Raw genomic sequence first — 72,089 nt, forward strand, 5'->3', positions numbered from 1 at the left:
TTTTCATCAGAATAACAAACATATGGACAAACAAGCAGTCTTTATCTGAATCTGACACCTCTCACTCCAAGAATAAGTGACCCAAGAGATCTATGTAAACTACTGAGTTGTAGGCATACCTCGGACACATTTCTCTTCCTTGAATGACTCTCCATAAAAGTTCCTGAAGATACTTACCTTTTGGTAGATGGAGCAGGGATTGCTTTCCACGTGCAGCAGTGAAAATTTTCCTTTTCCTTCTCCTCTTCCTCAGCTACACGTCTTTCACTCACTACCATCAACAGACTCCTCCTCCCTTCTCCCAGAAAGATATTTTTCCATATACAAAAAGAGAAACTAACCTTCTCAACTTCCTAAAGGAAATGTGTGCTTCCATGACCTTCCTAAAGGAAAGGCATCACCTCTGTACTGCAGAAACATAGGGTCTCCCAATCTCCACCTCTCAAAAAGTGTCCCAGTCACCAACCCTGTATTAACCCTGCTCAAGAAAAGGAATTCCTAGAGGCTCAATCACCACAATCAAACAAATGGCAATCATAATCAATATCAACTGGAGCTGTTAAAATTACTGTTTCTTCACCTGATTCCCTTCTAATAGGAGTAGCATCAACCCCCTAGCACATGTCTATATACTAGATCAGCACTTTGAAATCCCAAAGGACAGAAAATAAGCAAATTGAAAGGTAGGTACAGTAAGCCCTCGGTCTGCACAAAAGATCTCCTCTTCTAATTCATTTCTGAATCTCATGTCCTGGAAGCTAAAAAAATGTCAAGTAACATCCATCAATATTCAGTCTCAGTTACCCAGTACCAATCATATAGTATTCCTAAAGCTAGTACTAAGGAGGCTAACAATCCAATACCAACCCTACCATTAATGGAAAATTTGGACCAAGTAGGGCAAATTTAAAATATCAAAAAGGTCAAGAAGCACAAGAACAGACAGAAGCATGAACAAAATTATAACAAAACACAAGATGGGAGAAGCTATTGTGAAAGAGTAGAAAATCCCTTATAAAAAGAAAAAGGTAGAGACCCTCTGATATAAAACAAATATATCTAGTTAAGATTGACTGAATCAAAATGGGTGCAAATAAAATCATTGAGTTGTGCTGACTGTGGTAAATACAAGGACAGTACCTGAGATAAAATAATGTGGTCATGAGTTAAGGACATTGTGACCATTTCTGTGAAGCAACGGATCCCTTCAGAAGCTCCAGAAGGAACCGGTTTCAGATATGGGTAGTCTGGCTCCCCAAGCCTAGCTTGCCCTGCTAACACAACAGGTGCAGTCTGAAATAGATAAGCTGGAGCTGGCTGCTTGCATTCCTTGGGAAAAAAAAGGAAAAAAGCCCCTATCACAAGCCTGCCAGGATTTTTTCATGGTTTTCACTTTAAAAACGAGCTTGCTGAAGTCACTCCCCACTACTACTGCCCCACTTGGAAAGTGGTCCTGACATGTCAGTCTGTTTCTTTTTCTTTTTTTTCTCTTTTCCCAAAATAACCTTTTTTTTTTTTTTTTTTTTTTTTTTTTTACTTTACTTTCTGGTGGTCTCACTATGCATCAATAACTGGATAACTGGACCCCACAACACTATGAACTGCAGGTGCTATAATCCACGTAAGCATTGTTCTCCTTTGGAAGGCTCAAGTATCCCTACAGTGTTAGATGGAAAGGTTTATTATGATGAAATTTTATTTAGTTTCTACACTAGTCAGTTTAAAAATTGCTAAACTGTGTTTGAGCATGACATTATATAACATTCATTGTAATAATTGCTAGGTCAAATTCACGTAAAATGAAGAGGATTTACATCTCAAAGGTGTCCACAGCACATTAGTCCAATTCCTTCATTGATAGCTGACAAGTACATTTATACATTTAGAGTGGAAGATTTTAAGCTAAAATAATTTATTTTTATCTAGAAAGAACTTAAATATTATTGGCATTTTTATGGTTCTCTTAAATGACTATGTTTATTCTCAGAGGGTTTATCCTCTTTATTTCTTTTACTTTCTTTCATTAGAATGTTAATGGGTATTTGATATGATACTTCTGACTTCTTTCATGATTTGTAAGCTTATCCAGAAATTAGACAAGTATTCAACTATTACAAAAAGCATAAATGTATGTTTTTTTTTCCTATTCTTTTTTTAAAATTTCTTTTATTTGATCTAACTGGCTGCAATTTTCTAGTCTTATCAATACTTTTCTAGATTTCTTCTGATTTAGTACTTTTCTTTTAGTAAATCTGACCATTTGCGTCCCTGAGACATGAACATAAAAATACATATTATTTACCAGGCACTTTATACACATTAATTCACTTAATTCTCATGCTAATCCTCAAAAACAGATGTTATTATAAGTTTTTAATGCCACACTGTTTCCTTTTATTTATGATCTCCGCTGAGACTAATTTGGATTTGACAGAAAATGAAAGCATGGTATTTGCTAGGACTTTGTGGGGTTACATTGATGTGTAACAAGTTGATTAGAAATATTAAAAATTCATAATATTCTTATTCCATTCTTTCATTTATAAATTTAATTAACAAAATTAATTTTTCAGGAATATCAGGAAGGATATTTCAGTTATACATTTTAAAGAGTGACCATATTTGTTAGGGTCTATTCTGTGCACTCTACTTTGTTCGAATGTCTATTTGTTTATTCTTCCACAATTAGCATCCTGTCTCTATTGCTGTATTAAAAATATTCATATTGAATCTGGAAATTGAGTAGTGGAAGTCCTCCAAATTTTTTTCTTTTCATTTCCGAAAGAGTTTTACTCTTCTAATATTTTTTCCATATAAATGTTAGAAAAAACTATCATTATGTATAAAAATGTTATTGTTATTGTGTTTTGATTAGCTTTGCTTTAAATCTACAGATCAACTTAGGGAAAGTTGAATTTTCCGGTCCGTGTATATACTGTATCTTCCTATTTATTTAGGAAAGACATAAAGTCTTTCCTATAAAACTTTTCCAGGAAATAGAAGAGAAAGAAATGCTTCCCAACTGATTTTGATACCAACATTATCCTAATACCAAAACCAGGTCAAGATATTTCAGGTAATTTAACTATAGTCCAATATTCCTCATGATATTACTTCAGGGTTTTTTTTTTTTCTTTAACAAAAGATTTTAAACCAGGAATTCAATGTACTTCATAGATAAAGGATTACTGATATTATCAGTTTCTTCTTGAATGAATTGCATTGTTTTAACATGTATTTTTAATTTCAACAACTAATTACATTCCTTCTAAAGGCTATTATAATTCACTGTTTCAAAAGCAATCTATGCCACTTTTATTTTTTTCTGCAGCTCTAAAGTTGTAGTACTAGTAATCACAATTTTTAATTTTTAACAGGTTGATATTGTGCAGCATTATATAATTGTTACTTTGAATTAAACAACAGGAGCAGTTTTGATCAAGTATTTATTACTACTAAAGAATAATTTTGACTTTTGATCTTATTATTTAAGAAATGAATTTTGTAAAACTACAGCTGCCCTAAATATTGATTCCTCAGTACAAGTAAACTGAAAACCTTCTGGAAATGACTCCAAAGACTAGATAGCATCAAAAAAATATTAATGAATTGCCAGTGCAATAGCACTTGCCTGTAATTACAGAGACTCTAAAGGCTGAGGCAGAAGGGTTGCAAGTTCAAAGCCAGTCTCAGCAACTTATCAAGGCCCTAAACAACTTAGCAAGATTCTGTCTCTATATATAAAAGAACTGGGGATATGGTTCAGTGGTTAAGTGCCCCTGAATTCTATCCACAGTACAAAAAAAAGATTCGTGAGTCAAGAAAGGAATCCAAAATGTCAAAATTAATAGAAGTTTGGAAGAAGTTGATTTCAACCCTCATGAATAACTTTCAGGACTTCAAGATTTCAGTGGAGGAGGCCACCACACACATGATAAAAAGCAAGAGAAATAGAAATAGAGTCTGCAAATGTGAATCAATTGATGAAATCTCATAAATGTTGAAGAGAAGAGAAGTGCTTCTTATGGGTGAGCACAGAAAGTTGTTTCTTGAGATGGCATACCCCCTGGTGAAGATGACATGAACATTGCTGAGGTGACAACAAAGGATTTAGAATACTTCATAGGGTCAGCTGATAATGCACCAACAGAATCAAATAACATCACATGCTGCAGATAAATATCTCATGAAATTAGCAGTAAATTGAAGAACCAAACATTATTATTGTTCTACTTTAAGAATTTTCTATAACTACCCTAAACTTCCAAGAACCACACACAGCAGTCATCATTACTAAGGCAAGAATTTCCACTGCAAAATGATTAGAACTTGATGAACACTTAAATAATTGCTAGCATTTTTAGAAATGGGAGAATTTTTTTTTTCATTTAAGGATTGCACATTTTTTTTTTTTTTTTTTTTTGCCTAATGTTCTTTGCACTTAATAGATTACAGTGTGGTGTTAACGTACACTTTACACGTACTAGAAAATCAAAAAGATATATTTGGCTCCCTTTTATTGCACTTTTTCTTTTGTTATAATGGTCTAGAATTAAACTCACAGTATCTCTTTATTAGCTTTATAGCAATCATTAAATTAATTTTATAATCAATATCTAAAATCAACAATAATCTATGGAAGAAAGTAAAGCTTTTTTCCATTACAGAGCATGAGTGTTTAAAATTATTTTATAAAGCAATATAATAAATTCAATGATGTAATAAAGCAATAATATGTATTATAATATTCACAATATAGATGTAACAATAAAGATCAGTATAGCTAAAAAAAGTTAAGAAATAATATGGTTCATTTTTTTTCTTATCATGCCTTTAATATTCTACCATAAATGGTTTGGTTTTCAATAGGAAACATGAAAAACAAAGTTTTGTTGCCCTCTTTATGTAAGATAATTTAATGTATATGTATTAGTTTGCTAGGGTTGCTATAACAAATACCAAAGATTAGAAATTTCAAATAACAAATTTATTGTTTCATAGACCTAGAGCCCAAAATTTCAAAATCAAGGTGTCGACATGGTTGGTTTTGTTCTAATTTCTGTCTTGTAGGTGGCTGTCTTCTCATTTCATCTTCATATAACCTTTTCTCTGTGCACATCCGCAGAGAAGATTTCCTCTTCTTCTAAGGACAGCAGGTATGTTTGATTAAGAACTACCCAATACCCTGATTAATCTTTAATTATTGCCTTAAAATATCTACCTACAACTACAGTTACATTCTGTGGAAATGGGCTTTAGAAATTCAACCTATAAAATTAAGGTAGACACTATTCTCACATATTTTCCTTATATTGCCCTATTTATTTATTGACATATTGGGACTACTTAAACTGTGTATTCATGATAGAATGAGAAATTTGTGTTAATGACTTATACACAAAATCTGGAGCTGTAAGTGTAACTAAGAGTTTGAGTGATTGGTTAGCACCCATGAGGCCCTGGGTTTGTTCCCCAACAGCTCAAAAAAGAAAAAAAAAAAAAAAAAAAAAAAAAAAAAGGAATAAGTTTTATTGGCGAACATTACATAACTTTTCCGTTTGTTTTGCTTTTTAGATCTCTCTCCTTTGTGTGTGTGTGTGTGTGTGTGTGTGTGAGAGAGAGAGAGAGAGAGAGAGAGAGAGAGAGAGAGAGAGAGAAAGAGAAAGAGAGAGAGAGAGAGAGAGATTTTAGGGGATCAAATCCAAGGCTTCACTCATGCTAGAAAAGTATTCAACCACTTACATGTGTAATTAAAATCTGAATTCTAAGGCCTATTTATTATAAAGACATATATTGGAAAGAAAATAATTAAACTTTCTGGTCTTGAAAACAATGCTTTGAATGAACATTAAATTTGGACTCACCAATTCTAATAGAACCAGTTTCATCAGCATATTTGAGTATTTGTGTCTTTTCTCATTCCAAATGTTGTCATCCTTTCCCCATTGCTTTAAATATACCATGATCACAGTTTGACCTTAAAATCAAACAGAAAAGCAAACACAGAACAACTCATATAAAAACAAAGATTATATTATTTATTCTAATGACAAAATAATCATCTATTTCAATTCTTAAAATCATGTAGAAATCAAGTTCAGATCTAATATAATGATAATGTTTATGTTTTGACATTTCTATACATACTTCTCAGTTGCCCAGTCATTATCCAATTAGTCATTGCCTTCTGATGTTGACATTCTTTATACTCATAGAGAATTCTTTCTATATAGGTAATGTGGATTATCAAATGATAATAATAAACATCAAAAAATGTTCAAGACAGTAACCAGATTCTATTTTAAAGCCATAAACATATTCCAGAAGGTTTTCAAATTACACACTTTATAATTATAATTATCCAAAATAATTAGATTCACCATATGGAATCACCAACATCTCTGCTAAATGGCCTGTCTAGATCATGCACACCTAAAAAGTTAGTGTAATTTCATTTTGAGGTTTGTTGCTGAGTTCCCTCTAAGTATCTCTAATTATCACAGATAACGATTTTCATTTTATGAATTGTAAAATAAAGGGGGTAAGCTGGGCCCGGTGGTACACACCTGTAATCTTAGTGGCTTGGGAGGCTGAGACAGAAGGATCAAAAGTTCAAAGCCAGCCTCGGCAACAGTGAGGGCATAAGCAACTCAGTGAGACCCTGTTTCCAAGTAAAATACAAACTAGGGCTAGGAATGTGACTCAGTGGTCGAATGCCTCTGAATTCAATCCCTGGATTCCCTCCTAAAAAATAAAAGAAAATAAAAGGGGGTAAATGAATTTTTCAAATGCATTTAGCAGAACAGGCTAATAAACAGATCATCTGTCATCCATTACATTTTTATTGCCTACCACCAGAAAAAAAATGTCTAATTAGTAAGGATAGATGTCTTAAAATATCTGAAAATGATGCTAGTATTATTTCAAAAATAGGAAATTCCATGAGTAAAGAAAAAAAAATATATGTATACACAATAGAATACTATTCAACAAGAAAAACAACAATAAAATGGAATAGAATCCTGTCTATTGCAACAATGTAGATGGAGATTATTATTTGTCAGTGAAATAAATCAGTCACAGAAATATAAGAACTATATGATCTCACTCATATGTGGAATCTAAACAATTTGATCTCACATAAATGAGAGTACCACAGTGGTTATAGAGACTGTAGATGAAAGAATGGAGGTACAGGGAAAAGTTGATCAACGGATACTAAGTCACAATTAGATAGAGAAGAAGTTCTGGTGTGCCAGTGTACAGTAGGAGACTACAAATAACAATAATGTACAATTTATTTTATAAAGCTGACAGTGTTGCCTGGGGATATAGTCCAGGGAGGACATCTGCCTGGAATGCACAAATCTTGGGCTCAATGCACAGCTCTGGGAAAAGGAAAAAAGTTCCAAAAAGCTAGAAGGAAGGATTTTGAAAGTTTTACAAAAACTATGTGAGATTGAGGAGATAAATATATTTACTTGATTGAAACATTTATATCATATGTACTTATTGAACAGGACATGCTCCACATGAATATATATTTTTTTATTTTTAAATATTAATTATCAACACAGGTAAAAAGCAAATAATTCCATTATTTACAAAGCAAGTACCCAAGTTTGTTTAAAGCAAAGCTCATTTACATAGAATTTCTTAGATTTAGTCAAATTTTACATTAATTTTGGTGAAAATTATTTCACCTATTATTTTAATTTTATTTAAATAAATGACCTAAAACTATTTGTGAAATAAATGTTTTTGTAATTGCGTAGCATGTAACATAATGCTGAAGCATATTTACCTTTTCTGACTAATGCTATCATAAGCCTCTTTCATAGATAATGAACAAAAATAAAGTATTCATGAACTCTTTTTAATAATCCTACCAATATACCACCCTCATTGCTTGTGGCTACTTTATGAATTTTATTTCAAAAACAGCTTAAATCCCTGCAGCTATCTGTAGCATTCAAAAGATTTGTTTTCATCTGAAAAGGCATGTCTGAGTACAGACAATATCTTTTCAACTTTTGTAGTTGGTGTGAGCATTTTCTCCTACTGAGAATCAACTGCCTTGAGCAGCATAGAAATCACAACTATGGTAAGAAAAAATTTCAAAATGGCAGAAGGAATTTTTATTATTCCTGAGATAACTTTGTGAAGACCTCAGCTACTTTGGTATCTGATATAAAACATATGGAAATGTCAGGAATAGGAATACAATTAATTAATGACCAACACCCCAACATAATTCAAAGTGGAAAGCACAGAATACTTCACTTCTGGGGTGAAGAAAATCATGATGATTATATTTTCAAATGAAAATAACAAATTAAATAATAAACTATGAAATGGTTCTTACAATACCATATTTAATCACGCTAATCAGCAAAATCTTCATATAATAAGATTTTTGTTATTTGACTTGTAAATAAGAGCTTAGTACTTTAAAATCATTATTTCAAAACAACAGTGTTATGCAAGTATAAAAAGTAATTTCTTGTACACATACTATATAATAATCTATTTTACATTTATATCTCAATACATAAATAGACAAAGTTTGAATAATTATTACTAAAATGTAAATGATAATAATATGAGTAGATTAAAATTTCACATTTGTAATTTTTGCAAATATTTGAGCATATTGATGATTCTACCAGCAAATTAGACAAACATCTATTTTATAATGATTGTTAAGTATAGATTTCCAATCTTGAAGTATTTTCAGACACATAAACTCCTATTTATATTGGAAATCTATGTTTAGAAGTGCAAGTAGCATTTAATATTAACATTAAAACAGAGCTCTTGACTTCTGCCATGAAACCTGTTTGTTCCACAATATTCATACGTCTTAGTAAGTGACAATTCTGATTCTGACCCTCTAATCTCTGAGACCAAGCATCTTGTGGCCATCTAACTCACCTTCATAGCAAATATCCCAAATTCAAACTGTGACACAATCTTTTCGATTGTAATATTGTAACCAATCCAGAATTACCACTATTCCCCACCTATACTGCTGTCATCTTAGTCCAAACTGCTGTCATCTCTTGTCTGTAAGACCTTAAATGGTTCCTCTGTGTTTACACTTGTTCTTCTATTGTCTACACCAAACAATTCAGGCAGAATAAGTCTTTAAAATGTAGATCAGTATTGCACACCCTGTGTTTGAAATAATCAGAAATGGCTTGTAATGTTTAGCTGCATAAAATTCCACATCCTTATCATAGTATCACACAGGTTAAAAGTTCGTGCCTGGTTGCACTATAATTACTTCTAGAATATATTTACCACTACATTCTTTACTGAGATACATAAGATAAAGGACAAAAATAGATAACCAGAAATTATAACATTCAACTTTCAGGAATGTTCTACAAGGACAACGGGTTCAAGTGGTACTCCTATTTTTTTCTTGGTCATTTATTCTTCTACCATTCTGTAATGCAAGTGTATCATTCATTCTTGGCATCTCTTTTATTAGTATGTGGCTAGGAACCCCACCCTATGGATGATATAAATGATAGTGTGACCCTAAGACTTCAATAAAATATTGAAGTCATTAAAACATTCCTGGTTCTCTTTTTACATAAAAAAGTTTTTAAATATATATTCTTAAAAGACTAATTGAATTGCTATTGAAGTTTTCTATTCCATGACCCTGAACTCAGTTCCTAATAAATATATGTGGTCTTTAGATACTTAGATTTATCTGCACCTGTTGCAGTTACCTGTGTGTATTAGTTTATTAGGGATGATGTACAAAATGTGATAAAACTGGTTGAATTAAAACAATGAATAAATGTTCTTTCACAACTCAGGAAGCTAGAAATCTAATATCAAGGTTTTGTTAGTGATGTGCCTCCTGTAAGACATTGGATTAAAATCTTTCATTCTTACTTCTGAGTTTCTGGTGCTAGTGGCAATTCGTGGAATTTTTTTATTGTAGATATATCAGTGAAAATTCTGTTTCCATCATCACCCGACCAGTCATATTTGATTAGGACTCAATCTCACTTCGTCTTCTTCATAGATCATATTTTCAAAGAAGATCACTTCATAGGTACTGGGTACAAGGACTACAGATATTCTTTGTGGGTTCACAACTTCTGCCAGAACACTGTCTCTGCTAATTTTTATACTTTGTATTCATTCTAATATAAAATTATGGTATTCCTCTGAATATCCAAAGTGTCACCTTTCCTTGCAGTATGTGATGTGTATAACGATGGCCCCTAAAACTTCTATCTAGCCCTAATTCTTGGAATCTGTGAATGTGGAAAAAGTCTGTAGATATAAAGAGTTAATAATTTCATACTGAGCTCAACCTAGATTATGTGGGTGGCTCCCAAATCCAGTGTCTTTATAAGTCACATAGAACATGAAACAGAGGAGAAGGCTCTGTGAAGACAGAGGCAAGAAATTGGAGCTTGTAAATTCCACTGGGATTTGGGAGAAGTAATTAAGAATTCATTACTAGGGATTCCAGAAGAGTGTGACTCTGTTGAAAATCTGATCTCAAACATTGGTCCATAAAACTATGAGAATAAGTTTCTGTGTTTTAAGCATATAGAATTTTTAGAATTTGCTATGGTAGCCTTAGGAAACAAGTGCAGAGGCTTTGCATTAGCTGTTTCCTTTTATTACATATGTTCTATGTACTTTGCTAATTAATGTCAGCTCTGAGGTACATTTGGTTTTCACTGCAGTTTTCCTACCTGATATAAAACATGTCTTTGTTGTATATTGTCAACCTCTATCACAAGAATAAAGAACAATGAAAACTAAAACTTTCCTATCATCAGCTTTCAGAGAACAACTTAAGGGTTAGGTACACGTTAAATAATTGATTGATCTAATGTAATTGATTAGTAATTAATATGAACTGAGCTACTGAACGAAACTGAAAAGGGTAAACTGGGTTTACATTTTCTGATTTGAATTAGTCTCCTTTTACTCACTGAAAAAGATAAGTCATGAGTTTCAAAATTACATTCTAGTTATTCTTTTTAATGCTAAGGAATGGTGTTACCAATAATATGAAATAAAGTGGAAAATCAGAATATTACAATTTATTTAAACATTTTTACTTTGTATGTAGTAATATCTTAAATCCAATATTCCAAGAAAAAAATCTGAATTTAGGAAATTACATTTAAAAATATAGCACATATGCATTTTTGAATAAAAGAAACTAATGTTTGTGAAATTGATTAGCTATTTATTTTTCTACATAAACAGCTACACAAAAATAGCTTTATTCACATCAATGATGTGCTGGTCATGACATGTATGTTTTCCTTCCTCTGCAGTCTCACTGATTTGTTCCTTCACTCCTGATTTTTGGAACGGCCTTGAGACATGACTTGGCAAAGCATGGATAAAAGAGGAAAATTCCAGAGAAAAGAGAGTTGTTTGTCAAGGAGCTTATTATATTCTGAAAATAGGGCAATGATACAAAAGTCTTTTGAAAGGATAATGTAAATAAACATTACTGCGAAGTCACATACATTTTTGGCAAATGCATAAAATGAAATCGAGAACAAAAAATGCCTGTGCTAAGGTGATAGATATTTGAAAAGAAAATAAATATACTGGCGGATCTCCAACACCAACTGAAACCCCACATGGATATCCAGCACCAGCCACACCCTGTGCCTCCCCACCTGCAGACACTGCTGCACTGTGGCTCCCGATCTACCAATGCATTGAGACACCGGTCGCCATCTTGAATTACCTCTAACACCACCATCACCATCTTTAGTTGGGGCAGCTTTCATCCTGTGACACCTGCCAGAGACTAGAAGCTCATCAAGGCACCTACAGGTTAGCCATTGCTGCTGCCACCAAGTTGCATTGTAGCCAATTACATCCAGGGATATCAGTCACGTTATGAAAGATCATCACCATGGGCCCTGCAGGCTTGGTTGCACCTGAGGTATCTGTTTGCTGTGCTAATAGCCACTGTTTTTCTGCAGAGAGAGGAGAGAAACTTGCAAGGGGTCAATAGGTGGGAAAATGGTGTGAGGGCATCCTGATTCCAGCTCTTCCAGTCAACAAGCCTCACACTCACCAGGATCCCAGAGATAATTTGGGAGCACTTGTTGGGACCTGATATCAGTCTGGTCCATGACTCCACCAAGCACCTGATTCCAATGGTTTGGCAATTAACAGGACACTCTGGTTTCTCAAACCCCAGTCTCCCAACTATTCCCTGGCCACCAACTGGACCAGTGCCTGCAGCTAAATGGCTGGCACACAGCTTTCAATGCCTGGTCCTGATTTCCCCAATACTGAACAACTTTTCTAGATAGACATGCAGGTCTTGATAGTCAACCCTTAGGACCTCCAGGGAGAGAGGTTCCTGATTGGAAAGTGGAAAGGGCAGGGACATGAGACACACAATTTAGACATTAAATTATAGATCAGTAAGGGTCCACCACAAGTGAGGAAAGGGGCTAAGAACAGATTCCTGTGTCACATGAGTGGAATCCAAAAGAAAGTCCTGGGGTGCAGTCTTCCAGAGGGACTGGCAATTGCTATACCCTGTTTCCAGGAGTCCCACCTCCAAGTCTAATCCTCTCACTTTAATAATTGTCATCATCCTGCAGTGGAGTTGCCAGCAAACTTCAGACAACACCATATATCAGAAGAGAAGGGAGGCAGTGTAGATATTGAACTCCAACAGAAACAATTGTTCAAGTTTCCTTCAATACTCTTTTTTTTTTAATTTTCCCATTTTTTTGTTATTTTTTTTTTCTTCATTTTCCACTCTCACATCCCCATAATCTTTGCAATCAAGCAACTTTCATGCATCAGGCTACTGGAGCCTGGGAGGTTTGAATAGTATAGTACAGTTTTGTTGTAGATTTTGAGTCTCTTTCTCCCTCTTCTCATGATAACAACCAACTTATTTTGAGTCCACTGCACTCTTTCTATGATGTATTACTCTGTATTCTCACTTCATACCTCATTAATATTACATCCAATACCCCTCCCCCATCATCTTTGTCCACCTTTGAAATTGTAGACCTTATTGCAAACCAATTATTTATGCTGCAGAAAATAATCAAACTCATGTTATCTGTTTATTACAATACTTTTAACATAAAGTATTTACAATACTTTTTAATAGGGATTGCTTAATGTTTGTATTGGGTGCTGTTAATATTGATCTCCCCTTAAAGGCAAAGTATTAGAAACCTGAAGGGACACTATAAACCTGTAGAGGGGAAAATGTAATACCTCAGATCTGCACTTCTACAGGACAAGATATATGAACAACATGAAAAAACAAGGAAAGAAAGTGCCCCAAACAAAATAAGAAGCTATATTAATAGAATTCATTGACAGCACAGTAAAAGAAATGTGGGAAAAGAAGTTCAGAATGTGCATAATTAAAATCATCCATGAAGTAAAGGATGATATAAGAGAGCAAATGCAAGCAACAAATGAACACTTCAATAAACAGTTTAAAGAGCAAACACAGGAAGCAAAAGATTATTTCAATAAAAAGAGATTCTGGAAAAAAAAAAACCAGAAATCCTTGAAATGAAGGAAATAATGAACTGAATTAAAAACTCAATAGAAAGCATCACCAACAGAGTAGATCACTTGGAAGACAGAACTTCAGGCAATTTAAGAATTATTGGAATTGAGGAAGGCAAAGAGATGTAAATCAAAGGAATGGACAATCTATTCAATGAAATAATATCAGAAAATTTCCCAACCCTGAAGAATGAAATAGAAAATCAAATACAAGAGGCTTAAGGACACTAAATGTACAAAATTATAATAAATTCACACCAAGGCACATTACAGTGAAAATGCCCAACATACAAAATAAACATAGAATTTTAATGGCCATGAGAGAAAAGTAACAGATTACATGTAGGTGGAAACCAATACAGATATCAGCAGACTTCTCAACCCAGACTCTAAAAGCTAGAAGAGCCTTAAACAACATATTTCAAGCTCTTAAAGAACATGAATAACAACCAAGAGTCTTATACCCAGAAAAACTAACCTTCAGATTTGATGGTGAGATAAAATCTTTCCATGATAAACAAGTTAAAATATTTTACAAATAGAAAGCCAGCATTATAGAACATTCTCAGCAAAGTATTCCATGAGTAGGAAATGAAAAATAATAATGAATGTCAGTAAAGGGAGAAACTACACTATAGGAAAATCCAATCAAAGAAGAAACATGTCAAGTTAAAAACCAAAAATAAGTCAAAATGACTGGTAATACAAATCATATTTCAATAATAATCCTGAATGTTAATGACCTAAACTCATGAATCAAAAGTCATAGACTGGCAGACTGGATTTTTTAAAAAGTTCCAACAATATGCTGACTTCAAGAGACTCAACTCATAGGAAAAGACACCCACAGACTCAAGGTGAAAGGATGGGAAAAACATATCATGCACACAGATTCAGTAAAAAAACAGGGGTTTCCATCCTCATAGCTGATAAAGTAGACTTCAAGCCAAAGTTAGTCAGAAGGGATAAGGAAGGACATTTCATACTGCTTAAGGGAACCATAAATCAACAGGATATAACAATCATAAATATGTATTCTTTAGAATGGAGCTCAATGTACATCAAACAAACACATCTCAATTTCAAGAATCAAATAGACCACAACACAATAATACTAGGGTGACATTAACACAACTGTCTCACCACTCGATAGATCTTCCCAACAAAAACTGAATAAAGAATCCATAGAACTTGATAACACAATCAATAATTTAATCTTAACAGACATATATAGAATATTCCATCTATCAACAAGTGAATATACTTTTTTCTCAGCAGCACTTGGATCCTTCTCTAAAAATAGACCACATGTTATGTTACCAAGCAACTCTTAGCAACTACAAAAAAATAGAGATACTACCTTGCATTCTATCAGATCATAATGGAATGAAATTCAAAATCAATGAGAAAATAAAAAATAGAAATTACTCCAACACCTGGAGACTTAAATAATATACTATTGAATGATGCATGGATAACAGAAGACATAAGGGTGGAGGTAAAAAAATTTTTAGAGGTAAATGAGAATAATGATGCAACATATCAAAATCTCTGGGTTACCATGAAAGCAGTACTAAGAGAAAAATTCATTGCTTGCAGCACATTCAATAAAAGATGAAAAAGTCAACAAACAACCTAGCATTATAGCTCAGAGCCGTAGAAAAAGAAGAACAGATCAATACCAAAAGTAGTAGAAGACCAGAAATAATTAAAATCAAAGCTGAAATCAATGAAATTAAACAAAAGAAACAATTCAAAAAATTGACAGAAAGTTGGTATTTTGAAAAAGTAAGCAAAGTAGAAAAACCCTTAGCCACACTAACGAAGAGAAGGAGAGAGAAAATTCAGATTACTAAAATTTGTGATGAAAAAGGAACTACCATGACAGACATTACTGAAATACAAAACATAATTAGAACCTATTTTGAAAATCTATACTCCAACAAAACAGAAAATCTTGAAGACATCGACAGATCTCTAGAGACATATGATCCATCCAAACTGAATCTGGAGGACATATACAATTTCAAGCAATGAAATAGAATAAGTCATCAAAAGTCTATGAACAAAGAAAAGTCTTGAGACCAGATGGGTTCTCAGTCGAGTTCTACAAGACCCTTAAAGAAGAACTCATTCCAATATTCCTCCAAGTATTCCATGAAATAGAAAGGGAGGGAACCCTTCCAAACTCATTCTATGAAGCTAGTATCACCCTGATACCAAAATCTGACAAAGACACATTAGGGAAAGAAAACTTCAGAACAATATTCCTGATGAACATAGATGCGAAAATTCTTAACAAAATTCTAGTAAGTCACATACAAAAACATATTAAAAAGATAATGCACCATGATCAAGTGGGGTTCATCCCAAGGATGAAATTTGGTTCAACATCAGGAAATCAATAAATGTAATTCATCACCACTGACTTAGAATTGACAGACCAATTCAGTAGATAAAAGAAAATAGCCAGGAATAAAACTAACTAAGGATGTGAAAGACCTTTATAATTAAAATTAAAAAAACAGTGAAGAAAGAAATTGAAGATAACACTAGAAAGCTGAAAGACCTCCAATATTTGTGGATTAGGAGAATTAAAGTTTGATAGAATGGCCATACTACACAAAGAAATCTCCAGATTCAATTTAATATTCATCAAAATGCCAATGGTATTCTTCAGAACTAGGAAAAAATAATTCTGAATTTCAAATGGAAGCACAAAAGAGTAAATAGCCAGGATTACTCCTGACTTTAAAACATACTGCAGAGCCACAGTAACGAAAACAGCATAGCAGGGTTACAACACACATATATGTAGACCAACAGAACAGAGCAGAGGACCGAGAACCAAATCCACATGTCAGCGTGTCTTCAGCCAAATGATCTCTGACCATGGTGACACAAAGACTCCTTGGAGAAAGAATGGCCTCTTCAACAAACAGTGCTTGAAAATCGGATATCTACAAGTAGAAGATGGAAACCAGACCACTGTCTCTTGCTGTACAAAATGAACTGAAAATGGATCAAAGGCCTTAACATAGGACATGAAAACAAAACAACTAGAAGAAAACACAGGGGGAAACACTTCAAGATACTGGCACAAGGAATGATTCCCTAGATAGGACTCTGATAGTTCAGAAAGTAAGAGCAAGAATTAACATATGAGAACATCAAATTAAAAACCTTCTGTGTAACACAAGAAATAATAAAGTGAAGATATAATGTACAGAATGGGAGAAAATCTTTGCCAGATATTCATTTGACAGAGGATTAATATCTCAGATATATGAAGAACTCTAAAAAGTTGAAAATAAAGAAATGATCCAATCCATAAATAAGCTACACACCTGAACGCATATCTCAAAGAAAGGAATGCCAATGGCCAATAAATATACGAATAATAGAACCAACATAGGTGCCCATCAACAGATAAATAGATATAGAAAATGTGGTTTATATACACAATGGAATGTTACGCAGTCATAAAGAAGAATGACTTTACTGATATGGTTTTGGAAGTCAGGAGTGGGTCCTCGTATCCCTGGTACTGAAGGTTAAACAACTGAGAAACACCAAGGCAGACAGAGAAAGCAAATTTTATTTGAGAGAGAGAAAGAGACAGAGATAGTAAACTCCTCTGGAGAGAAGCCAGGGACCCAGAGTTGGTTCTCTTGGAGGCTGTGTGTCATGTCTCTTTATAGATTTCAGGTTTGTTTTCCTCTGACTCCCCTCCCTTTCCTTTCTTGCCTATGTGGCCAAAAGGCAGGAAAAGAACCACCCAGAAACTTCTTGCAAAAGAGTAATTGCCCAGAGGTGTCAGTAACATTGGCAGTTGGGGGCAGGGGGAGCATGTTCAGAAGATATTAGCATTTAATTTCCTTTTCTTTGAATTAGCTCCCATCTGTCCGACCCAGTCATTTATTATCTGTGCTGATTATCTGCTCTTTGTATCATCTCACTATGACATTAACTAGTAAGTGGATGGATCTGGAGAATATCATGCCAAATGAAATAAGGCAATCCCAAAAAAACAAAAGTTAAAAAAAATATTTGACATGTGAATGCTAACATACAAAGGGAATGAGGATAGAATTCAATGGATTAGACAAAGGGAAATAAAGGGAAGGAAAGCGTGGAATGAACCTGACATAAATTTTCTGTATACAGATATGAATACTTAGTGAATCTTGACTTTATGTACATCCACAAGAGTAAGATATACTCCATGTTTATATAAATAGACATTACTGTCATGAATATCTAAAAAGAACAAATAGAAATATTTTTAATAAAGTGTTCAATACCTTACAGTAAAGAACAAGAGCTCTTCATATTTGAGTTTACTAATATTCTAACTCTTTATTTGAAGACAGGAAGAGAGTGACAGCCAACTATTCTGCCTTTTTCACTTTCTTCTTTGCATAATACAAATTAGATCATTGTAGAGTAAATTAGTACACACCATCAGAGACACCAGTAAAAGGACAGGTGTTTCTATGTCTGCTGTATGGGAGCCAGAGCTATTCAGATTTTCTTCAAGCTTTTCCTGAAAAGAAAACTACCAAGAGACCGCATTCCCATACCAATAGGGGTACCTCTTATGGTACATAGTAATTTATATTGGCAGGAAGTTTTGGAAGATGGTTGTTTGATAGCTTTCCAAGTGTAAGTTCTATAGCTAAGGATGATATAGCACTAGGTAGGTATAGAAAAAAAAATACTATTAATTTAAAGTTAGTACATAAAGAATTGAGGACTAATAAGATTTGAGAACTAATAAGAACTAAGAAGAAAAAATATAACAAATTAAAATTGGGATTGCTTCTGAAGAAAATAGCTTGTTGAATAGTCTTCAGTCTATCTGTACCAAGATGTGCAAGTTATCTGTGTCTGTGTCAAGATTATACACATACATACATATATTTATATACATATATATAATGCTTTAAGATAAATTTACTACTAATCAAATTTTCCTGGGATTAATCTGTTGACTAGTCAGGGGTTTCATGTGACAATATAAGTAAATGTACGTAAATGTACTATTCACAGAGCCTAGTCCATAACAGGAAACCATGTTTGTTTGTTGTTTCTAACCCCAGATTGATTTGGCCAATATTGCGTGTTTTTATAAAGGGTATGTTTTTATTTCCATGTTTTACAATTTGTTTTCTTACTCTATCCATGAATCATCTTCTGCACTGTAAGATTACATATTTTCACTGTCATTGCTAGGAATGTGTATGAAATAAAATTTCAATTTAATGATTCACAGTAAAATAGTTCAAAATGTGAATTTGAGTTGAAAAGGAAAGAGAAAAAAGAGATCTATAAACTCAATTGCACATACAATGCTAAAAGTTTAGACAGGTTTTAAATGCATTTTGTTCATTCTCAATATCACAAATTTGAATGATAATTAATTTCAACTATTCCTATCCTTCCATAATCCTATTTATGCCAGTTTCCATAAGAAATATTAACTCATATTTTTTAACTTATTGTCTTAGTCAGCTTTTTCACTGCTGTGACTAAATGATCTGAACAACACAATTATAGAGGAGAAAAGGTTTATTTGGGGGCTCACAGTTTCAGAGGTCTTAGTCAATAGAAGTGTGACTCCATTCCTGGAGCCTCCAGGTGGCAGAAGAGCATGGCAGATGGAAGCGGGTTACGTCATCAGGAAGGGGGGAGGGGGGAGAGAGGGAGAAGGAAACGGAGAGTCTCCACTCTCCAAATACAAAATATAGACCTCAAAGCCACGCCCCATTCCAATCTCTACAGCCACACCCTACCACTTCAATTAATCCCAACAGGGATTAATTCGTTTATTGGGTTAAGACTCTTATAACCCAATTATTTCTTCTCTGAACCTTTTGTATCATCTCACATGTGAGCTTTTGGAGGACACCTCACATCCAAACCATACCACTTTTCTTTAAATTAACACATTGATTACATACTCTAAAAGATTTTTCAGTGATCTCTATTAGAGTATGGATCACTTCTGGATCTTTTGGCTAAGATCAAGTGTAGTATCTGTTCTATTAGAGTATGGAGGCAAACATATCAGTATGTTGGATTCTGGTTCTTTTAATTCACTGACAAAGTAGTTGCATTTCAATGTATGTTTTATTATGACTTAAATATCATTTTATTGTCAGTTAATATGATTGATAATATATAAATATTGCTTACTTTTAAACATACACACAAGAAAGAAAAAGAACTTTCAAAGCAGTCATCTAGGAAAGGTTTTAATCTAGTATCTTTGTCACTTTTCAATTGTTCATTCTCTATTATTATAAAGTTTCTAACTGTTGAAATTTTATTTCATTTGAAGTCCAATTTGATTTTGAAGATAAAAGTACAATAGTAGATTAAGTATATATTGCCAATAAATAATACAAAGTAAACAAGCATATAATTCTGGAAATGTTTTACATTATACTCTGAATTATATATTTTGATATTCTAGATTCTAATTCTATGAGTAGAGTTTAGTCCTGTTAGCATATATGAAAATATTACAAATGATTTAAATGAACTTTGGAAAAAGGTTATTCTGCAAAATTGATGTGTAAATGAATTATTTATTGCATGTAAAATAAGTTTTATTTATCTAAATATCATTGCATTGTAAAAAATTCTACATCACATAAAGAAAAAAATATAAATGTTGCTTGGAAGTTTTTCTTTAAGAGGAAGCAATTTGATAATAATATAATATATATGTATATGTGTTTGTATGTATATATATTTACATATATATAGCACTGTGTATATGTAACATATATATTATATATACACATATATAAAACACAGTAATTACAAACAACATAACATTTATTTTTTCCAAGTGGAGATGGAATATTCCCTAAGAAAATTTCAGATTTTTCTGAACCAAAAATCAAGATAAATTATACTATGTACCATAAAATAAGACTCAATAAATGTAAAACTAAAGAAATCATCTTATCCCCATTACCCAAAACTAAAATTAAAAAGATATATATTTTAGAAAGTTATTTGGAAAAATATCACCTTTTGGAAATTTAATAAGTCAACTTCAGAGTAATCATACATTCAAGAAGAACTAAAGGCATTAATGAAACTGAATAAAATACATTTCAAACAGTAAAAACATTTTTCAATTAGTAGAATTTGTAGGATGTAGACAGAATTATTTAGAGTCAAATTTAAAACATTAATAACTTATTAGAGAGGTATAAAAGTCTACTTAATGGTGGAAACTTTCTTACACATTTAGATTCAAATTAACCTCAAATTAAGCAGAAAAAATAACAAAGAAATGAAATAGAAAACAAAAACTTGAAAATAAGCAATCTAAAAGCTTCTTGCTATTTGAAATGTCAAAAATGTTTGCTGAAGTGCAGACAGGCTAATCAGGAAAAAAATATCAATCTTAATGAAAAGGGAACCACATGACAGGTACTACAGGTATTTCAAAGACATTAAGGAAATCTTATGAAAAACTTCATGTTATAAAATTCATTTTATGAAACATAAAACTATTATTTGAAAGATAAGCACTGTCAATCCATTTATGTATTCCTATACATGTAACATACTCTCTATACAAGAAATATTCTCAGCAGTTCCATACCAATTTGAAAATTAAATCCATAAAAATACCTTACCCAAGAATACGGGAAAATGTGTTAAAATTTTTAACTAAATCTTTCTATAAAACAAAGACATTAACACTTTCCAACTCATTTTATTAGAATAATGACATTGTCAATAACAAAAAAATAAAAGGAAAATGTTTAAAAAGACCATTATGAATCATGAATACAGTCCCACGAATTCTTAAAATTTCATCGGTGAAATCACTGACCTTTTGAAAGTCTGATGCATCATACAAAGTTGAGTTTTTCCCAGAAATACACATTTAGTTTAAAAATGAAAATTGAAATAATATAAATTACATCCTTACCACATTCAAAAAGAAATATCATTGTAATATTTATATAATGCAGGAAAACATCTGAAGTAATTCAATATACACTTATTATAAAATCTTTAACAAATTTAAAATTGAACAAATATTCAACTTCAAACATTTATGAAAACCTACAGCTAATATAATACTCATGATCCAAAGTCTGAAGAATTCATGCAAATATCAAGAACAAAAGGAGAATGTACCTTCCCACTACTTTTAACTGACATTGTGGCTGCGTGTCCTAGCCAGTGCAATAGGAACATAAAATATAAATACATAATATAATGATATGAAAGAAAGAAAGAAAAATTTTTTAAACTTTGAAAAGGAATGATGTCAATGTTATGAATTACTCAACTAATTGATCAATAGAAAGTCATCCTAAGTAGTCAATTAAGCTATTTTTTGAGGCAGAGGATTAAAAATTTACAATCTAATTCTTAAATTTGATATGAACATTACAAAATCTCTGTAGCAAGAATTTTGTCAAGGAATAACATGTTTTAAGGACCTGATATTGACCCCCCCATAAAGCTATAATAATTATGAAAATGAGTTATTGATATAAGAAAAAAATATATATACATATATTTGCAAAACAACATAAAGCCCAGAAACAGATCTAACTCTATAAACTCAATTTAGTTTTAGCAAAGAAATTTTTAAAACAGAAATTTGGAAAATATGGTTCTTCTTAAAAATGTTAAAACAATTGAAGTAGCAGTTTAAAAAAAAATCACAAATTTTATCTAATTCCATACACAAAAGTGTGGAATCAATCGCAGATATAAATGTTAAGAGCTTGCAGAAGAAAATATATGTGGTATTTACAAAACTAGGAATACAGACCCAAGGAACAGAATAGAGAATGCAAAAATAACTATAGTAATATATAATTTAGAAGTCAATTTTCTAGCAGAAAATAATACGGAATGTTTAAAAATCACAACATGAATAAAGACAACAGAAGATTACTTGCTTTGACACACTAAAATTGAGAACTCAAATAACTTATATCATCACGACTCTTTTTTTCTTCAAGAAAATCCTACCGAGGAAATTACAATTATAAATCACTAAGTAACATCATCAATAGTATAAGGAAATTCTTGGAAACCAGCTTATATTGACAAACTCTACTTTTCTGGGCAAATGGCTTCTCATCAGGAACATCAGTTTATTCATTACCTAACCAAGAATCTGACCACTGAAAATTGCTGTAAGTCTTTGCCTCCCTGGGATACAGGTTTTGCCTAATCCCACTCAAGTGCCTGCATTTAAAGACTTGGTTTGAACTACTGTTCTCTTTACACACACACACACACACACACACACACACACACACACACGCACGAGCGCACACATGCGTTTTCTTCTTTTTCCTTTCAACACATCACAGAGAATGTCAAGATGGCATCCTCCATTGCTGCCACAAAATTACTAAGGTCTGCTTTTCTTATCAGGTCTCATGTATTGTCTATTATGAAAAAATAGAATTTGGAATAAACACATATCAAAATTGTATCCCATACAAAGATTTTAAACAGGACAGGAAAAAAAATAAGCTGTATTCATTAAAGAAAAATGTACTTGGTGATATGATGAGATATTAAACAATATCTTGTATTTCTGTAACAAATCATTTGGAAAAATTAGATTGAAGGTTTATATCACATTTGAAGAAAAGAAAAGCTGTCAAGTGAATGAAACCAAAATGATAAAAATAAAAAGAACTGTAATAATAAAATTTAAAAGATGGGGGTTTTGTTTGTTTGTTTTACTTTGCTTTAGGTACCAGGGGCATTAAACCACTGAAGGTGGTTAGAGGCAGCTCAGAGGCATGGCCCTACAAGCTGTCTCATCAAATGAAAATGAAGTTCTTTGAGCTTTGCAATGATTGGTTGTTATAATGGGTTTTTTCACATGGCAGGGGATTGTTTTAAAGTGAGAATCTTATACATTTTTGGAAGGCTACTTAAGTTTTGTTCTTGATTATCAAGGATGTTTAGAGGAAATAGTCTACTAAGTTTTGATTTCATGGTTTAACTCTTTTTGACTATCCAGGAGATTCTCAACTCTGGGCTCAATTTTATTTTATTTTAATATTTCCCTTCTTTTGCTTACTCTTTCTGATTAACTGATAAAGGTCATCTAAAGATCATCAAACAGACTTTCACTAGGTTTTTTTTCTGATTCAGTTTATTACGTTTTGTTGCTCAATCCCCATGGAGATCATTTGAGAAGTCAATGATTGCTGCCAAGCATTTAAGACTTGAGAAAACATAATGCACAGAGGATATTGTCAAAGTGACTAATAGAAGACAATATAAAAATTTTGAAATATACCCAGAAGCAACGACTCCTAAGAGCTAAAATTTGACCAAATATTTCAAGGAAAGAACCAGCCACCTAATGAGATATTTATTATCTAATCTTTAAAAAAAATTAAGCATTGATTAATGAGTCTTAATTTTATACCTAAATAGCATTTGCTTTTTCTGATAAATGCATAAGCCTCTCCTTACTGAGGAATTAGTATGTCATTCATTCTCCTAAACTGTAGTAATATAGAAACTAAATTTCTCATTCTATATTATACTGTTCGAAGAGAATTTATCATTGTATTAAAAAAATACAATAGCAAGAGCAGAATATTAACTTAGTTTTTGAGTCAAGAAGGAAGCTAGGGCTGGGGAGATAGCACAAGGCCCTGAGTTCGAACCCCTGTATAGCAAAAAAAAAAAAAAAAAAAAAAAGGAAGCTAGTCAATATTTGCGGATTTTAACTTGGAGCATTTTTAGATGGTGAAATAGGATAGCAGGTGAACTCATATGGAATCTTTGGTTCCCATTTTGAATATTTCTGGTTACTACCATCGAATGTTCTCTCAAAATCTTTGATTGGCACACAAATAGGCATAAAATTTACACATGTAAAATTGGTTGTGGTAATGTCTCTGAAATTTATATTTAATCATCCAGTGTTAGTTTGTAAGTCTTTGAAAAACTATCGTTTTAGATTTATGTGAAAAAGGAGAATTAAGGATCCAAACTTGAAGTTAATCAATGTACAAAAGTCAGATAACAAGTATACTGCAGTTTTCTACAGAAATATAATCTTTCTCTTTATAGGAATCCCCATTTAAAAAAATACTTATAGTAAGAGTAATTTGTTAAGTAAACCTAGTCTCTAATTATAAAAAGAATCATGATTCAATTTTTTTAAAAATATGAAATTTCACTAGAAGCTTTGAAAAACATTCGTGGGGCAAGAGTTTCTTCAACTCCATAAAGTCAACCTTAGTTCCCTAAAACTGTCAAGTACAAAGAGTATCAGATTAGATTATTAAAAGCCTCTTCAGAGTAAGAAGCCAATCTATAGACTTGAACCATTACATACTTTTTACAAGAAAAATAACTTCTTTTGGCCCTAATGCAAATATGTATACTGCCATGAAATTAAAAAAAAAAATTAGTAAGAGTTTCTAAATATTAGAGAGATATATAGGAAGACAAAGAAAAATATTTTTGTTTATAAAAGTATACTTAACCAAATTGCAATAGGTTATAGCTATCATAATAAAAAAGAAAGAGAAAAAGGTCATAAAATCAAGAAAACAAAATATTAAAAAATCATCAATGTTTTAAAAGAAATGTTATAAAAAGTTTAATTATCATTATTGGTTAAATTGAGTCATGCAATTAATTTTTGTTTCGTTTGATCTTGGGTAAGAAGGTTTTAGAAATTGATTTATCCATTAAAATTCCAGAAATTCCTACCAGTTTGATGGAATGAACATAAATTAGTCATTAGAAATCTGTCAGAGCATTTTCCATAAATTTCTGGCAATTATTTTATCATAATATTCATAGAAAATTGAGAAAATCAGATTAAGACAATAGGTGCATTTCACACGACAGAAGAGTTAAAGTATTCAGTTAACAATATTAAGAAAATTCATCACAACGTAATGGACATAGATTTTTTTTTCTTTTTTAAAAATTTTATTTGTTTTTATTTTTACAGACTGGATTTTGATTCATTGTACACAAATGGGGTACAAGTTTTCATTTCTATTGTTGTGTACAATATACATTAACACCATTCATGTAATCATACCTGTACAAAAGGGAAAGATGTCTGTCTCATTCCACTATCTTTCCTTTCCCCACCTCCTCCCTCTACACAATCCAAAGTTCTTCCATTCTTCTCTTGCCTGCCCCCTGCATCATGTATCATCATTCATTTATCAGAGAAAACATTCTGTCTTTGGTATTGGGGGTTTGGCTTATTTTACTCAGCATGATATTCTTCAGCACTATCCATTTACTTGCAAATGCTATGATATTATTCTTCTTTATAACTGAATAAAATTCCATTGTTTATATATACCACAGTTTCTTTATCCATGGAAGGGTTTCTAGGTTGGTTCCGCAATCTAGCTATTGTGAATTGAGCTGCTATAAATATTGATGTGGCTGTGTTACTGTAGTGTGCTGATTTTAAGTCCTTTTGATGCTATATATTTTAATATAATAACTCAAGTTATAAATGATTAGACAGGAAGAACTTTTAGAATAAGAATTTTTTAGAAATTTTACATAATTTTGGTTATATTAATAATGCATTTTTCAACAAAGGTAACCTATGGTAGAATTAGCATTATATTTCCCTTGACATTTTTTTCCAATAACTGAACATCAAGTCTAATTAGTTTCACTTATATGTTTTTATAAGGGAAGAAAGCAAGGTTCCTTTGAGAACTTCTGTAGCCTTTCATAAAAACCCCTAAGTTAAAGTCCAAAACTCTTCAGTTATAATATGATTTGGAGAAGTTTTCTAAATAATCAAAGTTCTAAAACACTTGATTAAATATACTCACAAGAGTCTACAAAAGTACTTAGTCATCAATTCAGAGTGACAAAACATTTAATAACTAAAGAAGAAAGACTCAAACTTGTAAAAAAGTATTAACTCTTTATAAGAGAGGACTGCTTTCTTGAAAAAGCAAAGCCCTGATGAAGATAGTTTAGAGCTGAAGAAACTATTTGACAGAGACACAGAAATCTTGTTTTCTAGAGTAATTATCTAATAGGCATAATAAAACATTTTCAAACTTAATAAGAACAAATTTATATGCAAGAAAACTCAGAATTTTTATCATGGAAACTATCAAACTGTAGCTTTCCATCAGTACAGTTTCTCAAGTCCAAATCTCACAAATCAATCAATCTAATCTTAACAATTTATTCATACATGAAATTCATTTTCCAAGAATTCTTTTCCATAAGTATTCTACATTTTTTCATATACATTCAGGTTTCAATCCTGTTCTTTTACACTTTTCCATTCTGGAAAAATGAAATATTCTATGGTAGGACAAAAATTACTCTTCTTTACTTAATAAAAATATACAACTCACATCTCATATCTCATATGCATTTATACATATATATATATAATATATGCATGTATATACATATATATTATTTACTTAAATACTTATTTATATATCCTCATTTATATAAACCTGTATTCACAATTGCATGCATATTTTTCATGTGAAAGTTATTTCTCCTTGCCCTTATTACTTCTAGCAGTTTTAATAGAATATATTAACTAGAATTCTTAAGCCTTGGTAATGTTAATCTGCAGCAAAAAATAGGAAGTTCACCATTTCATACTCTTTAAAAGTATATGCATCCCAATGACTGAATATTTTTTAATGTGACTCTGAATTTGTTTACCAGCAAATCCAAATATCTTCAGTTCTTCTGTAATAAACAGTCAAAAACAGATAAGCTTAAACTTGTATTCAGTAATTAATGGTTCAGTAGTTTATCTTATTTGGAGATGATTCAGAAATTTAATGAATATTTATAATTTAATTTAAACTTAATATAACCTTAAAGTTTAAAGCTATCAAAAGGATTTTGAAAACTTCTTCAAGAAACATTAAACAAAGATTATTTTTGTTGCAATAAATTTTAATTACAGATAATTTGAACTTATTTGATTGTAAACTTAGTTCAAATAAATTTGTGTCATATTTGAGCCAGATAACTTTGAAAAATAAATGTCTGATTTTTGTATGTTTTTTTATAAATTTTATTTTTTAAAAAATTTTTAACAGATATCATCACCCTATGTACATGTAGGATTACACAATAGTATGAATCTACATTATGAACAACCATGGAAACAAAAAGATGTACCCCATTTGTGTATATTATTTTTTTGTGTGGGTTTTTGTTTGTTTACAAAACCTATAGTATTTTTATCTGGCAAAGATTTCCTAAATCATATGTTTTTGAAAACCATGTGTGATTATTTTTTATTTTCTGTGAGAGAATATTTAATTTATATTAACTGCTAATTCGTAAAAGATTACGAATGAAATTAGACAATATCATCCAGATATAGAAAAATACCAGGTACATATTGTTTAAGTCAGCTTTTGTGCTATTATAACTAAAAGGATCCAATCAGAACAACTGTTAATGAAAAGTTTATTTGGGAGTTTATGGTTTCAGAGTTCTCAATACATAGACAGCTGACTCCATTCCTTGGGACTCAAGGTGAGGCTGAATATAATGGCAGAGTGTGGCAGAGGGAAGCAGTTCACATGACTTCAGAAAACAGAGAGAGAGAGAGATCTCCCCTTGCTAAATACAAATATATACCCCAATGCCAAGCCCCCAATTCTCCACCTCCTCCAGTCACATCCCACCTGCCTCCAGTTCCCACACAATTAATCCCATCATGGGATAATTTACTGATTGGGTTAAGCTCTGATAACCCGATCATTTCCTCCTTTCTTGCATTGTCTCACACTGAACTTTTGAAGGATACCTCACATCCAAACCATAGCACCTATATATCTTTACTTCTTTCACACATGCAAATAACCATCTTCGAGTTTCCATTTAAAAATTTTAAGCCAAATGCCAGGTACTGTAATACAATAATGAAACTCACTAGTTTATAAAAGAAGAGTTCAAATTGTGTTTCTGTCAGATGACATATGTTAAGATTACTTGTTTATGAGATATTAACTAAAGATATTAGTTAATATAGATATAAAGATATTAACTAAAGATGGTTCCTTTTGGGGCATTAAGGGTTGTTTTGTGTGCTTTCTTTAAAAGATATTTTTGAGTCATTTTGTCTTTTTAAAGCTTCATATCAACCAAAGAATGCATTCTGTTGTTTTGAGAAATTTGTGATGGCTTCTTTTAAATGAGTTCCTAAAATGGACTATTTTAACTGAGTTAAAGGTTAAGTAGCCACTGCAGTTTTAAGCTATCCCTTCAAAATTCTGAATTGGCCCTCCAAATTTTACCCATTATTCTAGAAAAAATAAGATTCCCAGGCTATTGGACCAGATTCCACCCATGTTTACCTCAGTTTTCTCAATACCATATGAACTATGGGAGTTTAGTCAAGTGAGATGCTGTTTTAGGACCCCATGAAACATGCCCTCCCTTACTTGTATTGAACAGAAAAGGGTAACTTACTCAAACTCAGGCAAAGAAAAAAAGATATACATAGCAGAATCAGAAAAATCAAAATGCAGGCAGTGAAATTCAGATTCAAAAGACCTATCCATGAATTCTCCTCATTTATAATAAGTATCAAATGAGAAATCAGAGTCACGTCATGTTTAATAGTCATACCAGGAATGGTATGAGTCACACATGTAGCTCTTGGGTTCTTTGGACAGTAGAAAGAACCATGAATGATAATCCTAATTCTATGCCATAATATTAAAATAAGAATTCTGAAACTATAAAATGTATGTGGTCTGTCTTTGTACTTAAAGCAAATTCTAAGGAAAAGGTGATATTAGGAGTTTTGAACTCTTCCAGGTTAATTATTGTCACCTCCTCTCACATTCTGTCATGAAAAGGACTATAAAATACACAGTAATAGCTTTCCTTCTTACTGAGGGGGACTTTAATAACTACTATATATGTCTATTTCCAAATTCTTACACAGATACCTGACTAAAATTTCTAAATTTTGCAATCTTTCCCTTAAAGATTTTTGTCTGAAATTCCATATTGGTAAATTTTAAGTAGTGGATTTAGATCTACTTTTTTAGATATAGATTTATTATTTGAAAATAATTGGCATGATTATAAGCATCTATACATATGACTGTGACCAAGAAATGCTGAGAAGTATGCCTACAATGTTAGATGTATATATTTGATTTAGTTCACTACCATTTTGTATCTATTTGACTTTACTCACAAATACATTATAGTTCAGGTTTAATTTAATTCCATGTTTCATGTATTTGAGCACTGTATTGATATTCCTGAACTCAATTATAATCATTGTTAGATAAAGAATATAAAGCATGATAACATTCTGACTTCAAACTTCCTGGCTTATTGAATTATTACATGTTTAAAAACAACAGCATTTTGCTCATTTGAATGCTTACACCCAACACATTTGAAAAACTAAGGCATTTGTACTCTAGTCTTTGGAAGAACTTTGAACTCAACCTACTTTAAAAATAGCCAACTTTCTGAGGTCTGTGTGGACTATCTAATTGGTATGAGTGAAGCACAGTGGAATACAGCAGCTAAATTTGTATGCAAGAGTCAGCATAAGAAGTATGACACTCACGGTGAAAGCAAGAAACAGTAAGCCAACAGTTCAGAACTAGTCATTCAAATGGACTCAAGGTCACTTGCTTTTGTCTACCTTTCTTACAAAGAGTTACATAGAGTTGGGAGATGGAAAAAATGAATTTTTCATGAAATATTATGCCGGAGGAAAAGGGAAAAAAATATTCCTCTGTGTAGACCTAGAGCAAAATATAAGGCTGGTAGAGAAAAAAATGTCATAGGCAAAGCTTGTCTCTTTCTTCGATGATACTGTTGGGTGAAATGAAGATTGGCAATGACTTAATAATGTATCCATTTCCCTTGAGCAGAAATCTGGATGATAAAGGAATTAGAAAAAATATCTTCTATCTTTGCTTAGGGAATGATTCAGAATTCCCTGTATCAAGAGCTAAATACAGAATTTTTAATACACAGGGAAATATACCACATGGGTCTGTTAAAGATTTGCAAAATTCATGCTATTCTAATTTCTTCTCTAATACATAAAATTAAATGTGAATTCATAATTATAAAGGACGTTTTGAGCACATCAGTAAATGCCTTCTTTTCAACATCTAATGGTACTACAATTTCTGTGGAACCCATTGTGAATCCTGTGCCCCTTTTATGTGGGGAGAGAATAAAAGAAAAATGGATAAAATAAAAAAAAGACAGAGAGCAAAGAGAGATATTAAGATGTGAAGAAAAAAGGAAGAAAGGAAGTTAAGGAAGAAGGGAAGAAGAGAGGAAGGACAGAAGAGGGAAAAGATTGTACAATATAAGATGTATACAAGTATATATAACTATACATGTAATCAATATGAATATCAGTTAGAAAAATAAATATGTATGAGTGTTTTAATGGCTTATTTATATTTTAACCACCAACAGTCATGTTTATTTAAATTCATTTAAAATTGCCAATCTGATGTGAACATTTCCTAGTAATATAAAAAAAATTTACATTTTTAAAAATTGTTCAAATCAACATTTTTGATAGATAATCTACATGGGTCCCTCTCCTATCTACCAAGTTTACATTTTTTACTATTTTTTCTATATTCAAATTCAAGTATACCTACTTCTGTAAAAATTGCTGCATATTTTCCAATGCCATTTTTTTTCTTCCTTTTCACTTTCTCTCTTCCCTTAAAAACCTTCCTACTTTCCTTACCTATCTTCTTAGTTTTTTATTTTTTTTCTTTTCTGTTACCTGCTTGTCTTCCTGCCTTCCTTATTTTATCTAACTTCTTCTAATCACATATAAAAGTATACCTGGAGATCACCAGGTGATGTTTCAGAGTTTCTGATCAGAAGTGTTGAAGTTATTATTAAAACTCTTATCATTACCATCTATATTAGAAAGTAAAAAGAGGCAAAATGATTAAAACGCCTAAATAATGGCAGATAATTAAACAGATAAATGAAATTAACTGGAAAACTGTTAGAAATAAGGGGCAGGTAAATTAAACAGCACCTGCTTTTCACTGATTGCTATTGGTTTTACTGACTAAAGAGATGATGAGCTAGTAAATTCTGTTACCTTAGGGAATGCAGGAGCAATGACCATGGGACATAGTTCTTTTACCTGAATTTAAATGTTATCTGAAGGAATGACCTTAAGGAGATGATGCTAGGTTCTATTTTGAATTTGACAATCTTACTATGAAAATGACAACAAAAGTCCTCTTGTCAGGAGTAGTGCAAAATGTTATGATTTGGCAAAAAATCACGGAGGACAAAATTATCACAATTAAAACAAGAACTGGCTATTAGAGCATAGTAAAGTTTGATTTGCTGTCAATTTGTATGAGCCAGGAATGCCAAAGTACAAAGCTTTGGCATCTACTCTAGCAACTGAGCTGTCAATTCTCATGAGTGTCTCCTATAAATATATGCAGGATGTTTAATTGTAAAGGATGGAATCAGGGTGAAATTACTTTAGGCTTAGAGCATAATTTATGTTGAACAGATAGACAAGTTAAAGTTCCTCAATTCATGACATTGAAAGTGAGAAACTAATTTTGACCACTGTTTCTACATTTTATTCAAGTCCCTACTTTCCATTTTATATAATGTATATGTCTCATACTTTCCGACTTCTGGCTGACTTATCCATAGGGAATATATTTATGAGAAATAAAAATTACATGCAGTGTGTCTATCAAGTTATAATTCTACTTCTACACACACATACACACCAATAAAATGATTATGACACTTTTCCCACAGGCTACTAAACAACCAGTGTTAAAGACCTGAAGGTTAAATCAACTATTTGAAAGTTTCTTTTAACTTTCATATGTCTCTAAATTACTCTTTAATAATATATTCTTGGCAGTTATAAAGTAGATGTTAGGTTTTTTTCTGAAGAGGAATGTCTATTAAGGGTTTTGTTTGCTTTCTTATAATTTTTGAAAAAAAAATTTACACTTAAACATACTACTTTATCAAGTTTAAATTGCCGAATTTTTAATGAAAAGAAATGACATCAGCAGTTTCATTGGTTAGAGACAACAATATTGCTTCTGTTAGTCTATTACCTACGTGAGCACAGGATTCTCCTTCACTCTCCTCTTTTTCACATTGGATGAGAGCACTTGGCACATAGTAGGGGCATCCATTTATAGAAGGCAAGAAGACAATGGTACCATGCCTGTTCATTTGTTTTCCTTTATCCTTTTTACACTGAATAGGAACAGAATTATTTAGAGGCTTTAATTGTGTGAGTTCATGAGATGGGACCTTGCATCCTCTTGTGTGTCTGTGTTGCTGGGAGACCTAGGTTACTGCCTACAATTTGCTTTTGTTCTGAATAAAGCTGCAGAAACCAAATCCAACAGCTTTTGGCAAGGAAGCTCCCTTTATCACGTACCTCCCTCCCTTGGGACTTGGAGAGTCTTCTTTTCCTGGAAGACCTAGCATTTGTGATTCTTTATACCTACTGTGGCCCCTTGAGATATATTATCTCCAAATTTCAACAGAAAAGTTGGACTGACATTTTCTCACATTATTTTTCACACTTCTAACTCTCATGAAAATAAGAACCACTTCGTGACAACAACACCGGTGATATTGCTGCTTCTGTCATTAACTCTTTACAATAGTTACCACAACTTAATCTAGGTTTTCTAACTTTATTTTTAGCTTTCTATTTTTTTTGGATTTCATTTTGATTCATTGGAGTCTTTGACAATAATCTTCATTATGGTACTTAGTATAATAATTATAAATGTAAGTATCAAAAACTATCTGTAGGAACTTTCTCCTTAACCTTTCAAAATTTTACAGTTTTATTATGAATGTAATAATCAGTTTCTCACTATTATCAGTAATGGTAATTTTAATTAAGGAAATATTTTATACATTTGCTTCTAGAGTCAAGCACCCCTAATTTACTTAGAGACTTTCTTTTCTTTCTCTCAAGCTACAGAACAGTGAAAGAAGAAAGATACTATTATGAAGAGTTTCCCCAGGTGATATTTAAAATGTTTTTTAAAGTCTTTTCAAAATCACAGCATTATGTAAGTTTCTCCACTAATGTACATCTCTCTCACATCCTACACTAGGAAATGGCAAACATTTTTCTTAAAGGGACAGATGGTATGTATTGTAGGCTTCCAGGCCAGATGATTTTCATCACAGTTGCTACTCAGTTTTTAGATTATGAAAGGAAACATAACAGTAACCGAGGAGTGTGGTGGCTTATATCACTCAATTTCTGAACACTTTTATTAGTTTTTATAGATGCAATAACAAAAAAAAAAAAAAAAAAAAAAAAAAAAAAAAACCACACACAAATAGTAAGAAGTTGAAACAATAGGAACTTATTTTCTCACAGTTCTGCAGGCTAGAAGTTGTTGAAGTTGTTGGGAAGGTCAGTTTATTCAAAGCCTCTTTCCTTGAATTCAGATGATGGCCTTTTATGTCCTCAAATTTTGCATGGATCTGTTGGTGTCTCTTCATATGTCCAAACTTCCTCTTCTTGTAAGAACGTAAATCAGATTGAATTAGAGTTTTTGTTTGTTTGTTTGTTTGTTTGTTTGTTTTTGATGAAGAAGTGTGTTTATTTGGGATATGTTAGGAGTACAGAGAGAGAACTGAACTTCTTCCCTCATGGACGGAAAGCCAGGACCAGCAAGAACTAATAGCACAGTGGTGCACACATGTAATTCCAGCCATTTGGAAGACTGAGGCAGAAAGATCACAAATTCCAGTCTAGTCTGGTCAACTTAGTAAGAAACTCATCTCAAAAAATAATCATAATAAAATAAAACAAAACTGGTCTCAGATCCTAAAAGAGATTTAGGGAAAGGTCCCTGAACTAAAAGCTAACTGAATTTCCATGAGAAGAAGCCTGACTCCAGGGTGGATAATCTGTTAGAAGGAAGAAGGAAGCGTTCTCTAAGGCTTCTTTTTGACTTAATTACCTTTAAAGGCCTCATCTCCAAATGCAGGGATATTCTGAGGTACTAGAGCTTATAGCTTCAACATATTTTGAATTATGCATAAACAATTTGGCCAAGAAAAATAATAAAATTTGAAATTCATTAGTTTTCAAGGGTCCTGACAAGTCATTTTTCTTTTCAATTTCTTTAAACGTTTGAAACTGTGAAACCCATTGTTAGTTCTCAGGTCACACATAAACAAGCAGCAGGGCAGATTTCACTCAAGCTCTTGGTTTGCCAACATCAAACTTGGAAGCCCATTTTTCCCCCTTAAGCTGTACGTGCATCAGAATACTTACGTATCAAATTACAATTAAAGTATAATGGCATTTTAGTAATTACAAGATAATGTCTACATTAAATTAGACATTAAAATTTAATTTTATATCTAAACCACAAAGTAACTCAACAAATGCAAAAAGAGAAAAAACTTTGTTAGGCCGGACACATCGGACCATTCTTAAAGGATATAGCTTCGTTTATTTTCATGTTTTAACTTAGTTTTGAAAGGATATACATGAAAATATAATGCCTTATGTTTGAATATTAGTCACAATTTAAATTTTTGTATGATTTTTTTGTCATTTGTTCTCACATTTTCACTTGTAAGTGCACTGATAGTTTATTTTCAATTATCTTGTCAGTGTTAAATAATCAAGAATAATGTCTGGTCTATTACGGATGAGCACATACAAATAAATAAATGAACTAAAGTAGGCAGACATCATAGTCCTCAGATTATACATAGATAAACTGAGGCTCAGAAAGTTTAAATAATTATCATATGATTAAATTCAAATATTTAACAGGTAACAGATTTTCTATATCCTGTATTACTTAATTTGGATGCATATTATCTTCTATTTAATAATGTATTTATAGGATAGTCCAGAGTTAAAAATCTGTGTCTTTTGTGAATATTTGCCACTGTTCTATGTATATTTAATGAAATGATTTTAAGACAACAGCTGTTAACATTAGAAAATTCTTTTGATTTATATTTTTAAAACATGCTAAAATATAAGCATCCTAAAATAATTAGAACATGACATTTTTTCTAAGTATGGGAAACAGCCATGAAAAAATGCAGTTATTGTATTATAAGTATAAATATGAATCTATAATTTATTAAATTGTACTTCAAAAATGTATATAATTTGCATAAAATCTTTTGAATGTTTGCAAAGAAAGTAAAGAGTTGAGAAAAATTTTGAAATAAAAAGCATCCTGGAAAACTGTGTATGTACATTTATGTCTTTTTCTACCTTCATTACATTCATTTTTTATGAGACATAAGAAGTAAAAGTATAAACAAAGCAGTAAAGAAAATTCAACAAGAATGTCATGATAGCATTAATTAAAATATCTGGAAGATACAATGCAAATGATTGAAAAGTCAGATTGCATGCTGCAAAAGACCTTTATACTGTAAGTTCACTGTAGCTTATTGAAAATTTAAAAATGCACCTTAAAATAAGTTAAAAAATGTATTATTTGCTTCTTTTGGTGGTGAATTTTTTGAGCTGTTTATATATTCTGGATATTAATACTCTGTTGGAAAAGTAGCTGGCAAAGATTTTCTCTTCACATTGTTTCTTCTACTGTGAAGAAGCTTTTTAATTTGATACCATTCCATATATTGATTCTATTATTTCCTGAGATGTAGAAGTTTTATTCAGGAATTCATTGCCTGGGACTATGTGTTGAAGCATTTGCTCTGTGATTTCTTCTAGCAGTTGCAAAGTTCTCATCCTTCAATTGATGAAATGTAGTAAATATACATAATGGAGTTCTACTCTGTCATAAAAAGAATGAAATTATGTGATTTAAAATGGATGGAATTAGAGAACATGATGGTAAGCAAAACAACTGATACTCAGAAAGATAAATGCTTTCTTTTATATGTGTTAGACATAGGAGAAAAATGATCACATGAAAATGGAAGCAAGATCATTGGAATAGAGGGAGGGTACAGGGTTGGCGGGAGAGTAAGGGAATGCACTGGGGTTAAACTAATCAAATTATGTTATTTGCACATGTAGATGTGCCATAATGAAACCCTCCATTCCATATAATAAATATACATAAATTAAAAAATAAACAAAATCACCCATCAATATTTGTAATACAAAAATAGATAAATAAAAGAAGACATATCAATGGAAATGGATCCCTTATTTATGATCCCATCAGCATTGCTCAGATGGAAATGCTCTATAAATTAATCTTTTGATCAATATAATACCTATCAAAAAATCCCAGCTGTTTCTTTGTTGTTGTTGTTTTATTTTGTTTGTCTCTTTGCAGAAAATGATGAACAAAAGCTCTGGAAAAATGATCGATTTCATGTCTGAGTGGATCAAAAATAAAGTTGATCTTTGATAAGTTTTATAACAAAAATCAAGGAAGCATTTAAAGACTAATGAGCAAAATCACGTCAAATAGACGAATGATCCAGTATAAGGATACAATCATGGAGAATTTGCAATGATTTAAATATCAAGAGATCTGAATACAATTGGCTGTAGAAAATTAATATCTTTTAAATCATGCTCATAAATGAAAAATACATCTACTTATAAAGGTTTTTATAATGAATCTACTCATTTAATTTTGATTTCATATTTTAAAATTATAGCAATATGTTCATAAAGGTAATCAAAACAGTTAAATAAAGCATCCATTTTCCCACCAATGGTAACAAACATGATACTCATTTTTTCTCTATAAAAATGAGAATTAAATGAAGAAAAATAGTGCAACTCAGATTGCAAAAGAAAGGCAATGATAAAATTACTAAGCCATCATGAGTTCAACCTCATAAAATAATCAATTTATTTAAGGATCATTAAAATGTAATAAAATCACTGTATGTGTGTGTCTGTATGTAGATATAGGCGTAATTTTCTTTTTCCATTAATTTATCAATATACACTTAAAGTGATTACTTAACTGGGCTATTGTGAATAATGCTACAACTCAGGAGTGAAGATGTCCTTCATAAACCAATTGTCATTTCTTTGGATATATATTCAGAAGTGAGACTGATGAATCATAGAGTAGCTATTTTTGAAGACACTCCAAATTTTTTCTATAACAGCCACAAAACGTATGCAAGCATTCTCTTTTCTCTATGCCTCACCCAATATTGGTGTTGATAATTCCTTTATTATTTGTCAGGATTCAGCAGTGAAGGTATCAAATCCTGGGCTTTTCTTCTAGGTTCATTTTTATTACTGACTCAATCTCCTTACTCTATGTCTTTCAGATTGTCTCATTAGGGTATGTTTCTATGACTTTATTCATTTATTCCAGATTATCCAATTTGTTGGCTACACATACACACACACACACACACACAACTCTAAAAAGTATACCCTATCTTTGGCAACATGGATCAACCCATAGTACATCTTGGTAAGTGAGGTATGTCAGGCACAGAAAAACGGATATTACATGATTTTATATATATATATATATATATATATATATATATATATATATTGAGAGAGAGAGAGAGAGAAAGAGAACACTAACACACACATATGTTGAACTTGAAAATGTTGCATTCGTGAAAACTGAGAGTATAAGGGTAGTTACCAGGCGTGGGTTTAGAATAAGGAGATGTTAGTCTATGGGATACTAAGTTTCAAACCTGAATAAGCTTTTGAGATCTAGTCTACATCACTGCGACTAAAAGGTAACTTGACAATTGCTAAGTGAGTAAATCTAAAATATTTTTTGTTACAGAAATGACAGATAAATGTAGTGATGAATATGGTAAGTAGCTTCACTTAATAATTTAACAATGTGTATATATATATATATATATATATGAAAACTTCATGTTGTCCATCATAAATATACACATATTTTGTTAATTATATTTAATCTGGGAAAAAAATGAAAAAAAAAAAAGGTATAAAAAGTTCACAGCTTGTTCTGGACTGAATGTTTGTATCCTCCAAAATTCATATGTTGAAATCTTAACTCTGAATGCTCTGATATTTAGAAATGGGGTATTCAGAAGTTAATTAAAATTTGATTAGGTCATAAGGGTTGGATTTTCATAATGGGTTCTATGATTTTGTTAGATGAAGAGAGAGATATACTCTTAAACAGAAATTTAATATGAAAAGTTAGCCATCAGGAAACCTGAATGGGTACTCTTTCCATGAGCCAAATCAGATAGTACTTTAAATTTAGACTCTCAACCCATCATAACTGTAAGAAATACATTCCTGTTCTTTAAGCTACTCAGTCTGTATACATTATTGTGTACTATTAGACCACTCTAACTAATACATAAATCAAGAACCGAAAAATCACATGCTAAGAAAATGAGATTTATTATTGCCATTACAAACCAGACAAAGAAAGGCATTGCATAATGTTGAAAGGTAGGTATATTATTAATATCAAACTCTACAGCAACCCTTATATTAAAAGCTTATTAGAAAGTAATGAGCACAAAAATTAACATGCTGAGGACATGAAGAAAAATTAACAATGAATTTTGCCACAGGTAAATCTTGAAATTTCCAAGAAGTAGAAATTGGCCTTATTAAATCTGTATACAAAATTAGAAGATAAAATAAATCAATGAATAAAACTATATATGAATATAATAATGCTAGGTAATCTCTAAATTCTTTAATGCTTAAAAATAAAAGAGAAAGAAAAAAAAAAAAAAGATACCAATCACCCCTATAAGGGAAAGTACAGGGCAAAATACGTAGATTAGAAATGAAAGGAGTAAAACACACAATCAATAGAGATTAATATAAATAACTTTAGGGTGGTAATTATTGTATAAGGAGTTACCTCCAAACTTAGTGACTTTATGACAGCAACATTTATCAAGCCATGGTTCCAGTGCCTAGGAGTCAGCCGTGTCAGGAGCTCAGGGTCTCTCAGGCTTCTGAAAAGGTGTCAGCAGGGGTTGTCATCATCTCAAGTCTCAATTGGTGTTTACTTTAAAGTTCAAACATGAGTTGTTTGGTTCAGACATGAGTGGATTAGATAGTCCTCAGTTCCTTGTTGGCTGTTAGTTGATAACTTTCCTCTGCTCTTGCCAAGGCAGACCATCTCCATGGGGTAATTCACAACATGGCGATTTACTTCACTAACTTGAGTAAGCAAGAAGAGAGACAGAATGAAAAAGAGAAACAGAGAGAGAGAGGAAAGAAATAAGACAAAAGTCACAGTCATTTTGTGTTCAGAAACGGCCTCTAATTACTTTGGTCTTATTCTTCTCTTAGGAGCTGCTCACACTCAAGAAGATGTGATTACATGAAGACATGTATTCAGGAGGAGAAGCTGTGTCTACAGGGGATAAAATCCCCACTTAAAAAATTATATATTTCATAACATAACATGTTATCAAAACATATGTAAGGAGAAATGGAAACATAAATAGACCAACTACTGTGGAAAAGGTTTAAAATGAAATCAAACTGGTATTATTGGATCAGTGTTTGTGTTTAATTTGTTTTCTCCTGTGAAAGACACCAACAGTTTGTTATCTAAACTTTGGAAAAAATTTCCACAGACTTTAGAATGTTAACAATGAAATTTTCCTAATTTTTGTCTATTAAAGTTAAGAGTGACTGATTACATATGTTGTAATCATCCTCACTCTATGGTTATTTTACCAACATGGTTAGATAATTATTCTCAGTATAGTAGAAAATAAAATTCATGCTTTTAGGAGTATTTCCTATGCATTTACTACTATACTACTATATTCTCAATAGTTATAGTAGTGCATGGAATATGTATCTAATTTTGACCTTACTCCAAAATTTTAAAAAATGAAAATTACACTGTGATTTTTTGATATAAAAACCATATGTGTCAGAGATGAGTATATGAATCAATCATGCATGCTTTGCAATAGATCTCTATGAGAAGTAAGGCAGTGTGCACTAAAACCAGAATATATTAGTGAATCATTAGAATTTCACAAATGTCCGTTGCTCTTAAAATTAAATACATAATTAGATAATGGACTAAAGAATAAATATATTTTCATATACTTTCAAAGATTTCATGAGAAAGGGATACTAAGAGATAAAATTACCTGTAGGATATGTTCAGGAAATATGAAACTGCATAGTATTTTTGTTATTATTATTATCATCATCATCTTCATCATTTTAGCTAAACATTTCAAAAAAATCAGAATACAGTAAAGAAACAGTTTTTATCTTCTAATAGAAATTTTATTAATCTAGTAATTAATTTGATGATATAATTTATATCAAATAAAATATTTATCAGTCATGAAAAGGCTGTTAGTATGTTAAATTAAATAAGCCATGGACAGAAAAACAAATACTGTATGATCCCACTCAGGTGGAATACAAAATTTTATCACATAATAGTTTTGAGTATAATGGTAATTACCAGAGGCTAGAGAGAGTTGAGGGGACAGAGAGATGGAGAGCTTAATCAGTGGGCATACACCACAGTTAGACATGAGCAGGAAACTATGGTGTGCTATTGAACGGCAGGGGACTAGAGCCAACGATTATATACTATACATTTCAACTAACTGAAAGAAAATATTTGGAAGCTTATATTGTAAAGAAATGAAAAATGCTTGAGGAAATGGATAAGTTTAACTAGATTTAAACATTATACAATATATACATATATTTAAGCATCATATAGTATACCATTAATACATAGACTTCTATGGTTTTATGTATCCATTAAAATAGAGTTAAATAAAAATCTTAATTGAGTACATTACACAGGAATGAAGGAAATTAATTTAAAATATTTTATGTGTTTATTAGTCCAATATTACTTCATACAACTCTTAAAAACGAAGGCGTATCTGATTTTGTTCAGTTCTTTGCAATTCCCTTAGCCAATCACATTCTATCAGCAAAGCCTCTACTGCCGGCAGAGTTCTGAAATGTCTCGTGAGATTTCTATCCCTTGGTGTAAATACCCTGTATTATTCCCTCCCTTCGAATTTGGGCAGAATTAACGTAATTTTGCAGATTTAATTAAGATCCCACATGAATTAACTTTGAGTTAATCAAAAAGAAGATTATCCCAGACAGCCAGGGATCCAATTGGGTGATCCCTTAAAAGAGACTGAACCCTTTTTAAGGGAAGATATTTGAAGTTACAGAGGGTCTATGGAGAATGCCAACTGACAAGGACCTGACAAGGACCTGAATATTATCTCTTGGAACTGAGAATGGGCTCATGTTGATAGCTACTATAAAATAGGAATGTTAGTCACACAACCCCAAGTAAATAAATTCTTCCAACAACCTGAGGAAGCTGGGAAGCAGACTGCTCTTCTGTTCAAACTTCAAGCTGAGGTCACACACAGCCAATATCTTGATTTCAGTCTTGTCAGATTCTGAACAGAAAGCCCAACTAAAATGTACTGGACTTCTTCCCTATCACAAATGTCAGATGATAAATCCTATATATATTGTGCTTCTGGGTTGGTTTTAGATCATGAAAGATGTTAGGCTTAATGAGTATTCTGTCATTTTCACTGTGGTTGTGAAAAGTTCCAGAATTTACACTAGTATACAGAATTCCCAAATCCTCCTAACCAGAAATTCCCAGTTTTAATCTGGTATATTTGCAGAAAAGAATATTCCAAAGAAACCCAAGAATTAATTGCTTCAGAAATTAGAGAAGCTGTTTTTGACATTCCCTATGACAATTTTTATGCATGTACTTTACAATTTAGATTTTTTTTCCCTCAACTCTAAGGAAAATATTAACTTACAAATCACAACAAATAAAATTTTGGATTTATTTTAATGTGAAACAAAAATAACTACAACAGTATTAAAAAGCAGATATTTCTCACAATTAAAATAATGAAATCTAGATGCTTCCTCATATGCCCAGTTAATTTAACCAATTTCACATCTTAATAACTTCAGTATTTAATCATACATAGGTATAAAGATAAACACAAGAACTAAGGTTATCAGGAAACATTAGTCTCACTAAAATTACAAGGTGTTTTATGTTCTTTTATTTTCTTGCCTCAGGACTTTATACAAAAGTGTATAGTTATATGTATTAAAATAAAAATGAAATATAATTCATGATTGATGAGCTAAATTTGTTAATCTGACAAAAAATCATATATTTTTATGAGCAAGGGTACCAGTAATATAATATACCTATGCAAAATGGTATATCAGACCTTTAAAAAAAAGTATTATGACATTTTTAAAGCAAGTGTTGCCCAAGAGCAGTACTAAGTCACATACAACAATTTTACCTACTCGGCCAATGCCATTAGTAATTTTACTTTTATGAAGTCATAAACTTTTATCTAATGTACTCAATTTAATGCCTTATGCCTTAGATAACTGCAAATGTGACATGATAGTAGAATGATCCATACTTATATAATTTGCCAACTTTCAAGGTGGTTAGCAAGCTTGAAAATAGTGTAACATACTAGAATAAGAACAAATAAGAAGATATAGTCATGCCTAATCTTGAGTGGTTTGGAAACCACTATTCTCAATAATCCTGAGAGGGATTCAAAGATGACACTTTATTAATAACTTTTAGAAATTTTGCTCCACATTCTACTACCAGTCTGAAAGGAAAATAGGTCAACTACATAATAACATCACTTTTTTATAGTACTGCTCTTAATATTGACTTAATTATTAATGAATATTGTCCAAGTCTCTTCTTGATAGAGTAAATATTAGGAAATTATAGAGTGAGATTAAAAATTGTCTTTTCTGTATACATAGTTTTTCCCTATCTTTCCTATGTCCATGGTATTGACTAATGTTTCTATAAACGACTGTATATATATATATATGTACCATCCCTGCCTTTTAATGAGTTTAGATACCACATTTCTACCTCCAAATCACATCTACTGAGGCCTAATGCTTAATTTCTGTTATTATATGATTATGTCCTATTAGTCATGCACTAAAGCCTATTATCCATTTATCAGAAATTAATTCTATTGTTCTACCAACTGCATACAAATTTCTAGAGGAATATTGACTAGGATAGAGTAGAAAGAAAGATTATGGTCATTGAAGTGGTCATGAAATTGAGTGGTTAAATGTTAAGGAGTAGTTACAAGACACAGGGTTATTTAAATTGTACATGACAGAAAACAAATGTAAACCTTGTTAGGTTTTGAGAAAGAGTAAGAGAAGATACTCCATTCAGCACATTAGTACCAAGTTAATACAACCTAGAGAAAGAAAACATAATTCTATTTGTCCCATTGCCTTCTGTGTCAAAACTGGTGACCACAGGCAGAAGATGGCAACCACTGGAGAGGTTGACATTATAAGTAATTTTCACTGAAGCCACATAGTTTGAAAAAATATTTTCCAGGCAAAGTACTTTAAATTAATTTTTAAAGCCCGGGGCCAGTAGAATGTTTAAAGCCACTTATATTTATAGAATCAGCAAAATGTATAAAGACAAAGTTTTAAAAAAGAATTATACATCCTTGATCTATTGAGATGACTACTCAAAAAAAAAAAAAAAAAGAAAAAGAAAACACTGAAGAAACCAAGGGTAGAAGGAAGATACCTTAACAGCCTAAGAGCTGTGTACAACAAATCCAAAACCAACATCATAGTGAGTAGGAAAAATGGAAAACATTTCCTTTAAAATTTGGCACAAAACAAAGATGTTCTCTCTCTACACTCCTGTTCGATATAACTCTAAAAATTCTAGCCAGAGCAATTAAGCAAGAGAAGAAAATAAATGCAATAAAAATAGGACAGTATGTATTCAAATTATCTCTGTTTGCAAATGATATGATATTCTACTTAAAAGATCTGAAAAGCTCAACCAGAAGACTTCTACAGTCAATAAACACATTTGGCACAGTAGCAGATTACAAAATCAATGTACAAAAATCAATAGCTTTCCTATGTGCCAATAATGAATCTTCTGAGAAAGAAATCAAGAAAACAATGCTATTCACAACAGCCTCAAAATATAAATGCATAGAATGATGTTGACCTTGGGTTTAGCATATATAGCTTTTATAATGTTGAGGTATGTTCCTATTAGCCCTAATTTTTTCTACTGTTTTGAGTATGAAAGGATACTAATTTTGTCAAATGCTTTTTCTGCATCTATTGAGATAATCATGTGTGATTCTTTTCTTTAAGTCTGTAGATGTGGTGAATTACATTTATTGATTTCTATGTGTTGAACCAACCTTTCATCCCTGGATTGAACCCCACTTGATCATGATGCACTATCCTTATGTTTTTCTATGTGTTTTGTCCAGTATTTTATTGAGAATTTTTGCATCAATGTTCATTAGAAACATTGATTTGGATTTTTTTCCTTGAATTTTCTTTGTCTGGTTTTGGTATCAGGGTAATACGAGTTTCATAGAGTGCTTTGGAAGGGTTCCCTCCTTTTCTACTTCATGGAATAATTTGGAAAGTGTTTGTGTAAGTTCTTCTTTGAAGACCTTCTAGAACTTGACTGAGAATCCATCTGGTCCTGGACTTTTGTTGGTAGGTTTCTGATGGCATTTTCAATTTCATTGCATGAAATTGATCTGTTTAAATTTTCTATGTCCTTTTGATTCAAATTGAGTAGGTCATATGTCTCTAGAAATTTTGTTAATGTAATCAAGTTTTTCTATTTTATTGGAGTATAGATTTTCAAAGTAGCATCTGATATTGTCTGAATTTCAGTGGTGTTCATGGTGATATTTCCTTTTTCATCTCAAATTTTAGTAATTTGGGTTTTCTTTCTCATTTTCTTCATTAGCTTGGTTAAGAGTTTATCAATTTTGCTTGTTTTTTCAGAGATCCAATGTTTTGTTTCATTGATTTTTTTTTTTACATTTTTTTGTTTCATTTTCATTACTAGCTCTGATTTTAATTATTTCGTGTCTTCTGCTTTTGGTTTTGGTTTGTTCTTGTTTTTCTAGGGCTTTAAGATGTAAAGTCAGGTTATTTATTTGGTGCTTTTCTATTCTTCAAATGAACGAGCCCAATGCAATGAACTTCCCTCTTAGAACTGCCTTCAAAATGTCCCAGAAATTTTGATATGTTGTGTTGCCATTCTCATTTATTTCTAAGTATTTTTTTAATTTCATCCTTGATTTCTTCGGCTATGCATTGACCATTCAATAGCATATTATGTAGGCTCCAGATATTAGATTAGAGTAGCTTCTAGTTTTTAATTGTATCATTAATTTCTAATTTCATTCAAATATGATATAATAAAATGCAAGGTATTATTTCTACTTTTTGATATTTGCTAAGAGTTGCTTTGTGGACTAAGATTTTTGGCATTGATAAGAATTTTTTGTGGTATTTTAGAGAATGTTAAGCAGTCATGAAATTCATTTGGAAAAATAAAAGACTCAGAATAACCAAAGCACTACTTAGCAAGAAGAGAGAAACAGGAGGCATCACAATACCAGACTTAAAATTTACTATAGAGCTCTAGTAACAAAAACAGCATGGTATTGGCACCAAAACAGATATAAAGACCAATGGAACAGAATAGAAGACACAGAGACAAACCCACATAAATACAATTACCTCATATAAGACAAAGGTGCCATAAACATACATTGGAGAAAAGAGAGCCCCTTCAAAAAATGGTCCTGGGAAAACTGGAAATTTAATTCCCTTATTGTTTCCTTTGCTGTGCAGAAGCATCTTAATGTAGGAGTGGCATAGTTTCTAATTCCTAGGCTTTGATCCATTTTGGGTTGGCTTTTTATTTTTTAGGGGGTGGGCAGGATAGGAGATAAGGATATCGGTCTCATTCTTCTTCCTATGGATATTAGCACCATTTGTTAGATATGTTGCATTTTCTCCATTGTATAATTTTGGCCCCTTTGTCAAGGAAACTATGCCCCTCCTACATTAATATGCAGATTCAGCACTCCAACATATAAGAACAGGCAAAAACTTTCTCAATAAGACCCCTAAAACTCAGGAAATGATACCAAGAATTAACAAAACAGGATGACATCAAATTAACAAGCTTCTGCACAGCAAAGGAAACAATTAGGGATATTAGAAAAGAACCTACAGAATGGGAGAAAAACTTTACTAGCCACTCTTCTGACAGAGAATTAATACCCAGAACTCAAAAATCTTAACACCAAAAGAACAAATAACCCAATTAATAAATGAGCAGATGAACTAAACAGATACTTCTAAAAGAGGAAAGACAAGTGGCCCACAAATATATGAACAAATGTTCAACATCTTTATCAATTAGGGAAATGCAAATCAAAAGTACCATGAGATTTTTATCTCACTCCAGTCAGAATGAAAGTCATCAAGAATACAACAATAATAAATACTGATGAGGGTGTGAAGAAAAAAGATCACTTTTACAATATCGATGGGATTGTACATTGGCACAACCAATATGGAGTTACCTTGAAACACAAGGAATGAAAGCACCATATAACCAGCTATACTACTCTTTGGTATTTATCCTAAATAATGAAAGTTAGCATGCTATAGTGATACATGAATACCCATGTTTGTAGCAGCACAATTCACAAGGGTCAAAATGGGGAACCAACCTAGTCCTCTGTAATTGGAAAAATGGATATAGAAAATGTGGTGTATATACACAAAGGAGTATCATTCAGCTATGAAGAAGATTGAAATTATGTAATTTGCAAGAAAAATAAGCCAAACTCGGAAAGTCAATTGCTATATATTTTCTCTTTCTTGTGGAAGTTAGAGGAAGAAAGAGGTGGATGTTTGTAAAAATCAAAGACAAATCAGTAGAGTAGAGAAAGGAAACCAAGGAGAGAGAGGAAGGAAGGGAAAGAGAAATACTGGGAATGATATTGGCTAAATTATTTTGTTTTATGAAATACATTAGGGAATATGCAATAATGAATCACACCATTATGTATAATTACAGTGCACTAATAAAAATAATTAAAGAATCAGGAAACTACAAAATAAAAAAGAGCTACGGATTCTTGAATACTCATACTTCTTCAAAGTTTATTACTGGATTTGTGTTTTTAAAAAAATGTAAATGGCAGTGATTATTGAGGTGGATTTTGCATTTTGCAGAATTATTTGGGCAGTTTTTAACGACTTGGTTTGGTGCTAACTCTATTAACCAAATGCTCTCAGACCTAGTCAAATAAAGCAAACCTATTGGAAATGTTATACATTAAAATTCTGTATGTTTGCAAAAAGATCGTATCTTCTAATGTTCAGACACTAATTGTTGAAGCAATATACCAGAATGTATTCAGTTTAGTCGTTGATAGATGCACCCTAAAGAATTTCTGCTTCCTTTCCCAGGAAGTCCCATCCAACAGGAGATGTGGTATCTGGGCAATACTTTAGTCCACCACAGAGGTGACAAGAGTCGTACCTTTGGGAATTTTGAAAATGCCATAGTATGATATTTGAAACACATGAGCAAAAAGCAGGTTAACAAAAGGGGAAATTTCTGGGGTGGGGTGGGGAAGCAATGAACTGTCTATACATATTAAAGAAAAATACAAGTCTTCTTAAAAAGAAGAGCCAAAATGTTCATACTGGGAAAAAGAGATAATAATAGAATGTTTATCAAAATTAGTCTGTGACACTCAGATTACTATGAAGAGTTCCTGCTTTTAGATTGAAGAATGTTTCCCATCATGAGAAATAGAAATGGAAGCTAAAAGTTGGGTTTGCTATGAGTCAGGATCAAATGACAGGCCACAAAGAAGTTTGGACAAAGAATTATGCACAAAGGACTGGATAGTAAGAAATAATTAAGTTTTATTCAAAGGAATTGTAATTGCTAGCACCTAAATTGATAACAGTGTGGCTTAGTGAATTATATTTTAAATACTTTTTAATTTTAGTTAGGAAAGGATTAAAGGTGAAATAGTACATCAGGTTATTTGAAAAAGATGTGTTCAAAGACAGTGAGATACTAACTCAAAACAATATTTTTTGAGTAGATTGCCCTGAAATCTTATTGGAAATAATTAATCTGGAACTTTTAAAAAAACTTTTATAAAATATATGTTTACAAAGAAAAAAGAGTTTCGTATCTTTGTGATAAGATAAATCTTTGGAAGTTTGATCTTCAATTATTCATAAGAGATTTTAGTTTGCTCATATAGTTATAAAGTATCAAAAATTTAAAAATTCAAGTACCATTAAATATTAGCCTGAATTTCTTTTAAGTTCAGAGCCCACTGAATGAACTATTTCTTGTGGTGATCTAATACTTTGTAATTCTTCTGTTTACATGGTTTCCTTGTATGAGTATTCGGCAATTCAAAGCAAATTTGAGAACATTTAAATGTTGTACAAGATAATAAAATACATTCATAGTTCTCCATGCAATTTTTTAAAAGATCAAAATATTTTCTATAACTACACCAATTGAAATCTAAAAATTAATCATTGTAATATATGTTAAATTAATTAAAGGTTGTGCTTAGGCAGCTAGGAATGTATCATTTTGTTTACATTGCCATCTGTTCTAATTACATATCCAAGGTTACTGGACATTATCCAAAAATCTGTAGCTATTATTGGCCTTAAAAATGTTAGCTGAATCCTTTTACAAAATAAACAATGATTAAAAATAGAGTACTCGTTTACAGGAGGAATAAAGCTAGTAAGTGAACCTAGAATCTTCAAGGGCACCAATTTCCCTGAAATTGTTTTTAACGAAAATGTCACATTTGCTTATATTTTTATAACAAGTCTATTAAAAGGGGTATAGTAATAACCATATCTTCTCAATTCTTCAGTTTAGTTTCAAAGTGAATTTCACATTCATGAAATCCATGGGTTCTTTGGGCACTTGATATTTAGTTTAAGTATTCTGAGGTAAGACTTTGAAGGGCATCCTTAAAATAAGTGACTGCTCTTCTCCCATATGACTCTCCTTGTGTTCCTGCTCATCATTGTCATTTTGAGACTTCTTGCTTATTCTGTCACATTAATTGAGAACAATGACATCAGTCTTCTTCCCTCTACATTTTCAGTCCTATATTTTTCTGTGGGATTATATTTTCCTTGAGAACAATCTGGTAGTATTTGTTATATTTAAGGTCGATTTCTAATTGTGAGCAGTCAATAAGGAGTAAAATATTTTCTTCAACCTCATTCTGCCATCCATGTGTATTAGTCATGATCTAATCAGGAAATAGACATCCAGAAAATTGAAGAATTTAATAAAAGAAGTATCAAATGTTACATGGGATTACTGTGAGAATGAACCAGCAAAGTAAAATGTAATAACTATGAAGAATGAAGGAATCATACATGGAAATGCTGCTACTATCCCTGGAGTTGAAGTAGAACACTCAAGGAACAGGGGACCCCAGGAATAGATCCAGACCTTGTTGGAGATACACCACCTTAGCCACTGAGTAGCAAAGTCACTGGAATTCAACCAGCAGAGATGGCTAGAACATTGTCCTACAGAGTTTATCATAATTCTACCCCTTCCAGTGCCAGGCAAAATTCCTCACAGGAGATGTATCATCAAAGGGACTCCCCAAAAAACTATCAAATAGGGATTTGCATTTGAGTTTTATTACTAAGAATACAGTGAGCCACACCAACTATTTAGGTTTCTGAAGCTTTTAAATGTAAGATGTTGAAAAAATTAAAGTGGGTAGAATATTTGGCATGCTTGGGTATATTGTGATTAAAACAAATGAAACATAAGAGAGCAAAACAATCTGATCGTTCGTACAGTCTCAAATAAGAAATAATTATTTTCTACACATTCAATAGTCATTCCATTTTAGTCAGTTGATATCATTTTAAATTATTCATATGATTCCATCAAAATGATTAAATAATTATATCATCTAAACAGGACATTAGATATCTTTTTTAAAATGGAGATTATAGGGGCTGGCATTGTGGCCCAGTGGCAGAGCACTTGCCTAGCATGTGTGAGACACTGGGTTTGATTTCCAGCACCACATATAAATAAATGAATAAAGTAAAGTAGATGTCTATAACATCTAAAAAATATTTTTTAAGATGGAGATTACATAAAAATTTCAAAAATATAAAGATTTCAAAAATATTATTAAAATTTAAAAGTCTGTAAGTAGGAAAAATGAATTACATTTGCCTGACTTTCTAACAACTCCCTTTTTTTTTTTTTAATTATTCTTTAGTTTTAGTTTAGAGTATATTGTTTCATAACTTCAACATATTTGACCCTAGCTTCAATGTGGGAGTTGGTGAGATGAGAAATTTCAAACTGTGATTTTGAAACCCCCAGTTCAAATGCTCTGGGGTGATACTGTGAAGAGACTATTCCTTAAAATAAATGATTTGATCTTCAATCAAGAAAAGTGTTAACTTCCTGGAAAGTTTCCAGTTTGCTGTTCTGAAGAACTCAATTTAGCAATTTCATCAACTTCCATTTATCCACGCTATTGGAGAGCAGCAGTGGCATGAATAATCTAAAAGTGCACTTAATTTTAAAAGAATTTATATGAAATAATTTTCAGTAGTAGATTCTACTTCCTAGTTGTGTTGTACCTAAGCTAATAATAAAATTAGTTTTTCTTTCCTTAGGGCATAATAATTGGTAGCCCAGTCAAATAATGTGTGATAAGAGAAATCCAGGCACTTTTGTTAGTGTACATGAAAATGTTCTTAAACAGCACATCCCAAGGTGGGGAGTTGAAAATTATTAATAATAAAAAAAACTTGCTGTGTGTGAAAAAACAGTGAATCAAGACAACTGACCTATGGTGAGATGCTGACCAAATTGTATACATATCCACGTTACTGAGGTGGACAGACTTTCCTAGCCAAATCTTCCATAAACAGTTGACTTTATAAATATATATAAATACTTATAAATATGAACTGTTACTTATATATATGCTGCATTGGAAGTCAGTGTACTGTGGCTTTTTGGTGTGGTGCTGTGAAAGAGTAGAGACCCCTTTATAAAAAGAAAAAGGTCGAGACCCTTTGACATAAAACAAATATATCTAGTGAAGAAGGACCAAATCAAAATGGGTGCAAATAAAATCTTTAAGTAGTGCTGATTGTGGTAAATACAAGGACAGTACCGGAGATATAATAATGTGGCCATGAGTTAAGGACATTTTGACCATTTCTGTGAAGCAACCCATCCCTTCCAAGGCCCCAGAAGCCGCTGGTTTCAGGTATCGGTAGTCTGGCTCCCCTCCCCAACCCCCCTTCCCCCACCAGCTCACTGGCCCTGCTAACCCACCAGGTGCAGCCTACCATAGATAAGCTGTAGCTGGCTGCTTGCATTCCTTAAAAAAAAAAAAAAGAAAAAAAAAGAAAAAAGAAAAAAAGGCCCCTATTGTAAGTCTGCCAGGATTTTTTTATGGTTTTCACTTAAAAAAACAGCTTACTGAAGTCACTCTCCACTACTGCTCCACTTGGAGTCGTGGTCCTGATGTGTCAGCCTGTTTTTTCCTTTGTCTTTCCCCAAAATAAACTTTTTTCCTACTCTAGTCTCTCGTGGTGTCACTAGGAGTTGATAACCGCACCCCATAATAGTGCATGCATTCTTTTAATTCCCACTAATGTACAAGAGGACAGTGCCTTTTTAAAGTTGTTTTACTGTTTTCTCCATTCTCTTTTCTCATTTAATTAGGTAGCAGCTTCTGTGATTTCTTATCTCAAAGAAGGATCATAGCAGATATTTGTTCTCAAAAATCTAGGCCTACCAAAGAAGAAGGCCCATGTGAGAAGAGATAGTTTCCTACAAATTAAGAGAAACTCCTCAGCTGCAGGGTAGAAGACAGTATGAGAGGGTGGTTTGGAAGATGTTGAACTAAGGTATTTGTGGAGATGCCCTGGAGGAAATTCTGGGTCACAACAAATCAGCAGAAAGCTGAGAGAAACAAGCCTGGAGCAACAATAGCAGTAAAAGGGAAATGCTAATTCCAGTAACTAACAGCAACAAATGTAAGTAATTTAAGAAATCTCTATGGAGACTGAAGTCTCTCTAGGGTCAGTGTATGTGGAAGAAGGGATGCTACAGAACTTCAGAGAGGCAGAGACAGAATACTTTCCTTTTATTATGTTTTTATTATTGAATTATAATTAGGCATAGTAGTTGTGTTCATTGTGACATACTTATACATGCACAAAACATAAATTACTCCTTTTCATTCCCCAGTGTTTTACCTCTCTCTTCCTTCCTCCTTTCCTCTGATGCCTTTGGAAGAAAACAAAACAAAACAAAATAAAACAAAACAACAACAACAAAAAAACCAATGTTCCCTTATTGACTCTATCTTAGCAATTGAAAATGATATGAATAATACTAGGATAGGACAAATGCTGTATGGAAGGGCAGACTTAGTGGAAACTGGTATGGCCTAACCAGACATTCACGGGCATTTATTTTTCCTTCTTTTTCGCCTAGATCACAAACTTTGCCAAGTGCCAGCTCTGAATGTTTCTCAGAGTTATGCTCCCCAATATACGAAAACGTACGGCACAATAAAGATGGTATCACAAATGAATTTGGAAAGAACAGATTGTTTATTAGATCATGTTGGGGAAATTGGCTCATTAAGTAGAGAAAAATAAACTTGGATCTCTACCTAATACCACATAGAAAGGTGGACTCCAGATGGTTTGAAAACTTAATGAAAAGTAAAATTATAAAGTCAATAAATGAAAATGTTAAAGACTATCATTGTTAACTGAAAAGCCATGAGGAATTTCTTAAAGGAGATTTTTTTAAGTACTTAACATTAAACAACAAAGCTGGAAGAGTGATATTTAATAGCGATACCATGAAAATGATAAAAGAAGAATGAGGAAACTGAGAAAGACTAACATTTTGCATAGAGTGGTTATACTAAAATACACTAATGATTGTAAAGCAACTAGAAATAGAGCACTAAAAATAGGAAAATGAGCCAAGGGATAGGCAGTGTGTAGAAGTGGAAATTTACCAGCAAAGAAGGATATGAAGGTATTTTTTAATATTTCGTAATATTTAACTTTGTAATCAAGTGAAAATTAAAATCTGATATCACACTGACTTTATCATATACTAGTGGTGACTCTTTGGGGTTATGGGGAAGCAGAGCCCCTGGTGATCTGCCAGAACCACCAGAACAGTCTGGCTCACTGGTCAAATTAAGCATATGCACAACCAATGATCCAAGAATTATATCCTTAGTAAATATCCCCAAAATGTTTTCAAATAATTTCTGCATACAAGGAATTTTTCAAAGTGTTGTCTAATCTTATAACCCTGAGTTATTAAAATGTAGTATAGGCTCATGGTGGAGTAGTAGTATTGGTTAGAAGCAACTAGCTAGTTATACACTAATAATGGGGATTAATCTTAAAAAGGTAATAGTGAGAAAAAATGTAATAAATAGAATGAGGTATATGACACAATATTATGATTAATTAAAAATATGTGCACCTAAAACAATAACACCTACATGCCAAGCATACCTAGAGCAGGAAGATTCGCAGAAAACATTGGAATTCTTTATGGGGAAAGGGTGGGAAAGAATGTGAGTAAAGAAAAAGTTTTCAAAGGGAACAGATTCAGGTGAGACTTTAGGGATGGACAACAGGAAGCATATTAATCTGACAAAGTTGAAACCTCTGCTTAGCCTTCACTTAAGTGTGCCTCACTTATTTTTTGCCTCCTTCTAAGGTCTTTTCTGATTGTGTTTAAAGTTTAACTCAAGAGCAGCTGGCAGCTCTCTTGAATTCTGTTCAGTGGAAACTGACGATCTCTTGTCACTTCACTTGGGTCCTGAGCTACTTGGTACAAACCATGTAAATTCTCACAACCACCTAATAGCAGAACACCAGCCAAAGATTGAAAATTGGGTGTGCCTAGGAATCTAGTAGGAATCAAAGTGGCATACACAGAGGAGGAAATACCTCCACCAAAACTTGAGCATCAATTTTGAAAAATGGATAGAAATAGCTTGAGGCCTTCAGAACAATATAATTATTAAATATTATTGATCTGCTTTTCTAGATTAATACATCTTTCAATAGCAATAAATAATCTGTAACAAAAAGTGATTGAGTTCATAGACAGTATATACAAATCCTAACTGATGAAAAATAAATACATAAATACACACACCTATATATACCAAAAATTATATTAAAAAATTATTTTTCTAAGAGTTAAATGAATGACAACTTCTGGGAGTAGATAAAGATCCATTATCAATACCAAAGTAAAGTTAAATCACTAAAAACAAGGTGGAAAAATATTTTAGCATATGGAGTTAAATTTTATAAGATTGAAAAAATTGCTATGGAAATTAAAGAGTGTCATTGATCTGATGAGTAAGAATTCAGAATGACTGAAACTTAAAAGAGCAGAAGAAGTAGATACTATTAAATTTCTCATAAAATAATAACACTTGCAAAGTAAAATATTCTATGTAATACTGGATATTTTGTCTTTCAAAACAAGGCATATTCTAAATAGGAAAATATTCACAGGTATATACATTCTACTAATGAAAATGTATATAAAATTTATACTTTTAAATTATTTTTCTTAGTAATTATCTACAATGTTAATAAATGTTAATATTTATTAATAATTTAATGTTAGTAATTTACTTTTCTTAGTGATTATTCACAATTTTAATTAACAGGGAATTAAATATCAATGTACTAAAAATGGTGGTCTGGTTATATACTTGTTAAGTTAGAATTGATTTGTTATCCATTATAGGTATTTAGAGGCTTCATCTATCCTTTTGAAACTTTAAAATTCATGATGGTAAAAGAAACATTCCCATGAAATTTTGATCTCTACCTTAGAACAAACACTTAAGTAGAATGAAGAATATGCAAGTACTTTGCTTAGTCTATAGTACATAGTAATCTTACTATGACAGCCAGAATAACATCCTCTTTCTTTTAATTAGGAAAAAATATCCTCAGTTTTTAAAACCAAGGAAACATGTAATCTCAAAAATTGTCAGTCTGTGACTTTTAATTTTTCACAACAATGAAAATTAATTTTGGTATTATACCTGATATAATAACCAGTATTATATATCTTATAATAATGATACCAAATAGTTTAACAATAGCCTTTATTAGGATAAGCTAACAAGGCAGTATTTAAGAAAAGGAGTATAAATTTTTAAAAAATTGTATGATATTGGTATTTTATGAGTATCCTGAAAACAAATAATATAAATTATAAGATGAAAGCTCATATCTGATATCCTTTCTGTTTTTCTGTGTACTTCTTGAAAGTTTATGGAAAATAATTTTCCTAAAAGACTGTTCCCAAGGAAAAATGGAGGGACAGTGTGACTTGGGAGGAAAAAGGGGGAAATTAACATTAAACCTCTTCCAATACATTCTTTCCCAGTAACAATGGGCCCTAGGCTAAAGGAAATTTTCATCCCTTTTGGAGTTCATCCCCAGCATCTCTACCAAAAGCAAACATTTACCCCTTCCCAACCACAATGGGTCCTGAAGGGAGGAGGCAAATACCAAAATGCTGGGCCTTGGACTTTTACTTTCTCATTGTAGATGAGTTCTGGAAGGAGAAAAGCAAATAGTGAAGCTCTGGGAAACAATGGGTCCCAGAGGAAGAAGAGAAGCAGTGAACACAAAGTTGTGAGCTTTTCCTAGTGACAATGAGTTTCAAACTTTTTACAACTGCCTGCCTGAGTTAAAATTTTAGCCTGAACAACTAGGTCCCTGACTGTCCAAACAGCATGTCTGCAGTCTCCAATGATTAATTCACCCTCACTATAAACTATAAAACACAGACTCCTTCTGTAACCTGGGGGCCTTTTCCATACTGATTGACTTCGCTGCAGAATAAAGAAGAGCTTGCTGATCTGAGGTTTGCCTCCCTTCTCCTGCCTCTGTCATTTGTGTGCCACATGCCTACACTTCTGTAGTTTATAATGTAGCTCTCATAAATTACTTCCCAGCATAGAACAAATCATAGGTAAGAAAAACTAATAAAAAAGTTTTTAAATTTCAATAAACAAATTTCGATGTGAGTCAACTAAGACCAACAACACCTGATTTAGTTCATTAGTATGACATCATAGTGTCACAGTAGTATTATATATAACCATCTTAAAATTATAAAAAATTCCTTTTGTTATATTTGAGATTTTATATATATATATGTATATATATAAAAATATGTATATATAAATATTCATCACATTTAAGCATCTAAATGATTTAATTATCCCTAAATGGCCTAACACATATTTTCTGCTAAAATTATATTAGTTTCCCTCTAATATAACACATTTCTAAAATGTCATTTTCTTAAAAGGAAAATGAAAAAAGGGTGAGGGGGGATAGCTGGGATATTCTGGAAATGCTTATATGAATTTGTAATAAAATATTGAAAGAAAATACTTGAGACACAAAGATTACTGAAAACAACTCCACCGTTTTCTGATGCTTGAGGAGAATAAGAAAACACAAAATATAAACTCTAAAAATGAATCACATGGAAAATGCTTATTGAAAAATTATTTCCTAGTAAACTGAATAAATCTAAGAAAAATAAACTGAAAAATTACTAACAAAGTATGAAAAGATATATAAAATGAAAACAATAAGTGATTTGTGATTTTCAGAAAATAATGAAAAGACATTTTACCCTGTAAAATATATTGAGTCCTTGAGTCCTCTAGATAGGTTTTTAAATTTTATTTTTACATGATACATACATGAGGGCTGGGGAGATAGCTCAGTCGGTAGAGTGCTTGCCTTGCAAGCCCAAGGCCCTGAATTCGATCCCCAGCACCGCAAAAAAAAAAAAAAAAAAAAGAAAGGAAACTGCCAAAATTTCTTCCAGCTGATACATACATGAAAACTTAAAAAATTGTACATATTAACTGGGTAACATGTAATATCTTACTTAAATCAGGTTAAACATATTTATCTCCTCATATACTTCTCACCTCCTCATGCTGAAACTTTCAAAATCTCCAAGACAATTTTAAGGAAAGAATAACTTGAAATGGAAAAGAATATATAGGAAGAGGGTATGTATCTGGATACAGTAAGCTTTCTAAAATGTAGTAACGAAACAAAGAAAAATAGCCTAATATCCTTTGATACACTAATTTTATTAAAAAGGTACAAAAGGATATACAAATACATATGCATATGCACATATGAAATCATCCATATACACATGTTCACATGGCATGCATTTATGGATAAAGGTGCAGATAAAGTTGGCTCAAACACACACAGATATTTTTTGTATTAACAAGGTTAATAAAATGTTAATATTAAAACTAAATAAAAAAAATAATGAACGACCTCTGTAAAACAAGTCACTAAGACTACAATTGAAAGATAGAAGTAAGCATTTCAAAATATTGTGGAAATAAATAGATATTCAGGAATCTAAAAAAAACTGTTAGTATTACATTAAGCTAATGCTGACAGAATATTGTCACTTCCTACTCTAATATTCCCGATATCCCTTGCTCTATTATATCACACATTCATCCTCTTACTGAGTATTGATTTTTTATAAGTAAGAGTATGGAAGAAGCCTGGTGTCTACACATCACCCAGATCATTCCCTCATACCTCTTTGACTTAACTGCACAGATGGCAGACATGCCTTAGGTTGACCAGTGGCATGTATTAACAGGCGTTTCCTCTAGTGGGAAGGGAGAAACTTGCAGAGTGAACTAACTACTCATTATTGAACACTGAAATCTTTTGAAAACTGAATAATTCCAAAGGATTTGCTTTTGGAAAAATTAAACACTTAAGTTTTAATGCTAGATTTCTAAGAAATGGACAAGAAGGCTGCTAGAGCTGTCAAGATCACCAAGTCTGCCCAGAAAGCTCAGAAGGATAATGAATATTACCCCTAAAACCTGCCACCCCAGTCTAATCAGTGGTGGAAGAAAGGTCTTAGAACTGTTTGCCTCAATAAGCCATTTAAGTTTAATAGTAGAAGACTGGTTTATGATAACAATGCATCATAACACTTTCAGAAGGAAAGGAGAAAGTTTTGTGATCTGTTTGTTTTCATGCGTGGGGCAGTTTTAAGTTATTAGTTTTTAAAATCAGTGATTTTTAATGGAAATGACTTGATCTAAAATCTGTCACAGAATTTTGAGACTCATTAAAACAAAAGTTTAATGAGAAACCTGTTTCTTCGTTTGGTCAACATGAACTTCTATACAAATGTTAGGCCACAGTTCCTCAACCTATTTCTGGTTTTGAATATCTGTTAACTTCATAAGTATAATTAAGTTTTCTGGTTGGGAATTTAGTTTGGAAAGAAAAACTGGGAAGAAGCTTGTCTGAAGCACCTAGTGAATATCTGGGAGGGCTGTATTGATTAAACCACTTGGTTAGGGTAGAGGAATAACTTTGTAATTTACTTTAGAAGGTCAAATCCTGTAATAATAAGGGCTGTTCCTTCCAGGAAAAAAATTTTAAAAAGAACATACTTGGAAAAGGCACAGTGGCACATGCCTATAGCCACAGTAGTGATTCAAAAACATGAGGCAAGAGGAATGCAAACATTGTCAGCCCCAGCTACCTGTCTCAAATGAAAAATAAAAAGGGAACTATTTCTCAGTTTTAAAGTGCGCCTAGTTTTCATTTCCCAGTACCAAGAACAGGCAAATACACAAAAAGAACATATTTGATAAAATTATATGGTGGTGGTAAAATAAAATGCAGATAAGTTTTCATTGAATGAAGTAAATTTTCCAAAATTAAGAATGAAATTTTATGCATTTTCAAAAAGTTTACTAGTTGGATTTTTTTTTTTTTGTATTGAAATACTAAGGTAATGACAATATTTACATTTACATTAAAATGTTAGGCATCAAGTAAAGCAATATGAGTAAACAAACGCTTTATAAAATTTTGGTGGCGGGCAAAAGACTAAAGGATTTTATGATTTTCTTTTCATTTTATACAAGAGCTTTAACATTGATTGTTAAAATTGAAAATATAAAAAACAAAACAGACTGTTGTTTAAAGACACTATTTTCACCATACTGCATTTTTATTGTCATATTTTAATAGATGAAAATATGCAGGTTTTCAAATGGACCTAAATTACGTAATTGTATGTTCTGTCTAATTTCTCAGATTTTTTACTTTATTATGGTTTCCAGTGGAGCACCATACTTTGGAGCACTTGTGTGTATATATGCAGGTATGTATGCATGCATATTGTATGTATGTATTTGCTTACCACTTGAAAAGTGACAGAATGTTGGAGCATCCTTATATATCAATTTTATTTGGAAACAGTATCAAGATGAAAAGTTACTTTTCTCTTTATTAAAGCCTTTATTCATTTTGCTTCAACCACATTAAACATCATGACTGCAGGTTTACAGTCCATTCTAGTATCAATTCCATTAAGCTCTCTTTTGAAGGAAATTATTCACATAAAAAGATTGAAAATCTTGCCCTGTAATTTATATTTTTGTTTATTTTGCTATATATAATTGGTAAGTTAAAGAATTGGAAAGATGGAGTGAGAACTAAATCTTTAAAAAAAATGATCTCTAGAGAGAGGCCAACTAAGTGTAATAGGTACTAGTTTAAAGAAATATTTCATGATATTTTACTCAGAGGAGTTAATCATCTAAAAAATTAAAATTAAAAGACGCTAACACAGTTCCAAATGCACATAATGATAAAGCAACAAGGTATACATGGCACTCTAGAGATGATTCGTCCAAGAAGAGTCTGTGTGTAACATTACAGAGAAGATTTGCCACAGATGGGTAAAAACAGATAATGAATTCAAATAACTAAAGAGAAAAAAGCAAGTGAGGAATAAAGAAAGCAAATGTGGAAAAACTCTCATCAAGAATTGTCAGTGTATTATATAATGTCAAAAAATAAACCTTAAGATTAAGAAGGCAGGGACTGAATCTGACACATAATAGGTGTGTGATTTGGAATGTCACAAAATGTTGCGGGTTCAGATTCTCCAGATGCAACTAATGGTGAGACGCTGTCATGGGGGTGTAGCAGGTATAACAAGAAATTATCTATTGAAAATAATTAGCAAACTGTTTATCACATTGTCATCACATAATGAATGGAGCATATAAAACAAAATAAATAAATTCAATATGAAGAAATAGTTATTTAAATATATTTAACAAAATAATTTTAACAATGAAAAGCAGCCAAAATTAATTCATGTTCATTGGAAGAATTTAATCATATTGAAATTATTGGAAGCATTCTAATTTGTTTAACTTTATCACTATAAAAGACAAAAAAAGGAACAACTGTTTATTTTAGATAAGGAGATCTAACAAATTTGTAATTAAAAAAAGAAAAAAATTATATATACATGCTAAGCAAGTGCTTTACCACTGAGCAATATCCAAAGTCTCCAAAACTATTTACTTGTTAATACTAAATATTAACAAGTTTAATCGACATAAATAACTTCCTGAGTTTTTCTAAGTCTATGAGGATTCAAACATTTAACAAAAATCAATACAATTATTATTGCCAGAAATAATCTTAAAGCTACTCTGTCTCTTGTACTTCTATTATGCAATTAAATCAGACTACTATACAGTTTGGTGTTACATGGACTTCAGTGAAAACATTATGACCAATTCTTAAAAATATGTTTGCAATATGTTTATACACATTTATATCTGATTTTTAAAATTTTTGTTATATAAGAAAATAGCCGATTTAAAAATATAAAGATCAAGTTCCATTACCATTAAGCAGTTAACTTTTCATCTTTTTAGCCACATAGGTTATATGCATGAAACACCATAATGTTCATCATTTGATTCTAAGTTAGTACAAAAAAATCTTAGTTTTACATTTATTTTTGTCAAATCCATATGATTTCCTCTGTTTTCATACACACAAAAAATGTTTTCATGACCTTCATGTTTTTATTTTGTTGTGTAAAAGATATGTTTTTATCCTGACATATATAATACTTTGACTCAATTAAAATAATTTAACTTAATAATTATTTCACTTACAGACATGAAAATTCAATATACAAGATCTGACAATAGTTTGCCATTTATTCAAATCATGCCTAAGTAAAGATCAAATATGAATATTTAGTATTAATCTGATAATTAGAAAGAAATAAGACTGTTTTAGAAGTGACAATTTTACTTGTTCTGCTATGGAGTAAACAAAACTCTTAAAATTTTATATTAATGTTAATAAATTTGTATTAATCCTGATACTATAATGATCACATATGTATTCACAATAAAATTCCATTAACTAATTTTCTATGTTCACATATAAATGACTATTATAAATAATCATCTCTTAATTTTCTTACTAGAAGTCATATAGTTTTTATTACAAATATTGAAAACTGCTGGTGTCAATTTTTATTAAATGCTTGGATTTTCTGCAGGACTATTGAAGGACAAAATAAATCATGAAAAGTATGTGATTAAAATGAGGTATTGGTAATTTATTTTATGTTCATTAATCTAGCATTTATGCAATTTTTTCAGTGTATTATTCATCAAAAAAATGATACAAGAGTTGTCCAGTAATTCCAAAACAAGTGAAAAATTGTAAATAAAGGCAGATGCACCTCTTCCCTGAAAACTTATGAAAGATTACTTTCCTGTAGCTTCAGAACATCAAATTTCAGTTAAACTATGATTAATTGATTCAGGATGGCTCTTGTTGAGTAATTACATCCAAGAAGGATCTGTCAATACCATTTTCTTTCGATTGTCACATTAAATCAAATATAATGGGTACAGGTGTGCTGAGAGGTATAAGGAATAATGCCACTGAGTGAAAAATTTCAGATAAAAATATATGTGAATGTGAACTAAAAATAATAGGATAAGAGTGATTGATGGCCTTCAGGACGCTAAAAAAAATCAAACAAGTCTGCTAATGATTTAAATGTTCCACTTAGTGCACTGAAAATATTCCCTAGACATATTCATAAGATAAAGGGTCACGAGGCATAGGTGAGGTCACAAAGTAATATTGAAATTGGTACCAAATGAGCTAAAACTTCAAAAATCTAGTGTGTCATCAAGGAGAACAAGGTTAATAGTTTTATAGAGTAACAAGTGTAATTCATCACTTAGAAACTATTCAATTATGGAGAAGTTAATGTATCATTCAACTGGAATTCCCCATATCTTAAAACTGCAGTTCTTAAAATATAAATGCTTAGATTTGTAAACTATTTTTCAGTAACATATTTTAGTAATTCAGTCAATATTTGTGTGTTTCTAAAAGAGAGAAAAAATGTCACTTTACTTAAAATAATTTAAAAATAAAAAACATATGCCTTAAAACTTCAATGTGAAATAATATTTTCTAACTTAGAAGTATGATTCTAAAACCAAGCAAACTAAGTCAGTAATGAATAAAATAATAGATTTTTATAATACAGAATAATATATACCAAAATTCTGAATATTACTTATGAAGTTTGTGAAAAAGTCCAGAATAGATAAGAAAATATTTTCTTGTGGTAAAGTATATATTTAATTCAATTTGCAATACTCTTTCATCTCAATTTGTTTTAAGATACATCTAGTATTCGTGGCTGATCACTATCTAATTACAATAGATTAAAGGATCTCCAGTCATTAATGCTTTACTATGAAATAAACTACATGCCAAGTGCAGAATCACGCATCAGGTACTAGTCCTAAAGATGATTTTTAGATGTATCAGCATAAATTATAATTTTGCCTTATCTTTAATTTACCTGTTTCAAGTGGAACAGCTCAAACTACACTACTCAATTTACAGATGTATTAAGGTAATTTACAGATTTGATCCACATGGTACTAATAGATATGCTTATTAAACAAGTTCATGCTATAGAGAATTATAAATTTTAATAATATCACTGCCATCAGAATGATTAAGATTTCTGGAAACTCTTTAGTAACAGAAGATCTGGAAAAACTGGTCACATGTTTCAAAAGAAAGGCAACAGCTAGAAATAAATAAGAACTGTTTCTTCACCATTTCTTATTTTCAGCCAGAGATATATTTAAGTGATATGTCATTTATTATTGCCCATGAGATGATGCTTAAAATTATAGATGTTAAAAAGTAGGTTAAACATTTCTAATACAGTCATTCCTTAATGTCCAAGAAAGATTGGTTCAATGAACCCCAACAACAACAACAACAACAAACATGAATGCTCAAGAAAATGGCATAGTATTGGTATGTATCCTATCTACAACCTCATACTTAGAACATTTCTTATACCTAATATGATGTAAATACTGTATAAAATGTTGTTATTGTATACTTTGGGAGAATAATGACAAGAAAAAACAACATGTTTAGTGCAGATGCAATTATTTAAATTTTTTTTGATTTGCGGTTAATCAAATCTGCAGATGCAGAACCTGCGTACAGGCAGATCTACTGTATTTATGTTTCTAATAAAAATGGAAAAAGCAAAAGATCAACTCTGAGGTAATGCATTTAAAATATTTTGTTGAAATAAAAATCTTACCTGTTTAATATATAAACAACTCAACTTGATTAATTTGTTATCTATGTTGTCATTATAGAAATATTCATTTAGAATTCTCAGCTCATATTTTTAATACTAATTTTTTGGTTTGTTGTCATTTTATCACAGAATATATAGATATGCTGATGAAACACTAATAGTAATAAAAGATTCATCATCCCCCAGATCTTTACTTTTATATATAGTTAAAATTAAAAATACAGTAATGAGTTAAGTGTCAAGGATTGTATAAAGTGCAGTTAATTTCAAAATGATGCTCACTCTTTAACAATAAAATCTGCTATATATCCAGCTACCATATAAGTATTTTAATATGATTTATGAATTGTGTATTTCTGTACAGCATATAATAAATTTACAAAATACCAAACCTTGAAAACCATGGTAAGAATATTTAACAAAAAAATCATGCCTTCAAAAAAATGAAATGCATAGTTTAAAAGTTGTCACAAATAATTGAATGTGGAAGAGTTATATAACAAAAGTATATCTAAAGTAATAAAGTCGGGTTTAGTATTACTAATTACATATACTTCAAAAATTTCTATAGGATATAACTATTCAGATAAAATGATGAATGCTAGATTGATAGATATCTAAATTGTCTAGCATTTCTCAGGCTTCATTCTTGACTATTGATTATTCTGGCAGAATTAGCAGCAATGAATTTTGACAAAATTCAAGGACAACATGATGACAAATCACATGTGTGCCTTATTAGAATAAATGTGTGCCTTATTAAAATAAATGAAAGTAGGATAATTTTTATAAGAGCTCATTTTTCCTTATTTATTTTTTATCTTATGTTCGAAAAATGTGTCTCTTCAAATAAAATCATATAATCTTGGGTTGTTAAAATCTTGGACCATACCTCAACATGATGCAGAATAAATTCGTTTGATTCTGTCCTTCTTCCTAATATTTTATAAAATAAAACATGCTATTTAAACTTCATTGAAATTATTAGATTTTATTTTTTAATTTCTTAAAAATTCTAAATTGATACATAAAATACATGTGAATTGTACATATTAAGGGAGTTTCTTGTAAGGTTTGATTCGTGTACATTGTATAATGTTTAAATCAGGTTAAACGTATCTACCTCTTCACATATTTGTCATGATGAAACTCTTTTTGCTTCATAATATATGCAATACATTATTAAACTGCTTGCTCCTAACCATAATTTAGTACTATTGATTAAACTTTCCCATCCTCCATCCAAATTCTCCAGACACTCATAACCACCATTCAGTTCTTAACTTCCATGAGAGCACCTTTTTTTTAGTTTCCACATATGTGGTACTTGTCTTTTTTGATTGGCTTGTGTAACATAGGTTTGTCAGTTCTCTCCAAATTGCTACAAATGACAGGATTTTTATTGTTTTTTTTTTTTTTTTAACCACTGAATACTATTCAGTGTTGTATAGGTAGCATATTTTCTATTTATTCATTATTGGATGAGACTTTGTTTCCATTATTTGGCTATTATGTACAGTACTGAAATGAATATGAGTGTACAGATTTTTTTATGATATTCTGATTTCATTTCCTTTGATTATATATCCATTAGTGAAATTACTGGAGATGTGTGGTAGTTTCATTTTTAATTTTTCAAGCATCATTCATATTTTATTTATGCACATGTCTTCCTTTCTGTACATCTTTGTGAGCACTTTTTATCATTTTTAGTTTCAATCATAACCATTCCTACTGGGATGAGGTGCTATCTCTTTGTGATTTTGATTTGCATGTCCCTGTTGATTATTGATGTGAATATTTTTTCATAGACCTGTTGGCTAGTCTTTCCTTTTTTTAAGTTATACTTAGGTCTAATGTTCTTTTTTAAAACAGCTTTATTTTCAACTGTTGAGTTTTAGTAGTTCCTTATGTACTGTCAGATACAGTTTGCAAAAGGGTTTTTCCATTTCATAGGTTTTCTTATAATACTGTTGATTCTATCCTTTAATATGTGCAAGCTTTTAAATTTAATGTAATATCATCTGTCAATTTTTATTTATTTTTCCTGTGTTTTGAAGGTCTTTTGCAAAACAAAACCTTGGTCTTTTACCATTTCAGAGGTATTCCCCTATGTTTTCTTCTAGTAGTTTTATACTTCTCAGTCTTACTCCACTTTGAGTAGTTTTTTATAACTGGTGAGAGATAGGAATCTAGTGTCATTCAACTGTATGTGGCTATGACTCCTCATTTCTTAAATACCTATCTTAACACCTTTGTCAAAAAAGTGTTTCTTAATTTGGAATGAAGATATAGCTCAATAGTACAACACTTGCCTAGCATTTGCATATCACTGGGTTTAATTATCAAACTATTATCAACACTTAATCTGAAAGGTAAGCAGAAAACAATTACACACTTTAAAACCTACCTTTGTTTTACGTATGTTAAAACCACATCAGTACTGAATACACAACTGGCAATTTTATTTATATTTGTGAATTCAAAAGAAATCTATAGTAGGAATTGCATCACAAATTTTGGTTAATTATAGATTCAATCCTTATTGCTGTTTTCCAAAAATAGATGTTGTCAAAGGAAAGAACATTTTTGGTTTTCACATTTCACATTTTACTTATAAACACTAGTTAGGTTCTGAAAGTTCTATTTTGAACACTATTCTTCTGGATACTAGTGAGTTGATTCTATCTAACTTACTGGAAGTTCTGTACACATCAGAAGATAAGGATTTACCCAATTCTATTTAAATGAACATGGTGTAATCTAAAATATTCTTTAAATAAGTTGTGAAGTAAAATTGTAAAGTGTATTACACAAAATAAATCACCAGAAATTGCACAATTTCTGAAATGAGTGCAAAATGATGGAAGACTAAAATATATGACTGTATCACGAGCTTATGACTTTATTAGACAAGTTATATTAGGCAGTCACATGTAGAATATTTATGAAGGGCACAAGATTTTTGAGAAAATATCTAATATTGGGATTACAATTAGTTACTTAAAAACAAAGAAGCAAAAATTCAGAAAACATATATCCAAATAACAGTATTTCAGAGTTAGAAATTAAATACCAATACATCATATGTATTTATATTATATATTTACATAAATTCATATGCATATACTTAAAATCTATGTTTATGCACATGAATGAGATTTACACATCATCTTCTATGAGACTTGTGAATGTCTTAAAGACTATACTTACAGATTTAAGAATATTTGATTTTAATTTTATGACAGTATGTACACTAAATAAATCATTTATTTATATAAAGTCTGTAGTGGAAAATGACATAAAATCTCATGAGAGTTTACTAAGTACATAAATTGTGAATTTAAAAAAATTAAAATTTAGTCGAGCTGGACATTTTTCCTTTTTGCAAAATTACATGGTCTGAATAAGAGTTCCTAAGAGGAATCACTATTATCATACTACTTGAATTCTTTGTTGTTTGAAGATTCTACTATTTCAATAAATAGACTTCATGATGGAAAAGTTTTCATCCTGGTAAAATTGTTGAATAAGTGATGCATATTGCATCACATAGTATAAATAACACAGTATGACAAAGCATTATGCCATTTACGTAATATATTTTAATATAGATTTTATTATTGAAACTTTTAAATAAAATTTTACAGACAGACATAAGAGGTGATTTAATAAATACAAAATCCTTCAGTGCATGGGTGAGAAAAAAATATTTTCTTTCCTTCAGCAGCATGTGATACGCAGTTTGTTGTTGTACTTTAATCAGATAGCTTTCACAATGAAAAATTGTCTTATCTTTTCAATTTGTAGCTTGTTGTACTTTAATCATTTAGAATTGAATGATCTCATAATGCTGATATAATCTTCTAAGAAATCGGAGGATATTTAAGACACATTAATCTGATTCATAAGTGTAATTTGATTTTTCAAGATATGTCAGATGAAATTGGTTTAAAGGTTGTTTTCTTTATAGTAGCTCAAATGTTTCCAGTGCTACTCTCTAAGTGCCAATACACAGAATATGAGATATGAAAGGGTATTCAGTTGTGTATTTCCAAAGTAAAATGACCTGTGACTTAAGAGAAAAATAGTAACCAGTAGCCTGAGGTATTTTAAAAATCCTGCTTTTCAGGTTTTGTATATTTTATTTATATGAAATACTTTATTTATCTAATAGATCACAACTTTGAAAAAAATATGGGAAAATTTTCCCTAACCGTAAGTCAATTTTATTCATTAATTTAAATTTATATATTTGGAAAATAGAATATCATTCATTTCATGCATACTGTATTGTATTTGATATATTCTAGTTCTACTTTGCATCATTACTTTTGTTAAACATTTATTATCCCACTCAGTCCAAAAATCTTGCACATTTTAACCAAAATCAATTTTTTTGAAATTATTATCAAACCAATTTTTCCAAAAGATTTGTAAAAATGTTCATGTCATTGTAGTTTACATAGTTACCTAATAAATTTTTCTTATACACTTTTAAATGTGCACAGAAAGTAATTTCACTTTGCTAATCTAAAAAAAATGAGTTCATATTTTATTATGGGATAGTTAAACAAGAAAAGGAGAATTTTTTTTCTCCTGCTTAGAATCATTTATTTATTTTAAAAATCACAAATTTATGTTTTAAAAATTTGTAAAACACAATTGTCAATGAGATGGGGTTAAGTTATGCTTACTGTAGAAGAAAGATTTTTTTGTTCGTGTTTGTTTTTTAGCTGTCTGGGGATTGAATTCAGGAGCTCATACATGCTTAGCAGGTGACTTACCACCAAGCTACTACTTCAGACTCTGTGCATGCTATGAAAACAAAATGTTAGTTACTTGAAATGAAAAGTTTTAGTTTTCACTCACTTTACATGTTTACTAAGTAAATTATGAACTCTACTGCATGTCTTCAGTGTAGCAGAGAAGTTTAGTTTAGTGTAGTAGGCTAGTAGAGAAGCCCCAGAGTCAGTCAACTTTGCATCACTATGACCAAAATACCTAACAAAAACAACTTAGAGGAGGGAAAGCATATTTTGGTTTACATTTCCAAAGGTTTAGTCTATAATGCTCTGAGTCCACTGATCTGGGTCCAATGTGAGGCAGAACATCATAGCAGAATGTCATGTGGAGGGGAAATGTTCACCTGATGGTGACCAAAAGCATACAGAAAGAGGAAGGAAGGACTCCCAGCAACCTATTTTCATTCAGCCACACCTTACCACCTCAGAGTTACCACCCAGCATAGTGGTTCAGTCAAACTATGATGGTCGTATTAGGTTGCAGCTCTCATAATCAATCATTTCACCTCTGAACATTCCTGCACTAACACAGAAGTTTTGGAGGACATTGTATACCCAAAACACAACACCCCCCCCCACACACACACACACACACACCACCACCACCACCATTTGTATGATGCAGGTTTCTATTGTGAATTAAACAAAAAGAACAGAAACACAGAGTTTTGCCAATTATTCACTGGCCCTTAAAATTATTATCTTTTCAGTAGAATTCATTAAAATGGGGTACTAAAAATGTGTTCCTGGACCAGCAACATCAGAATGACTTAGTAACTTGTTAAAATTTAGTTTGTATTCCTGTCAGTTACTCTAGAATTGGAACCTAGCAATCTGTTTCAGCAAGTCCTTTTGTAGATTCTATTCTGAGGAATAATAAAGTTTGAAAACCACTGAACTTGGCAAACTGTGACTAAATTTAACATTGAAGAAGTGGGAATACACAATACGCTACCGACTATTCTGAAAAGAATCAGAGGCATTTAATGACCAGTAATAGTGAATCTTCATGACTTGAAATATGTAAAAATACTGATTACTGTTCAGCCCTAGCCCAGTCCTTTTATAACCATCATTATGAATACATGTTCACTGCACACCTATTAAAAAACAAACCTTGTCCAACAAAGATACCATATACACTTAGCACTCACATTTAAAATAAATTTAGAGAGACAGTTATTTTACCCAGATTGATGAGTAGCAGCCTGAAATAGTTATTTTTAATTGCCACCATGGACTTTTCCTTCAGTTAGTTCAAGCTGGTGGGCTGGAGCTTTATACTGAGGGTTCTGGGATCAATGTCAGATATATTATTAAAAAAACGCTAAGATCAGTTCAATTGGGAATGTTCATATGGGTAGGGAGAAAGAAGGGCATATGGGACATGACTGTTCTTCCTGCTTAATCAAAATCCGAAGCAATTTATGAGAAGAAATTGGATTTATAATAGTGAAAAGTAAGGAGATGATAATCATAATAGGCAGTTTTACTAAGGACACACGATATTGCCCTTATAGAAAAAAGAATTTCAGAAATTATGAAAGGTGAGAGAGCCGCAATGACTCACATAGTGCCGTGCATTCCTAAGGGGCTCCATCTTTTCCATTTTTCATTCGTTATTAGGCCTGCTTTCTTCTTACCACACAAACAATAAAGTCTGTTTTTTTTTTTTCCTGAAAGTACTTAGATTCTTATAATTTTGAAAACATGATAATAGGTATACCTTGTTGCTTTATCATTATGTGCATTTGGAACTGTGTTAGCATCTTTTAATTTTAATTTTTTAGATGATTAACTCCTCTGAGTAAAATATCATGAAATATTCCTTTAAACTAGTACCAATATGTTCTTACAATCAGTATTATAAATCTGATCTGATTTGATTCTATTACTTGAATTTGATAATTATAAACATTAGTCACTTAATATTAGTTCTTTAGTTCTTTTCTTTTTTCTTTTTTTTTTTTGATACCAGGAATTGAACCCAGGGGCACTTAACTACCAAGCCACATCCCCAGCCCTTCTTTTATATTTTATTAGAGACAGGGTCTCGCTGAGTTGCTTAGGGCCTTGATAAGTTGCTGAGTCTTCTGTCTTTGAACTATGGATCCTCCTGACTCAGCCTTCCAAGTCACTGGGACTACAGACTTGTACCACCACACTGGGTTTAGTTACTCTATTTTTGAATGCTTGGATTAACATCAAATATTTAGTCATCTATATGATCATACAAAACTTATTTTCGTATTACAAGTAATAAAGAGGAATTAGATTTATTTTCCACTCAGAATAAATTTGTGAATTTCATATAAATCAGGGAAAGTGTGTAATTTTCAGTGAGTAGCATTTCAAATTGTTTTATGCTGATCAGAACCACATTATGTTTGGATTTTAATTTTACATTTTTAACTTCAATACCCTACCCAGAAAATTGAAAACATTTAAGTAAATCTCTAACAAATGTCTACTAATGGCAGAAGGTAGAGTTAGGGTTAGGCTTAGGGTTACAGTTAGGCTTAAGGTTATTTTAAATGTGAGTGCTAAGTGTGTATTATGGGATTGCTGGATTTTATAACAAGTCTATTTTTATTTTATTTTTTTGAGGAACTTCCATTCTGTTTTCCATATGGCCGTATTAATTTACGTATTAATTTACGTTTATACCAATGATAGAGAATTCATTTTCTTCTACAATCTATCCATTTGTTGTCATTTGTTAGGCATTCTAGCAGGTATAAGTTGACATCACATTGTGGTTTCAATTTGCATTTACTGATGATTGATAAATTTGAGCATTTTTTTTGCATGCCTGTTGGTCATTTGTATATCTTCTTGTGAGAAATGTCCACAAAGATTCTTGGCCCATTTTTTTTAATTAGGTTCTTTATTTTATTACTATTCAGTTGCTTGAATTCCTTATATATTCTGAACATTAATACTCTATGAGATATATGAATTGCAAATATTTTATCCCATTATGTAGATTGTTGCCTACGTGATTCTCACTTCACAGGTAAGGAAAGACAAAATGAAAGTAGAGTGACTGACTGGTAATGGTGGTATATACTTCTAACCCTAGCAATCTGAAGGTTCAGACAGGAGGATCACCAGTTGGAGGCCAGCCTCAGCAGCACAGCAGTAGACTGCCTCAAAATAAAGCATAAAAAATTGACTTGGGTTGTAGCTCAGTAATAAAGAT

The sequence above is a fragment of the Sciurus vulgaris genome, assembly GCF_902686455.1.
Source record: "Sciurus vulgaris genome assembly, chromosome: 10".
NCBI classification, from domain to species: Eukaryota; Metazoa; Chordata; class Mammalia; order Rodentia; family Sciuridae; genus Sciurus; species Sciurus vulgaris.